This window comes from Gossypium hirsutum, chromosome A05 (genome assembly GCF_007990345.1).
Source record: "Gossypium hirsutum isolate 1008001.06 chromosome A05, Gossypium_hirsutum_v2.1, whole genome shotgun sequence".
Classification (NCBI taxonomy): domain Eukaryota; kingdom Viridiplantae; phylum Streptophyta; class Magnoliopsida; order Malvales; family Malvaceae; genus Gossypium; species Gossypium hirsutum.
Window position 1 is genome coordinate 109660943 of NC_053428.1, and position 72089 is coordinate 109733031.

The following is a 72089-nucleotide window of genomic DNA, read 5'->3' on the forward strand; positions in this document are numbered from 1 at the left end:
TTTCAATTATGTTCCTGGTACCACGATGAACGAGCACATTACCAATTTTAATCAGCTGGTGGCTGATTTGTTGAATTTGGATGTGACTTTTGAAGACGAAGACTTGGCGTTAATGTTGTTGGGATCGCTTCCTGAGGAGTTTGAGTACCTTGAAACTACTCTACTTCATGGAAAATCGGAAGTAACTTTCAATGAAGTAACTGCTGCATTGTATAGCTATGAACTACGCCGAAAGGATAAGTTGAAAGGTTCAGGTGAAGCAGCAGTGGAAGCATTGGTAACAAGAGGTCGTCAGCAAAGTCAGTCTAAGGGGAAGAGAAGAAAGTCCAAAGGTCGAGTTGTTGCCAAAGATGAATGTTCCTTTCGCAAAGAAAAAGGACATTGGAAGAAAGATTGTCCAAAATTGAAGAAAAAAGGGAAGACTCCGCAAGATGCAAATGTTGCAGAATGCAATAGTGAAGCAGAGTCAGACTTTTCTCTTAGTATGACATCTTCAACATTACATGCAGATGAGTGGATCATGGATTCTGGTTGTTCCTATCATATGTGTCCCATTCGGGAATGGTTCTTTGAATTTCAAAAACTAGATGAAGGGGTTGTTTACATGGGTAATGATAACACATGTAAAATAGCCGGGATAGGTTCAATTAAACTGAGGAGTCATGATGGATCTACTAGAATTTTGCGGGATGTACGATATGTCCCAAAGTTGAAGAAGAATCTCATCTCTTTGGGGTCGTTAGAATCTAAAGGCCTAGTTGTGACAATACGAGATGGAGTTCTTAAAGCAACTTCAGGAGCATTGGTGATGTTGAAAGGCATAAGAAAGAACAATCTGTATTACTACCAAGGTAGTACAGTGGTCGGGACAACAGCAGCAGCAATTACGAGTACCAAGAAGGACGCTGAGGCAACACAGCTGTGGCATATGCGTTTGGGCCATGCTGGTGAAAAATCCTTGCAAACTCTAGCCAAGCAAGGATTATTGAAAGGTACAAAGACTTGCAAACTTGAATTTTGCGAGCATTGTGTTCTGGGAAAACAACGAAGGGTGAAATTTGGCACTGGGATTCACAATACTAAAGGTATTCTGGATTATGTGCATTCTGATGTATGGGGACCGTCCAAGACTCCATCACTTGGAGGAAGACGTTATTTTGTCACCTTTATTGATGATTTTTCCAGACGAGTTTGGGTGTTTCCTATGAAGAACAAAGATGAGGTGCTTGAAGTTTTCCTTAAGTGGAAAACTAAAGTTGAAAATCAGACAGGAAGGAAGATTAAGGTTCTCCGATCAGACAACGGTGGAGAATATAAAAGCGATCCATTCCTGAAGATATGCCAAGATTGTGGCATAGTAAGGCACTTCACCGTAGGTGGAACACCGCAACAGAATGGGGTGGCAGAGCGTATGAATCGAACGCTTGTGGAGAAAGTTCGATGTATGTTATCTAATGCTGGATTAGATAGAAAGTTTTGGGCTGAGGCTGTGACGTACGCTCAACATCTCATCAATCATTTGCCATCATCTGCTATAAATGGCAAGACTCCTTTGGAGAAATGGTATGGAAAACCTGCTACTGATTATGACACCTTGCGCATTTTTGGTTCTATTGCATATTATCATGTGAAAGAATCAAAGTTAGATCCAAGAGCAAAAGCAAAGAAGGCTCTATTCATGGGCTTCAATGCTGGTGTTAAGGGATATCGTTTGTGGTGTCTAGAGGCAAAGAAGACGATAATCAGTAGGGATGTTACCTTTCATGAATCTGCCATGTTGAATAAGGTAAATCCAGAAGGAGTGAGTAGTACTTCGCAGCAGGTGGAGTGTACTCCGCAGCAGGTGGAGTTTGAGCAGAGTGTGGTAATTCCAGCAGAAGGTACCACTAGTGATTCTTCATTGGCAGATGCAGAGTCAGATGAGGAAGAGGTTTCTACCCAAGAACCTCAACAGCAATCAGAGCCAATTGCAGTCAGAAGGCAGAGACGAGAAATACAGAAACCTGCTCGTTTCACTGACATGGTAGCTTATGCACTTCCAGTTGTTGATAATATTCCATCCACTTACACCAAAGCCATTCAGAGTTTAGAGAATAATAGATGGTTAGGTGCAATGGAAGAGGAAATGCAATCTCTAGAGAAAAACAAGACGTGGAAGCTGGCACAACTACCAAAAGGGAAGAAGGCGATTGGTTGCAAATTTGAAGACACTATTGAAGTTAGTGTTATGAGAAGATGTTCGAAGATGTGGAATATCGCCAAGGTGGAGATTTGTTGAATATTGGCAATATCCCACATTAGGAAAAGATAGAAAGGGAGGGGGTTTGGTTTGTTATATATAGAACCCCTCCCCCTTTGGTTGTATCATCCCAAAATCTTCTCCTTTGTAATATTTCTAGAAGAAATATTGATTTGGTAGTGTCCGAGGACGTAAGCTAAATTGGCCGAACCTCGTTAAATCTCTGGTATTTTATTTCTTATTTGTTTGCTTATATTTAATAGCTTTATGTTGGTTATATTTATTTAGTTATTATTGCTATAAATATCTAAGTGAGTTCTGTCTAGTTGTTGGGTTTTAAGCGGGACCATTTGTGACCCCTCCAATTTAACTGGGAATTTTCTTAGTATAATTGTTGGCATAATAATTATCTAAATATTTCTGATAATATTGTTATTAATATTATCGTCGCTTCCGCAACAAACCTAACCAGCAATCATTGATTGCCACCTTGTTCAAGCTTTTCAATTTCTTGACGACGCTTTCTTTCAGCCTGTTGAAGTTGTCGCTCAGCATCCTTCTCTTCCTCAATTTGATCAAGATCATCAAATTCCTTGTACAACAAGCAACTAAGAAGACTTTTAATCCTAAGATGAGTTAAAAGGGATTTCTATTATACTTACAGAATAGAAGACCATCAGAAATTCACATACACACTTGCACCAGTCTACGCTCCAACAATGGGACCAACAAGTTACAGTTTTAAACTTCTTTCCATCCAAAGTCACTTAAATTAAAACATTAACATTGATTTGTAAATCTAGAGCACCTGCTCCATCCAAAGGTGTCTTCCACCAGAAAACAGAAGCGTTGTACCCGCTAATGACCATCCCAAAAGACTAATACGTTAATGACCATCCCAAAAGACTAATACGTTAAAACCATTTATCAGACGTAGTCAAAAGCGAGTCAGCTTGGACTTGTGCCGACTCTAGAGACTTCCCTCAAGGGAGAAACCACAGTAATACCGAACAAACTCACCGGAAAATGAAGGGTGGCTAGCAAGAGAAAAAGGAAGTGGCAATGGAGGTGAAGAGGGAGAAAGAGAAAGGGTGGCTAGAGAGAATGGAGCGGACTATTTCCGACTAGGGTCAACGACAACTACGCAGTTGGTGACCACCTTAGAAGCAAACAAGAGCAACTACAAGGAAGGGGAAAGGGAGAAAAGGAGGAGAGGGAAAGAGGAAGATAGTGAAAGAGAAAATTCAACATTAAAAATATAAGTATAAAAAAAAGTAAATATCGAGTTAATTAATTAATGATATTATTTATATACACGATGTAGGTAAGAAAAAATATTTTATATCAAAAATTTATTTTTTAATAATTTACTTAATAATGACTTTTGATGATAATTTGTTTATAAAATGCATTAAACATGTGTTCAATTCTTAAATATGTTAATTTTAATTTTTTATTTAAAGATTATATAAAAGTATAAAAAGACAAAACGCAATCAAGATAATAATAATATTGATAATTTAATAATTATATTAAACACTTTATTAAATTGGTGTCACTTATAACCAGGTCAACAAATCAATTATTAAATTATAAATACTCATCCTTTAAATTATAATTAATTATAATTATTTTATTTAAATATTACAAAAATATATAAAAGCGTTATCAAAATAATAATAGTAATAATTTAATAGAAAATGTATTTTTAGTCTTTTCCAAGGTTGTAAATAGTAATATTGATAATATAATATACTTATATTTAAGCACTTTACTAAGTTGATGAGCATGTACTTATATTTAAGCACTATATTTATTAGTGTCACTCTTGACCGAGTCATCAACTGAAATTGTAAAATTACAAAAATACTCATTCTTTTAAATTATAAGTAATGCTATTATGGTTAGGGGTCATATTTGTTTTGTTTGACCGGGCAATTTAGATTTTTTTTAATAATCCATCATAATTTGATTCGGATCTAAATTTTTTCATATTAAATTTTTGTTTTGATTTTTCAAAACTTATTTTCGTAACTAAATTTGTTTTATGAATATTGAATATTATTGACAAAATTTCAAAACTTTTTTCATAAATATTTCTAAAAAACTTTATTTTAAATATAAAAACTTTATTTTTATATCATAAAAATTAAAATTAATTATATATTAAATAAACAACCGTCCAAATTCTTCGAATCAATTTTTGATATGATCTAATTTTTTTCCAAGCCTTAATTATATACTTCTATAACATCTTTAAATAAAAAAATAAAAAATTATAAAATTTAAATATTAAACTAGAGTTCAATAATATTAAAATACAAAATCATCACCACTTCGCTATATTCATTATTAACTAAATTTTAAAAGAATATTTTTTAACATAAATATAAAAAAAAAAGACTACAAAAGAAACAAAAGGGAAATGATAATTTCAAGACCATAGCAAACTCAGTGCCATTGTGTGAACAACAAATCAATAAACAGAGTATTTTGAACCTCAGCAACATCTGTTCAATTGAGGAAATAAGCTTAACAAAGAGTTCCAACAGAAGCTTTTGGAGAGCCCTTCAAATTTTTCTAGATACTCCAATGTCTTAAGATGATGCTTTCAGAAAAGCTCTCCCAGGTTGACGATTTGCCAAAGGTCCATGGCATCCAAGAAGCTGCACATTATAAACACAACTTTCGCTTTTAAAAACACAATAAACACAGTAGTAGGAAAACAGAAAATATTCAGCTCCATGAAGGGAAGGAAGTCCTTCACAAGAGCTATGAATAGCTATATGATGTATTACATTCACAAGATCACAGAAAATAAATCATCGGTTGTTTGAAAGAGATCTATCGTTTTACTACCTTTGCATTCACACCATCTGGCATAATCCTGTTCTCAGACTTCCACTTCAGATAATCAGCGCGGTTGTACTTGGTGAATCCCCTGACAATACCAAAATAATTGTAAACCGGATTTCAATAGCATAGGTGACATGATGTTGCAAATATGTCCAGAATATATATTAAAATGAAAAACTTTAAGCAAAAATCAGAGCTTTTGTTCCCAAATACACACTTAAACATTATGTAGAACAAACTCAAGCATTTCAATTTGATGTCCAAGAAACAGAAAATGCATACCACTTCCTGCTAACAATAATCTTTTGACGACCGGGAAACTTGAACTTTGCACGGCGGAGGGCCTCCTGTGCATGGTGGCTGTTGCTGTCCTTGCAACGAACTGAAAGCAGGACTTGACCAATGTCAACTCTTGCACATGTTCCCTGAGGCTTCCCAAAAGCACCCCTCATTCCAGTCTGAAGCCTATCAGCACCAGCACATGAAAGCATCTTGTTGATCCGCAGAACATGGAAGGGATGAACCCTTACCCTCAAAAGGAACGCATCCTTCCCAGCATATTTGGCCATGTACTTGTTGCAGGCAATGCGAGCAGCCTCCAATGCCTCACTTGAGACATTCTCTTTCTCCCAACTGACAAGATGGACACAGAAAGGGAACTCGTCAACACCTTTTTTCTTCATCCCAACATCATAAATTCTGATCTTAGGATCCGGAACACCACGGCAATATCGAGATTTTGGGTATGGCTTGTTCTTGATTTGGCGATAACACCTTGCAGGTCCTATAAGGAAGAAGTTCAGAAAACTAACACAAGCATGACACTCAATATCAACAGAATACAACCACTTTCTTATTTAATGCATGATAGAAACATAAAATAATATGAATCTGTTAGCAAGAGAAGTTTCTAGAAACCAAACATTAGTTAAGGCATGCAAGAGAAGGAGACATAATAGATGTTTCAATATGTTGTCATGTTAGAATTTTAGTTTAGGCACCCTCGCAAACAAACTTCTAAAGCTTTCTGTAGCGCTGCAGTAAGCCAAATGAGCTAATCCCTAGCACTGACACGGAATGCCAATTTAGAGCGGCTTAGCTGAACCTAGTAAGGTTTAGGGTTTAGGGTTGAAAAACTGAAAATTTTGTGGTAAGCTGAAATTAAAAGTTCCTTTTTCAGATGGCAATAAAAAAAAAGCAGATGGTGATGGAGATGAGACTGGTAGTGAGTGATGGGTAGAAAATAAATCCAGATGCCATAGGGCTTTGTGTTTAGCATGCAACTAGAGGAGTGTAGTAAATGTAAAACCTAATTGTGGAAAATTAAGTACGAAAAATTGAAAGGAAAACAAACAGCATTCAACGTTACTAATATATATAAAAACATCAATGAATTAACAAAAATCACAGCAGAAAAGATTTCAAGAACAGCTGTAAGGGCGATTGGCAAGCAATAGAAGGAAGGAGAGAAACTTACTCCTCCCCATGGCGTCGTCTGGCCTTGAGAAGAAGAGAATTGCAATGATTCGAATAATGCAAAAACCCTAGCCGTCTTTATTTCTTCATTTCAACTTCAACCATAGCCCATTAACCCAACCAAAAAGCCCAAACCCCAACCCATGCCCTATAAACCTTCAATATTCAAGAGTCGGATTACCCCTCCAAACCCCAAGTTTTGGTCTCGATTTTAATATTATAATATTTTATTTTATTTTATTTTATTTTTATATATTATATAATTTATATTACGCACAAATAATATTATTAATATAAACATTAAAAATATGATAACTTGTCTCTATTTAAAATTTTAATAGAAAACATAAATTAATTTTTTAAATTATTTTAAAAAATTTAAATAAATCTAAAATTAGCGTAACTTAACCATTTAACTTCAAGTCTCATATTTTTAGGAGTTAAGTTTAAACAAATAAATTACGTTAATATAATACAGTATCTCGACTCAAATATGACCCGAATTGAGTGTCGTAATACTGTTTTTATCTTATATGTTAGTGTTTTGTATCGTTAACAGTGTTTTTTTTAAAAAATAATTACAATACATTTTTTTAACTTCATAAGTGAAATTAAAGAATTTCGCATCTATTTACCATACAATCGTGTGTTACCCTCGTAATTTATAAAACAATTTCCCTTATTCTATATATCTTAAAATATAAAATTACATATTTTACGAATTACCAAAATTAATAAATATTTTAACAATTAAAGTCTATTCCATGTTTATATTATATAAATTAAATTCCATAAATAAGGAAATTCAATCCAATTTGAACTCTTCTTTTATATATATTTTCATCAAATAAAGCCAATTTGATTTTAAGATTAATAATTGAAAATTGAACTCTAAGAAATAAAATAATCTTATGTAAAATTTATTTGTTTTACTTATCATAGAGTAATTATAATTAATAAAAATGTTAATGAAATTAAATTCTAACTTATAATAAAAAGTATTTACAATGATAATTTAGAAATATAATACTGTGAATAACAATGACTACAGCTTGCCTTATCTCTCTCTTAGTGTTCATTCTTCCATCTTGATAATGACTTTCCTTGGGAACAAAGACTATTGTAAAGCAATTTTTTGTCCCAGAAGCACTTTTGTAAAGCTCAAAAGTGCTTTTTGTCCCAAAAATACTTTTGAGAAGTAGTGCAAAACTGGCCTTTAAGACAGTCTAGGGGTAAGGGATATACAAAACAATACAACAACAAATAATCACATCTAAGGTGTTCTATAAAGATTTTGAGAGAATAATCCCACTGAAGTTGTTTCTTTTGCCCAATTCTTGGCAGAGATTTTCAATCTGTGGGTGGGTGTTCTCTTTATTCCTAGATGATGGTATTATCTTCTCCATACCTTTACCAATATGATTCTCATCTTTCAATGGACCAAAGCCTGCAAGCAGCAGCAGCTACTTCTGAAACCATTTTAGAGGCATCTTCAGCCTGAAGAAACAAAAAATTAAATCAGAAAAAGCACTGGTACTAGAGTTTTTTCGACTCCATAAACAGGGTTGGTTAAAAATTTATATATAGGGGACACTTGGAAGTTCTATAATGCCAGTGTACCAAATAAAGTACCCAAAAGAGATACATTTATATTTATATATAGGCCAATGAAAGAAGGAAGACCTACCAATGAGCTACTGGAATTCAGAAGTTTGGGTGTAGGTGGGCTCTCAAATAATAGCTGGGATCTCAATATGGCTGGAATTACATAACAAATCAATATTGAGGAATAAACATTAAAGCAGACAATTTTCACTATCACTAACCATCCACAAATTAACCGTTTCCTCCAGGCACTATCTCTCAACATCTCAAAGAGGAGTTCCACACAGAGTGATTAAGCAGTATCCCCTAAATATCCACACAGAGTGATTAGTCCTTGATTTATTTATCAATTCATCTTTCCCTCTGCTGTCTTTCTTGTTTCAGTTAATTTTTACACTGATGAGAATTTTTTATTCATATAGAAAATTTTTGAAACACCAAAGTTTTTGTAAAAGGTTCTTAATGTTTTCTTGATCGAAGTTAGTAAAGCATTGGTTAAAAGAGCCAGTAAGATAGGGTGAATATTTTATCAAATGGAAAGAGCTACAACTTTTACCTTGGAAGTTATGACTACATTCTGCTGGTAAGCACAGCTGCATTGAATTAAAGCAGCTGCTCTGTCCACTGAGATACGAGATGACTTATTCACCGAAAACAGCTCAGCCCACTGAAGCAGCCACATCAGGAATATCATCAGAGCTAGATGGGTCCACCAATAGTTGATCCCTCATAAGCGACTGCTGAGCATGACCAGTATTTATTCCAGATGCAAGCCCCTTGGAGAATTGTGCATACATTGCCTCGTCAGGTATCAAACCTGATTTACACATCTCAATTAATTGATTGAGGGCTGAAGGATATGGATAAGATCTGAACAACAGTTTAATTACACTGTTTATTGTACGATGGTCCAACTCAACTTCTGTCTTGCTGATTTCTTGCATCAACTGTTTGACCATTTTGAGATCTCTTCCCTTACAGAAACCAGAGATGACCAAATTATATGTGTGTGCATTAGGAAAAACACCAACTTCCTTCATCTGGCTGTACAGTGCAGAGGCTTCATATATCCTTCCACTCTTAAAAAGTCCATAGATGGAAAAATTGTATGATACAACATCTAGAGGGTATTTCTCTTCAAGTGCCCTCCTAAACAATCTGAAGGCTCTGTGATATTTACCAACTCTTATGAGCCTATCTACGATAACAGTATGGACATGAGCATCAAGACCAGGGTAATACCGTATTAATGCTTGATAAACATTAACAGCTTCATCAAATCTTCCTGCTCCACATAGCCCGCTAAGTAATCCAACAAAACTATACTTGTCAGGTGTTAAACCTCTAGCAAGCATGTAATCATATAACTGTACAGCATGCAATGGATAGCCAGCCTTGCAAAAGTAGTTAAGTAGGGAATTACAGACCATTAGGTCCCCTTCTATTGCAAGTCCACTAGCTATATTGGGTAAAAGAGAAAACCTCCGGGACAAACATATGTTGGATAACAAAGAGCAAAATGTATAAGAATCAGGTACCAGATTTCGGTCAGACAAGCTCAGAAAAATACCAAATGCATCATCATACCTCCCAACCTTAGATAAACAATCTATTAATACATTACAGAGAACCAAGTCAGGAACATATCCATCACATTCCATTCTATTTAGAATGCTAGAAGCAGAATTGACCATTCTGGAATCTAAGAATCCCTTGATCAAACTAGTGTAAATCACCAGATTAGGTGAGCAACCAGTCCGAAGCATCTTTTAAACAAAGCATAAGCCAAACCAGGTTGATGCAACCGACAAAGCCCATCAATCAATATACTCCAAACATTCATCGATACAGAAGCTCCAAGCGTAATCATCAAACCCAACACTTGATATGCCTCTGCTAGCCTACCCATTTTACAGAAACAATTCAAGATCATCTCAAATGTCTTAACATTTGGATAATATCCCAGCTGGATCATTCTTCTACTAACATATGAAATGTTAGACAAATCACTCAACTTGCATAAATTACACAAAGCAATATTAAAGGTCAAGAAATTGGGAAAGTGGGTATCATTCAAAACCTTGATAGCTTTATCAACATGACCAATTCTATACAAAACATCCATGACCACATTACGTGCAAATGTATTAGGAGTAAAACCAAAAGCGGCCATTTCGTGGAAAGTCTCAAAAACCATTCCATATAATGCACTACGCCAATAAATCCTCAACAAAAGCAAGAAAGTTTGTGGCTTTATCACACAACCAATATTTTCCAATTCCCCAACAATTCTTCTCACGGTTAGATACTTTTTGGTTAACGGGGAGACAACATTAACCATACAATCAAACGCTTGAGCATCATGAAAATAATTGGGTTGCTTAGCACACCATAAGAAAAAGCTCAAGGCAATCAAATTAGAAGGGCATTTGAGTAGAGTAGAGTGAACGATTTGAGGATTAATAATAAGTGTCTTTTTTTCACCAGAAAATGCTTGACTTTTATCAGTTGAACTTACCTCTGGTGCTGAAAAAAGGCGAACTGATATCAAACGAAAGGATGTGAAGATAGCGGTTGCTGGCGTTGAAGGGAGGAAGCCCCAGCGGCATCTCCATATCATATTCTAAGCAGTGTTTCAAATAGTAGTGGCCTAATGGTGTCTATTACGCAGTTGCGGCGTTGTGACCAAACATCACACCGATAGAAACGGTTCAAGGCCACAAATAGCAGTCTAACGAATAAAAAAAAAACAAGAACAAGAGTATGAGGCGCAGAGGCAGAGAGCAGAAGGTTAAGTTTAGGGTTACAAAACTTACATTTAATTTGCTGGTCTGTCGGAACGAAAGACGAGGCGGCGGGAATGGGATGTGGGAAGAGCTCCAAGATTAACTCGTTGAGAAATTACTAAAGTATCTTATCATATTTTAAAGGTTAAATTCTTCTACTAGTCTATATACTTTGCCAAAGTTTCGAATTTAGTCTATGTACTTTAATTTCATCATTTTTGGTCCTTGTACTTTTCAAATTTTAAAATTTCAATCCTCACCAAACAATAACTGTTAAATTTATTAAGTTAAGTTCTACTATTTTTCAAAATCTAGTACGACAAACATATTATCATATATGTAATATCATATCAGCTTGTTATTTTCACTTATTAAAATTTCAATTAATGGATTAGCATTGTCATCTATGTTAAAGAATGAAATTTAAAAATTCAAAAAGTATAAGGATATAGAATAATCCAGTTGGAGAATATAGACTAAATCTACAACTGTACACGTAATACAATACTAGTAATTGAATTTAACCAAACATATTTAACTACTACCATTTGGGTCATGATTAAAATTTCAAAATTAAAAAAAGTACAAGGATTAAAATTGACCAATTCCAAAAGTACAGAAACTAAAACCGATCAAATTAAAGTACAGTGACTAAATCCATAACTTTCACAAAGTACAGGGATTAATAATACAATTTAACTTATTTTAAATATGTTATTTCTGGTGAAGTTTTTTTTCTTTAATCTTATCTTTTCACATGTAAAATTAATTAAAAATTGTATTCGATGAACTTTAACATTAATACTATCTAAAAACGATAAAAGTACCATGAAGGCCCCTGTACTAAAAGTTAAATTGTATTTACTTTTACTAAAAAAATTGAGTAAATTAATCTCTGTAAGTTAGATAAAAAAGTAAACCGACCCATCTACATTAGTATGATGTATATGTGCACACCATATATCATTATCAAGATATTTTGTCACTTACTTTGATTATAACTTAAAACATTATAACTTTTAATATATCACCTTTACCATTTCCACTAGAATTATATTTAATTTATTTATTAATTTTTTAAATTCTCTTACGAAAATAAATGTGTCATAATCTAATATGAATTTATGATTTCGTATTAACATTTGATGGATGCTTTTATTTGATATTTATATTTTTTAGTTTTTTTTATGAATTTTTTTAGGTTAATAATTGAATAACAAAAATAAAAATTTTATATTCTAACCAGTTGTGTTTGTTAATATATAATTAAATAGAAGCTGTTCATTAAAAAGAAACAATAGAAGATAATAATCATTTATATATATATATATTATTTAATAAAATATTTTTTTTCATAATCATTATTAAAATTTTTGACGAAAATTATCTATCAACTAACACTCAATGTTTTTGTCCACGGCATATCATATTTTGTTGACATAGCATTTTTATTAAATCTATTAAAAAATCAATTTTTTAAAAATATATATTAAAATTTATAAGAAAATAAAAATATAGAAAAACCCACTATTGATACACTACTAACATATTCTGCATTTTTTCTGTTTAACCTAAGAAAATTAAAACATGTTGATGATGAATTTGCAGGGAAGAAAAAGAAGTTGAAGTTTCGTGATTATTTTCAAGATATGACATTGGCAAATAACACCAATTTTCCTTTGGTGTTGCTATTTGCATTGGGTTTATCCATGGTTATGTCTTAGGTGTTAGCAAGATATTAATATTATAAATGTAAAAGTTATTGTTTGGTGATGATTGTTTACTTCAATAAACATCAGTAACGAGAGATTATATCTATTGTTTTTGTGAGCCGTGTATAAAGGCATCTTTGAAATATACATAATTCGTCCTATTGTAAAAGCTAACCCAAAAAATTATTCTGAACTCAAAATATTCTAAAGTAGCATTTGAATCCCCATGTTCAACTGCTTTCATCGTCTCTACTTGCAACAAGTTAAATTTTTGAAGCTCATTTTCTCATATCCCCTAATTTGGTCAGCGAAGAATGACATCATCTAGGAAGGTTGGATTCCAGCTCATCTCATCGCTAATACTTCAGCATTTGCACCAGCTGGAACTTCACGAAATGACCTTATTAGGTTATTCTGTGCATGATATACAACATTTTGTGTTTCTCCAACAACTCCACTTCTTGATTACAATATAAATACTTAGTAACAACATCCCTAGGTTTGGGTCTGACTTGGTTCCTCCAAACCTAACATTGAAACCAAGCATATGAGCATAGCTTAGATAAAACGATTGAGCATCATCTAAGCTACTGAATTCCATTCCTCTCCAACTTCCTCCGATGATAATTTAGTAGTGTTGATAAAAAAAAAATTCATGAACCTGTCTCTTCCCAAAAATATTTGGCCTTCCCTGTTCTGATTCTTCTTTTAAGTTAACAATATCTTTTTTTTTTGTCCTAAACATTCAGCCATTCTTAAAACTGTATAAGCACAATATTTTTCACATTTAATCATGCACAACCACAAAAATTATATTTAATCATGCACAACCACAAAAATTATTGTACTTACTGATTAGGGGGCTTGACAACCGTTTCAGTGTTTTCCCCAATACTTTGAACAAAAATCACAATTGAAGCTTTTAGGGTTTAAATCCAACTTTTTTTGTATTATTCAACTGCAATAGAGAGAGAATGGTTTTTCTTTCAGTTGAAGCGTCATTGAAAAATCCCTTGCTTGTAGATGGAACCGTTTGAACAGTTATCTACAAAATCCTACGTGGCATTATCAATAGTCTATGTATGTTTCCTTTTCTTCCTTTTAATTTCAACCATTGATTTAAAAGATCCCACAAGATCCTACCAAAAGGTGTCTTTAAATAGATGCCATCATTGATCATGCCGCATAAAATTTGTATTGAGAAATGTGAGTTTACATTTTACCCAATTCAACCGGTTTCAACGCAAAGGAAAAAAACTAATTTCTAAAGGAAAACAATGTATGCGACAACCAATTCAACAAATTCCAAGTCACAAGCACAATTTCTTAATTTTTGACATGACATGATCAAACGACTATAATATTCTCATTTCTGTCTTTTAACCACTACTATTGATTTAAAAAGATCCTACTAAAATAAGATCTCACCTTAAGTGTTACTGCTAAAAAAGTTGAACTTTAAAAAAAAAAGGTATCCAAACATATTATGACCAAATAGAATAAGGTGTATCCTTGTATCCTTACGTGAGACTGTTTGGCTAGAGGACTCACAGTCAAATGCTCAAGGTCATCACTAATAATTTGCACACACAAATATTGAAGAGCAAATCCACAAATTTATTAACCAAAAAGAAGATAATGTTCCAATTTCATTATCCCATATCCATAACTAAACACACCAACTCAAGACTTAATCCAAGTCCCAACCAAAATGCATGAAAGTATAGTAGCACCAAAATGGGGGCTTCCCAATAGTTTCAATACCTATGTTCCAGCTTCTCCTTTTCTTTGAAATTTTGGACATACCTGCACCCAGTTAAATAGACAAAACACATGTTAAGCATTAAGTCAATGTGCTTAACAAATTGTGGATTCTGTGCATGTATACTTTTGAGTTTCCATGAGCAGTCTCAAGTGGAGCTCAATATTCATCACAAAAGTATCCGTGTTGGTTGGACTCAAGGGTACATGTGGGATTTGGATGTGCACCGTTTTTTCTTTTTCTAAATTTTATACTATCGATATCATATCCATGATGTTGAATATTGGCAATATCCCATATTAGGAAAAGATAGAAATGGAGGGGGTTTGGTTTGTTATATATAGAACCCCTCCCCCTTTGGTTGTATTATCCCAAAATCTTCTCCTTTGTAATATTTCTAGAGGAAATATTAATTTGGTAGTGTCCGAGGACGTAAGCTAAATTGGCCGAACCTCGTTAAAACTCTGGTATTTTATTTCTTATTTGTTTGCTTTTATTTAATAGCTTTATGTTGGTTATATTTATTTAGTTATTATTGCTATAAATATCTAAGTGAGTTCTGTCTAGTTGTTGGGTTTTAAGCGGGACCATTGTGACCCCTCCAATTTAACTGGGAATTTTCTTAGTATAATTGTTGGCATAATAATTATCTAAATATTTCTGATAATATTGTTATTAATATTATCGTCGCTTCCGCAACAATTGGTATCCGAGCCAAGATTTTGTAGTATGCTCTGTGTTTGCAGCTTAGTCTGATCTTACACATTAGAAACATTTCCGAAAGCTTGTGGGTATTCTGCATTTGGTGGCTATTAAGTAGAAGCTATGGCAAAAATGACAGAAGAAAAACCATCCATATCAACAACTTCCACTTCGTACATTTTGCCGAGGATTGGAACTGCAAATACGAGATTTGTAGTGGAAATTTTTGATGGAACAGGTCATTTCGGCATGTGGCAAAGTGAGCTTCTAGATGCCCTCTTTCAACAGGGTCTAGATATTGCCATTGAGGAAGAAAAACCAGAAGGGGTTGATGATAAAGAATGGAAGACCATCAACCGATTGGCATGTGGTACAATTCGATCATGTCTTTCCAGAGAGCAGAAGTATACATTCAGTAAAGAGACTTCTGCAAGTAAATTGTGGAAAGCATTGGAGGAGAAATTCTTGAAGAAGAACAGTCAAAATAAGTTGCATATGAAGAAAAGACTGTTTCGTTTCAATTATGTTCCTGGTACCACGATGAACGAGCACATTACCAATTTTAATCAGCTGGTGGCTGATTTGTTGAATTTGGATGTGACTTTTGAAGACGAAGACTTGGCGTTAATGTTGTTGGGATCGCTTCCTGAGGAGTTTGAGTACCTTGAAACTACTCTACTTCATGGAAAATCGGAAGTAACTTTCAATGAAGTAACTGCTGCATTGTATAGCTATGAACTACGCCGAAAGGATAAGTTGAAAGGTTCAGGTGAAGCAGCAGTGGAAGCATTGGTAACAAGAGGTCGTCAGCAAAGTCAGTCTAAGGGGAAGAGAAGAAAGTCCAAAGGTCGAGTTGTTGCCAAAGATGAATGTTCCTTTCGCAAAGAAAAAGGACATTGGAAGAAAGATTGTCCAAAATTGAAGAAAAAAGGGAAGACTCCGCAAGATGCAAATGTTGCAGAATGCAATAGTGAAGCAGAGTCAGACTTTTCTCTTAGTATGACATCTTCAACATTACATGCAGATGAGTGGATCATGGATTCTGGTTGTTCCTATCATATGTGTCCCATTCGGGAATGGTTCTTTGAATTTCAAAAACTAGATGAAGGGGTTGTTTACATGGGTAATGATAACACATGTAAAATAGCCGGGATAGGTTCAATTAAACTGAGGAGTCATGATGGATCTACTAGAATTTTGCGGGATGTACGATATGTCCCAAAGTTGAAGAAGAATCTCATCTCTTTGGGGTCGTTAGAATCTAAAGGCCTAGTTGTGACAATACGAGATGGAGTTCTTAAAGCAACTTCAGGAGCATTGGTGATGTTGAAAGGCATAAGAAAGAACAATCTGTATTACTACCAAGGTAGTACAGTGGTCGGGACAACAGCAGCAGCAATTACGAGTACCAAGAAGGACGCTGAGGCAACACAGCTGTGGCATATGCGTTTGGGCCATGCTGGTGAAAAATCCTTGCAAACTCTAGCCAAGCAAGGATTATTGAAAGGTACAAAGACTTGCAAACTTGAATTTTGCGAGCATTGTGTTCTGGGAAAACAACGAAGGGTGAAATTTGGCACTGGGATTCACAATACTAAAGGTATTCTGGATTATGTGCATTCTGATGTATGGGGACCGTCCAAGACTCCATCACTTGGAGGAAGACGTTATTTTGTCACCTTTATTGATGATTTTTCCAGACGAGTTTGGGTGTTTCCTATGAAGAACAAAGATGAGGTGCTTGAAGTTTTCCTTAAGTGGAAAACTAAAGTTGAAAATCAGACAGGAAGGAAGATTAAGGTTCTCCGATCAGACAACGGTGGAGAATATAAAAGCGATCCTTTCCTGAAGATATGCCAAGATTGTGGCATAGTAAGGCACTTCACCGTAGGTGGAACACCGCAACAGAATGGGGTGGCAGAGCGTATGAATCGAACGCTTGTGGAGAAAGTTCAATGTATGTTATCTAATGCTGGATTAGATAGAAAGTTTTGGACTGAGGCTGTGACGTACGCTCAACATCTCATCAATCATTTGCCATCATCTGCTATAAATGGCAAGACTCCTTTGGAGAAATGGTATGGAAAACCTGCTACTGATTATGACACCTTGCGCATTTTTGGTTCTATTGCATATTATCATGTGAAAGAATCAAAGTTAGATCCAAGAGCAAAGAAGGCTCTATTCATGGGCTTCAATGCTGGTGTTAAGGGATATCGTTTGTGGTGTCTAGAGGCAAAGAAGACGATAATCAGTAGGGATGTTACCTTTCATGAATCTGCCATGTTGAATAAGGTAAATCCAGAAGGAGTGAGTAGTACTTCGCAGCAGGTGGAGTGTACTCCGCAGCAGGTGGAGTTTGAGCAGAGTGTGGTAATTCCAGCAAAGGTACCACTAGTGATTCTTCATTGGCAGATGCAGAGTCAGATGAGGAAGAGGTTTCTACCCAAGAACCTCAACAGCAATCAGAGCCAATTGCAGTCAGAAGGCAGAGACGAGAAATTCAGAAACCTGCTCGTTTCACTGACATGGTAGCTTATGCACTTCCAGTTGTTGATAATATTCCATCCACTTACACCGAAGCCATTCAGAGTTTAGAGAATTATAGATGGTTAGGTGCAATGGAAGAGGAAATGCAATCTCTAGAGAAAAACAAGATGTGGAAGCTGGCACAACTACCAAAAGGGAAGAAGGCGATTGGTTGCAAAATTGAAGACACTATTGAAGTTTGTGTTATGAGAAGATGTTCGAAGATGTGGAATATCGCCAAGGTGGAGATTTGTTGAATATTGGCAATATCCCATATTAGGAAAAGATAGAAATGGAGGGGGTTTGGTTTGTTATATATAGAACCCCTCCCCCTTTGGTTGTATTATCCCAAAATCTTCTCCTTTGTAATATTTCTAGAGGAAATATTAATTTGGTAGTGTCCGAGGACGTAAGCTAAATTGGCCGAACCTCGTTAAAACTCTGGTATTTTATTTCTTATTTGTTTGCTTTTATTTAATAGCTTTATGTTGGTTATATTTATTTAGTTATTATTGCTATAAATATCTAAGTGAGTTCTGTCTAGTTGTTGGGTTTTAAGCGGGACCATTGTGACCCCTCCAATTTAACTGGGAATTTTCTTAGTATAATTGTTGGCATAATAATTATCTAAATATTTCTGATAATATTGTTATTAATATTATCGTCGCTTCCGCAACACATGATACTCTACGAAAAACAAGGATTCAGGTAACATAGCAAAACACTTCCAAGCCATGCATATAACACTAATCAAATCACATTGAAACTGTTGCCATACATGAGCAAGAGCAATCTATTCCGCTCCACTTAATCAGGCATGAGAAGGGGAGGGTGAGGTCCCATTCCAAGAACAAAAATATTCATAACGAGTCAAGAAAAAATGATAAATTATAACAAGTAAAACATACTGTCCATGGTTATACCGTACACATGTATTGCTCTTTCTTGTTTTCCACTTGTTCCTCCCAGAAGAAGTGCGACAGCTAAGGAATGTAGGGTATAAGTTGGCTAAGTTGTACAGAAAAGGCATGTTCCTAATTCTAGAAAGCTCATCCTAGAACTACTCGAGTTAAATTGCACTTGTAACTTCTCCATCAGCTCTAACTAACATTACTCGATTACACAAATTATAATTTCCACAAAACAGTACCCAGTCTTATAAAGTATGATAACTCTCATAAAAATTATTACAAGTGTTGTAATGTTTCGGGTAAAACGAATCTTTTGTAATGTGTAGTGTAATATTGGAGCTGATAAAATGCTTATATGAAGGAGCTCTTTCTAGAATTTTCTATTTTCGATTTAATATGCTATTATGATAAAACATAGAATCAAAAGTATTTGCCCAGATTGCCGATTCAGTCTTAGTTCAATTGACATAGGCATTGTTGTCAATGCAGAGTTATTTATGAATTGAGAGGGATTATGTGTAGTTCTAAGCATAGTGTAAAAAAAAAAAGCATATATGATAAAACCTGTTAAAAAAAAAGTAACTGCCCAGATTTTTTTAGCTTTCTTTATTTGAGTTTGAGATTGAACTGATATATTAGAGCTAATGTAGAGCTTATACATATAAACATATGGTTGAAGGAGATGAACTAGTTCGATAGCAACATTTTATATAAATGGTTAAGTTACTAGAAAATTTTAGGATTGGAAAATAAAAGAAAGAATGAAACTTAAATCATAGATAGATCAAAGATACGGTGAGAAATCGAAGAAAAAAAGGAGGGGGATGGGAGGAAACCCTAAATTGGAAGGGAAATAAATTACGTGTAGGTGCCGACGAGAGGGGTGAGAAGAAGAGTAGCGCTGATCCAATTCTCAGAGACCTTGTGGGTAATCTTGGCAGGCAGATCCTTCCATAGCCCACTCATTATCTTCTGCTGGAACGGTGATAAAGCATACACCACTGCCCTCATCTTCACCGGCTGCTTCCCCATTTCTTCTTTTTTTTTTCTTCGGTTGTCTGACGGCCGCTATCAAATGTCAAGTGTGACTATGAGTGAACCAAACAAAATCCCTCCGAGTTGGGCCAACGGTTCGGCCCAACTATCTGTCTTTGCTGAGTGTTGTTGTGCAATCTAGCCTTGACCATGGATAGACATTTGGTTCGGTGTGAAGAATCGCTCGAAAAGTTAAAAGATTTAAGTATAAATATAAATTTAAAAAACAAATCTAGATAAAAAAGGCTTGTTTTTCATCCGAACCAAGCTTCGAGTAGATTTTTTTTTTGGTAAAAATTAAGTTTAAAAAGAAATTTAAAAATATTTTTTAAATTAAACTGAACCCAATAATCAAATCTGATCCGATCCAAATTCGACCCGACACATTACACAACAACTGTAGTCCAAACAAATAAGAAAATCATCTGCTAGAAAATACCAGAAATAAATAGATAAACAAATAAAAGGAATCAATTTTCTATCTGGTGCGAATTTATCTACTTTCTTTTTCTTCTGATCCGGAATTTTCCTTACTTTCAACTTCAAAGGAAAATATGAAAATCTTTGAGGTTCCATGCTTAGAAGATAACTACTCGTATCTGTGAGTTTTTTTATTTAATTCTCTTTTTTTGTTCTTGTTTGTTGATTGACGAATTGTTGAATTCGTTTTTTTAATTAATAAAAAAGGGTGATAGATGAAAGCACAAAAGAGGCGGCAGTGGTGGATCCTGTGGAGGCGGAGAAAGTTTTTGATGTAGCAAATCAGCATGGAGTTGTCCTCAAGTTTGTTCTTACCACTCATCACCACTGGTAATCACTATGCTTTCCATTTAAGATTGACTGTTAATAGAAGAATTCGGAGTGGAATATGTTTGTTTGCTTTGCAATTCAATCTGCAGGGATCACGCTGGTGGGAATGATAAGATAAAGCAGTTGGTGCCAGGGATCAAGGTATATGGTGGTTCCCTTGATAATGTTAGGGGCTGCACTCATCAGCTCCAAAACGGCGATACCTTATCCCTTGGCTCTCATCTCAACATTTTGGCTCTTCATACCCCTTGGTATTATTTACTCTTCTCTTCTATTACAAACCTTCTATGTTTGTTATTATTTCCCTGCGTTTGCTTGTTTCTCTTTCTTTCTATATCTCAGTTTTTACTTTTATAGAATCCCTCTTTGCCCTGACCCTCTCATCCTTTCATCAGCCATACCAAGGGTCACATTAGTTACTACATCACAGGCAAAGACGGGGAGGACCCTGCTGTTTTTACTGGAGATACCCTCGTAAGTTTGAACCTCTTATCTTTCTTTTTCCTTTATATGCATGCATTCATTCTTACATACATATAATATATATATATGTATATATATACATATCTGCTGTTACTTGTTACTTTCTCCTTTATCTGATTGAAGCTCATTCAAGTCCAAAACGAATTCTATCTCCTTAGTTACTGGCTTAAGCTTTTAAGATACAGAGTTCTTCAATATATGATACTAATTCCATTTTTCCCTTGGCTACTATTTTGGCAAGTTGTTCTTGGTTGTTGTGTAAGTTTTACTTGCATGGAGCATTTGAGTTTCTTCCCAATTGTTGGGATCTTGCCTTGTTAACTTTAAGTTTTAGGCACACAACTTTAGCCCTTACCAAAAGGCTTTTTGATGGTTAGGAGGTAGATCTTTATCTTTATATTGTTTACTTCTGTCGTTTTGATTGGTCTGGAAATAATTTTTCATTTCTCATTGTATAGTTCATTGCTGGTTGCGGGAAGTTTTTTGAAGGCACAGCCGAACAGATTATCAATCACTCTGTGTAACACTGGGTTCACTGCCAAAGCCAACTCGTGTCTACTGTGGCCATGAGGTACAGAGATTTACCGTTCCCCATTTATTATCTGTCTCTGTAGTCTATGCTGAATTGTTTGAGATATTCACCATGTATGCTTGTCAGCATCCAGTGTCCACAAAGGTCCTAGCTAAGGAAAATTTTTGGGTATAATACTTAGGCATACAATGTTTTATTATCCATTTCATATGGTCAAATGCCTAGTCATTTCTTGAAAGAATAAACTTGGAAAAACTAGTTTGACAGTACACGTCACATATATGATTGGCAGTCATATTGATGTTGTAACAGGAGGTACATGGTTTATGTTGTCTGACCAACTAGATAGCTTATTGATGCTGTACTGCATGTTCTACTTTGTTTTGGGTGTCTTCTTATGGTTATTTTTGTTTTACTTCTATAGATATTTTCATCAGATAAGAGGGCCATATTTCCTGTTTGACATAAGAATGGCAAACTAGCATATATTATTGACAATGTCTGTAGCAGTTTAGTTAAGCTAGCATACAAGGTACATGAATCTTAAACTAGAAAATCAGCAATGATTGTGTAAGTGAAAGGTGAAGATATATTTGCAGTCCGTGGAGTGTCTGTTAAAGGCTGGATTAATCTGCTGTGCTGAATAATTCATGGAAACTTTGAAATGAGAGGAATACTCCCATTTCTTTCAAAGTTTGTTACATAAAGAAGAAACTCTGCATTTGCAAATGAGTTTGTTTTTGCTGCATTTCTTCTCATTTCAGAAACTATATAAAAATGTTTGGTCCTATATTTATCTGGTACACAGGTGAAGAACTTGTTACACCTCAAAAGAAGAAACTTTTGGTTGCAATTATTTTGTTTTTGCTGCATGTCTACTCATTTCTGAAGATTAATGAAAATTTTTGGACCTATGTTTCTGTAGTACACAGTGAAGAACCTGCAATTTGCATCGACAGTTGAGCCGAAAAATGCAAGGATACAGCAGAAGTTAGCTTGGGCTAATGGTCAGCGCAAAGCTGGTCTACCCACCATTCCCTCAACCATTGAGGAAGAAATGGAGACAAATCCATTTATGCGAGTTGACCTACCTGAACTTCAGGTTTACTCCTTACCATAAAATACACCTTTAAAGTGACAAATCTACATATGTTTCAATGTCATGTTATACTGTTGCAGATTATGGCTCAAGCTTTTGTACTAGTCTCAAGATGTTCTTATGCTTACTCTTCTTCATTTGCTTGTTTTTGGACCATTTTGCACTGATTTGTGACGTGGTCATAGCAGTATACATATTTTCTTATGTGGAAATTTATCGGATTTGCAGGGGAGTATTGGTTGCCAGTCTCCTGTTGAAGCACTCCGGGAGATAAGGCAGATGAAGGACAATTGGCGAGGCTGATCATGGAGTTGCCTAACTACAAACGAAGGAAAGAAAATGAAAAGGACTAGCCATATTTCTTTTTTCTCTTTGTTGTTAAGAATAGAAAAAAGAATGTTGGTATGCTGCTGAAAGATGGCTTGGGAGTTGTAATCAGTTAAATTCGAATGAAAATTTGATAATGGATGAGTTTGGAACCAACTTTCCACTGTTTCTTGTGGATGAATGCAGGGTAGAGTTTGTATTAATATGGTTTCAAGAGTTAATGTTAATGGTGGTAGTTGAATTCTCATCCCTTTGATGTTTAAACTCTCAGCTAATGGGAGTGGTTTGAAATGTTGGATTCATGCTCTCATGGAATGGACAAACACATTATCCGCAGCGTAGGCTTAAGTTCTTTTCTTGGTGGTGACGTGTAAGAGTTTAGTGAGTCGTCATCAATTATCATTTCCTTTTAAGTTACACATTATTATGATTATAATAATTATAAGCTAAACAATGAAAGTTGAACCCCTTTACGGCTCTAGCTGTGGTCTGGGTATGAGTCATGTTAGTCGTGTTTGTTGTTCGGGTTTTGTCTTGTTCTTGTAATTTACCAATACATATATATATTGAAAGCAAAACGAAATGAATTAAAGGGACGGGACTAGCTATCAGGTCAGGGGTGGCTTACTCTGAAAATGATATATTTTTTCATTGGCTATCTACAAGGAAGGTACTCCATGCCATTGCCAATTTACCTTTGCCTTTGCCTTTGCCTTTGCCTTTGCCATTGCCAGATTCAGTTATATTAGGAAAGGAAAATGATCCCATAGTATGTATGTATATTGCTTCTATCTCTTCCAAATCCAAAAGAATAACAACTATAAACAACCATTTTCATTGTCTCCTCAATTTCCATACTATGCCATCCATGATTGTTAGTGTTCTTTTTGGTATATCCATGATTGATATAGATGATGCCACCGAAAATAAGGTTCTAAATGTAGGAGAATATGCCTCAAGTCCAAGTAAACGAGGACAACCCAACGTTCTAACTTTACAAGACGATCGATTGACACATAGCATGCAAGTAACAAGTCAACGCAAGTAACAAGTCACTACAGTTTGACAATGATACCTGCCATAGGTTACAGGGTAGGATCAACAAAATGCATGGAGATACAATCCTACCAAAATAAGGATATTAGCTCCAATTAGTCACATGAAAAGACCACTATGAGGACACTAAAGGCCCCCTGATATTCATACCTAAGTACATCCATTTTTAGAGGGATGCCTACTATTATTGTTGTCATTACTTTATTAAAATATTTATTCGAGCTTCCATCATTTTCCTTTTCACCAACTTAAGCATAAAAGAGCATCTCAGAGCATAAGTTTTATTGCTCTAATAGTTAGGGCGAATCTAGAAAATTGATGAATTAGACTTGAAATTAATAAGAATTAAGCTTAGATTATGATAAGACTAAATTAAATTGTAAAGCTATAAGCTTGATAGTTAGCTTTGTAACATTAGAGACCAAATTGAATAAATTTAAAACCTGTTATGAAATTATTCTGAGAATAGAAAATATAGGGTCCCTAATGAAAGAATGTGAAATCGAATTTTGATCTGATGCTAAATATCGAAAAACATGCTTACACCGAGTATAGGGATTAAATTGAATAAAATACAAAATATATTTGGCTTTGTATTTGACTTTGAATTGGATGAATTTTGATATTGTGTATTTTTTTGAATTATCATATGTAGCTAAAGATGACACTGGGCCATCGAGAGAAAAAGGAAAAGCAAGAGTTGTCGACAAGTGACGCGAGGATTCAGTTTGTACTTTTATGATTCGAGATCAATTTAATTGTTTGCATATTCATGTTAATTGCATGATTGAATATCGAGGTGATTATATAATGGTCGTATGAATTGATTCATTGTGATTGATATTTAATATCGAGATAGTGGATTGAATTGAATAAAATAGAAAGTAATATAATTCAATTGATACATGATTTATGATATGAAAATAGTTTGAACTATGCTATGTGGTATTGGTTTTATATATATATATGAATCGATAATGATGATATGAAAATTGGTTATATAATATAATTGAAACATTGATCAGATATAGTTGGCATGCCATAAGATTAGATAATGTACGGGTTTATGCACTTTGTGTGCTAGGATGCGTTCGTGCGCCAAGATGCACTTTGTGTACCAGTATGCACTATGTGTGCCAACTTCCCTTACTTTAGTTTATCCGAAGATGCACTTCGATGCCAGATTGGTGTATTAGTTAGACGGTCTGCTATCCGTCTGAGTTCAACTCAGGTTAATAGGGATTATAAAACGTAAGCTTGATAAATGATATCTAATTGAAAATGATGATATAAATTAGTGTTATTTGTGTATATATGCAAATTGAGAATAAAATTCTTCCATTTTACAATCCTTTTTGGCTCTACCACATATTTTTTCAAAAGAATAAGCGATTTCGTTAAAGTCCTCCATAACAATCCATGCACCAACATTTTTATTCCTAAGTTTTCTTAGTAAATTCCAGGACTCTCTCCTAAACCTTTCATCTGGAGCTCCATAAAACCTAGTAAGCCTCTATTTTTTACCATTGGCATCATTAGTAATGTCCACGTCGATAAAATGATATATAAAACATATTTACATATATAATTAGCATATATATATGTTGGATTTAAATAACTCGCGCGGTTGAGGCTATTGATTCGAGTTAGGTCCTTCTAATTCGCAAGGTTATCGAGGAGCTAAATCATGCATGTTTCAGTGTTATTTGTTCGATAAAGGTTAGCTACTGGGCGTTCCTTTAGCTAATTTACACACGGAAGGGCTAGTGGTCCAATGCGTCCTTGATTATAGGTTGGAGGAGAAATTTATTGTTCGGGATCATTTCAAAATTGAAGCCTAAATCGTGCCTGAAGCTAGAGTGTCATCACACCAGTTTATTTAATCTTATGCAATTCCGACTTTTATTTATTTTTATATTTAGCCAGTTTAAAACTCTTTTTTATTTTCGTACAGATCAACATACATGGGCACGGTAGTTCCCTACTCCCCACATTCAAACTTATATACTATTTTGATGGATTCAAAACCCGTCAGAATTTTTATCTGAAAAATAATATCATGTTGGTTTGTTTTTCATAGTTTATTTTAATTATATATTTTTTTCATAACTACACTTGGCAAATAAGATTTAAGACAATCATCTCACATTGAGAATATAATAATATAATGGGCTCAAAAACATGGGTAAATATCATCATTAAATTCCATTTTTCTTGTATTGTTCATTAAAATATTCTTTCGAGTTTTCATCATATTCTCTTTCGTTAATTTAAGCATTGAAGAACATCTTTAAATATAAAATTTAGCGCCTCTTAGTTCACCTGAAATCTTTACAACCCCATCCTTCTCACAAAAGATAAACACCCTTCATTCTCTAAGATGCAAATTTGCCATCCATCTATAAACTTATTCCTGTCTCTTTTATCCCTCCTTCGTTAGTTTGTTTAATGCTTCAATACTAGTGGCTATGCAAGCATGATCAAATATCCATTAGTGAATGTACCATACGGGTGGGTGACTTGTAGATAGTGTTATGATCAACAACTTTTTCCATAGTGATGCATCAATGGTTCGTGGTCCCATAAAATTCCAAATGTTCCCCCTAGTGGAACAGTACCAGTTGTTGGAATAAATTGCAGAGATAGTGGTATTTCATTTGACAAACATATAAAGATTTATATGATGTCCAGTCCTGTCAAGTAATAAAATTAAGGTCATAGTCTTGCAGGTTGCACATCCTAAATGCTGGTATTAAACCGGACATATATGATGTCTTCATACCCCGATTGGTTGTTGCTCAACTCTCAAGATTTGTAGGTTCGCACAACCATTTACCAATCATGTTTTGGATTGTTCTTTGCTAGCTGGGTTAGCTATAATCATTTCGCTAAACTACATAATTAGTCACTAAATTATGGATAAATTTTTATTTTGATTATCAAATTATTTAAAAATTTTCATTTAAGTCGTTAGGCTGTTAAAATCAATGCTATATGTCTTTCTCTATTCGCACTGCATGCACCAATCGAAATTTTTCTTTCTTCTCTTTTATAGTTCAATTTTTTTTCATGAAATAACTTTGAACATCACGAATCTGAGAATTAAAATTCAAACAGTTTTATCTCTAATCTCCAACACTGACCGTCAAGTCAACTTAGATCTAAGATAAGCTCTTCTACTCGTTGATAGGTATTGATCCACCATATTGATTGTCAAATCATTGCTTGGAACTGGTTAACAGAAATTTTACAAAAAAAAACTTAAACAACCTAATGACTTAAATAAAAACTTTTGAATAGTTCAGTGATTTAAATGAAAACTTTCGAATAGTTTAGTGACCAAATTATATTTTTTTAGTTAATTGACCAAAACAAAAACTTACCAATAATTTAGTGACTAATGATTTAATTTACCCTAACTATTTTATCTTGTCCCCTCCCCCTTCCTTTTTCTTTCTTGAAGATGGAGCTTTTCAATGGCAATTATTAATGGTTAAATTACAGTTCGGCTCCCAAAAATGATAAAAAAAATTGGTTTAATTTTTTAAAAATTATAAATATATAAGCTATTAAAATGATAAAATTGAATTTTTACAATCGCAAAAATATATAATGTAATTCTGACCTCTCCAAAAATATTTTCTGACTTCAGCCTTGAAACTTTTGTCTAAAAGCATTTAATTTGTTCTATTCAACCAACATTAATTCCTGCACAAACACAACACTATCACTATTACTAGGTAACTAAAAATGAACTATTATATGTTTATGTGTCTTTCTTATTCCTTAATGCTCTCCATTAATCAAAACCTATGTAGCTACTAATATATTCAAATTTTAAGGTAGAAAACACAATGAATATCTTGAACCAAAAAGAAAGAAAGAAAGAAAATGAATTTCCCATGTTAACTGATGGAAAGCATTATTATATCCTACATGTATGTATATGCAAGTGTTTTATTCATGATAGTAATGTTTTATAATTTAGTCCATATCTATTTTAAACCTGATTTGGTTGTTTCCTTTCACACCTTTAGTTATAAAGGTAGAGTTAGGAAATTGTTTTGGGATCAAAATGTAATTTTATCATTATATTAATTTGTGATTTTTGAAAACTAAAGGAACTATATGAACAATTTTTCATTTTAGGGGGGCTTGCCCCTCTCTACCCTTGCTTAGCCATATCTCCTACCATTCGACACTAAGCATTGGCAAGTTCATTAATGGATGGCAATGAAATTAAAATTAATGGTAGGATATATAACGCCTAAAATTAAGCTTAACTCAATCAAGTTAACACTCAATTGATTATTTTATAAATATTTTAAATAATATTTAACATAAAAAATTTGTTAATTTCATATTTTTGTATAAATACTTTAATTAATTAATGTTTGTATAAATTTTAATAGGATAAAAAAGAGAAATTGATAAGCCATAAAAGTAACATATTTTAATCCCATTCTTGATGTGTTTTTGGATGATTTATTATTTAATTTAGTGAATTTGATGCTCCTACTCCTTTAATTTCATGTTTCTATACTTAGGAGAGCATAGAGGATCAAAATGAGCAGAAAATGGGCCAAAATCGGACAAAACAAGCTACTTTCAGGATCCACACGGCCTGGCCATTCCCACACGGGCTAAGCACATGACCGTGTGAGTCACACAGGATGGTTACACGCCCATGTGTTAGCCCGTGTCGACATTGCTCCCTGTTTCCCAAACACGCTAAAAAAGCCAATTTTTAGGGTTTCTGAGCATTCTAAAGTCTATAAATACACACTAAAAGAGGACCTAAGAGAACACGTAGAGAAGAACGAAGAAATTACTTGAAGAACGCTATCGGAATCAACTTAGATGTAGGATCTCCTTCAAGATAGAAGATCTCCAGTCAACTTTAAGTTTTTGGGTTTCTTTATGTTTTGTTGTTTTCCTAATTTTGAGATGTTTTCCTTCCAAATTATGAACTAAATTCCCTAGATACCTAAGGAAGATGAAACCTATGACGGATCTTATTATTTAATTTTCTAAATTACATGATAAATACTTGATTTCTTGATCTCAATTATGTGTACTTATTCCATGTTTTAATGTTTTCAGGATATTAATTGATGATTGATATGCTTAATTCATTGGAGCAAAAGTCCCTGTTTAAGAGTAAATCTAACATAATTGAGTGGAGTCAAATCTAATAGGGGAGTCAATAGATCGAGTTAATGCGACAATAGGAGTTTTAATTAGAAAGAAGTTTCAATTAATCAACCAAGAGTCAATTATTTTTACTCTCGAAAGAAATATTAATATAATTTATGGATTTCTACAGATCAAGATAAGTGAATAAATTGTTTAATTCAGATTCAGAATAATAAGTGAAGTCTAGGTAGATTCTTTCCTGGGTATTGTCTATCATATTGATTTATTCGATTGAGTTCTTAATAATTAGTTTAGATAATTTTAGATTAAAACAAACTTTTTTAATTTACCGGCTAGATAATAGAAAGATAGTAAGTACTAGTACTTTTAGTCCACGTGGATACGATATTCCCGACTCACCAGCTATACTATTATTCAATAGGTGCGCTTACCTTTGTCGTGATTTTAGTTAATTAAGTGAATCATCATTAGAAATCATATTATTTGTTAGATAAAACCAATTGATTCACTGTAGCTTCCAGTGGTGCCTTTGGCTCCACTTTGAAATTACAATAAAAGGATTACTGTAATGAGATTGCCTAAAAAGGGTCCATTGGCCTTAAAGTGCATCCAAAGGCACTCAATTGAGAAAAGTTCAAAACCAATTTTTAAAATTTAATACTTGAATGATAGGCAAATTGATAAAACCTTTTTGGTCCTCAAACATTACCAAAAAAAAAGTTATTTTAGTTCTTCATTTAACTTTTTTTTCTTTTTTAGCCGTTAAACTTGCATTATTTATCAAATCACCCCAAAATAGATGGAAAAATTAACATTCGTTAACTTTGCTAATGTGGCATACATGTGGATTGCTTCGTGTATATCATATTAGCAATTAATTAATTTTTAAAATAATTTTTTGGTTTTTTTAAATTTTAAAAAGTAATTGCTGATATGGCATTTACATGGCAATTTGCGTGTATGTCACGTCAACAAAGTTAACAAACGTTAACTTTCTCATCCATTTTAAGTGATTTGACAAATAACACAAGCTTAATAACTAAAAAAATACAAAAAAATAAATATAAAACTAAAATAATTATTTTTTATAAAATTAAAAAGTCAAATAAGCCATTACCTAAAAAAACTCTCTTTTAAGTTGAAGTTCAATTCTTAAAATTTTCATTTTAATGGTTAAACATATTATGTAAGTATAGATAATAATTTTATACTTATATTCTAAAATTTTTATATAATACATATTTTTAATAAAAAATAATTTTATTTAAATAACCACCTCAATAAAAATTACCTTTTGTCTATCATAATAATAATAATAAAATTTATCACTTATCCTATCGTCTCAATAAAAATGGTCAATTATCCAAAAAAAAAAAAGCCTATCACTTTTTAAAAAAATAATTTATTTGTATATAAGTATTGGAGAGATCTCCACTTATACTGGTGAAAATTAAGATAGTTTTACACATGTTTGTATATTTTTATACAATTACTATTTCAAGTTTTTATCGATTCAATCGTTGAATTTATTAATATAATTATACTTGTTATGCATGCAAATTTTTAAATCGATCCGACATTGCTATCCTATCGATTTAAAAAAGTGTATATATGAATAGCTATCAACCAATTGATAGTTTTTTTACATAAAATAAATAGTGATGCGGAAGCTTGGGGTTAAATTTTAAGAGCCTGAACAATCAACTCGAAGTTTATGATTCTTTCTTACAATCTAAGTAACTTCTTGCAAGAGTAGCTTCTAGACCAAAGTTTTTGGGTTCAAATTTAAAAATTTCCAACTAGAATTAGATGATAAGTTAATTTGGAAACAAAGAATTATATAACTAAAGAAAAGAAACAAAAGATAATAGATGGATTAATGAAAAGAAGAAAGAAGATGAATGGTGTTGATGACAAATAGTTGGATAGATAGCTTAGCCTCTTTTGGTGAATTTGCACCAACAAAGAACTAGGTTGACCTTTAATTGACCCTCCCAATTGACTTGAATTAGGCAAACTAAAGTTATGATGAACCTCCTGAACAATTCTTGAAGAATTGACGAAAAGTTCTATCAAGAAAATAACATGAAACTATTCTTGTAAGGAATAACTCCCTTGGAGTATTTTTATTAAGAACAATCAAGAAAAACGCATTATATATGTCTATAGAAAATATAATATCATATATACAGACATAAGCTACTTGGAAAGTAAGGAAACAACCCTTCGTTTGCCTCTAAGCAATTGATTTATTCATAACATTATTCTTTAACTCTAAGCAATTGACTTAGTCATAACATTACTCTTTATGCTAAATTTGTTTAAAATACTTAAAAATTTGTAATAACTAAATCCCTAAAATATAAAACTTTATAAATACGTTATTGAACTTATATATAATCAAAATTAAGCATTGATATTGAACTCAATATGATTTAAACTCGAATTAAAGCCCGAAACTCATAAATCTCGTAATAAACTTGTTCAAAAGTTTTTGTTTGCATAGTCTTCACTGAAACGACCATATCTTGAGCTCTCGAAGTCAACATAAGGTGATTCAAAGTACATTTGGAAGCTAAGAGACAACTCTTTCATTGGTATGGAGACATTTTAACCTAGAAATGTTTGAATACTATCTAAAATTGTGTCGCAAGTCAGCTGATTTTTCAAACTTGAAAATTGACAGTTTTGGTGAAATTAATTTAATATATATTTTCCATATTATTTATATTTTTTCTTTTCACTCATACAATAAATGTGATATGATCTAGTTTGGCATATATAACATTTGTGTATGTATGTATATTTTTAAAAAAATATAGCAAATCGTGGATGAGTAAGTAAAAGGCTAAATTTCCCTCACCCTTAATCATGTGATCAGGATTTCAACCCTTACTCATGCGAATGGAGCACATGTCATAGTCAGTCGTTTATTTCTCTAAAGCACACCCATGATGAAATGATTAGTCACGACTGTTGATAGCACGTTTGAGTCTATGTCCACCTGCTTATTGCAATAGCAATGATGCTCGTTGAATTAAGGCTCAATCAATTAGTTTGTTAAGCATTATTTTTTTCTTGAAAGGGTTAAGTGAGTTAAGCATTATTTTTCTTGAAAAATGTGAATATCTAATTAATAGGCCACAATTTGGGTTCAAATGATTTTTTTTACAAGTAAACAATTACAATAAAAAAGAAGAGAGAAATGATTTACAAACATAAAAATTGTACCCAAAATTTCAAGGTAATCAACTTAAAACCCACAAATATTTATCACTGAAGTAGTGGCATAATCGGCTTGGGTTGAAAGGATTAAGCATTATTAATCTTAAGATTTTTAAGCATAAATATAACATGTTGTCACATTGTTATATGATCATACCGAGAAAGATATCATCATCAATGGATGAATTTGAAATGTTTGATCAATGTTTCACCAATTTAGACTGTTATAATAAATGTCAATAATGATGGTAGAACGATCGTAAAGCAATAAAAAAAGAAAAATAAGAATAGACAGATTTTATGTGGAAATCATTTTGAGGGAAAAACCACGGGTAAAGAAAAGAAATTCACAAATGTTGAAAAACAAATGATATAAGAAGAGTTTCGACCACATCTATATAAGGATTGAAAAATTATATTCTAATTAAAGTCAAATAGTAAAAGTATAATTTCAAACAAACTCAATTTATAAGTATGGTTCGTATCTTGTGGGCGTCGCAACCCTAATCCAACACTATATTTAATGAGAATCTGTAACAGACGAACAAATAACTTAATCTGGGTCACACAATCTCTGACCATTTTAATCATGGTTAAAGAGAAGCAGTTAGTTGAAGTATTAAATGTCTGGTCTGGAATCTCGACCATAACAGTAAAATCGCAAAATGGTCTCCCATGAGCTAGAGTTTTGGTTCCATGCACATTAAATCATGGTAGTTTGAATAGAGGACCCAATTGCAGGGTTTTGTACAGGTTGATGCCTTTGAAAAGTTCCTTTTAGCATCAAAGGGGGTGATGATGCTGATGATGGGAAACAAGACCAGCTTGAGTGGTCTCCACCAAAGCACTATGTATGATGCAGAGCCAGAGGAGGGGATAGGATAGGATAGGATAGGATAGGGGGGTTACAGCTTATTGGAAAAAAAGGACCCCCTTTTTTGCATTTCGATTTCTGTCACATTTTCAGAGCTTTAGGGCAAAATCTTCAATTTTTAGTTTTACGGTCTGAAAGCAAATATGCTATGTGGAATATATTACTGTTGTGCACCAATCAACTCAGTCCCAGTCTCAGTCTCAACCCAGCACCGTCTCAACTCATATCATTTCAAGTAATTAAAGAAACACAGGTGCCCTCAGAACCATTTAGTACCATCAATATCTATAGCTACAGAATTATATTCATTAATTTATCTATATAAAGCTTTACCTCCGCACTACATGACAGTACAGGAGCCAGAAAGGACCCTCAAAGCCCTAAACTTTTTCTTTCTCTATCTCCTTCTTTTAAAGCAAAGAAAGTATTTCATGTATGCATAGTGTTTTGTTCTGAAGGCTCATAATTTTCTGAAACATTCATCTTAATTAACCCTTTGGTATTCTATCAATTTACAATGGCAAAAGATACCTAAAGCATGGCTGGTGCTAGTATGGTAGCTGTTGCAACCTCTGAATTAAAAGGAAAAAACGTCAGGAAGATGAAAATGGAAAGGAGGGTGGATCAGCTTTAATTGGAGGAATTAGAAAAGCATTAACTAAACAAAGTAGAATATGCATGTATTATTCATTCAATCATTGAGTGAGACAGTGAGTGATTGAAAGTGAAAGCGAAAGAGTAAGTAAAATGTATGTATGGATGATGAACAAAGTCTATACTATACTAACAAGTAAAGCGTATACTTGTAATAATACTAAAATTTAACAGAGAAAGGAGAAGAGGTGTACTGATCTACAGCGTTCCTCGTTAGATATGCTAAGATTTAGAGTCCCTTTCCTGTCTCTGATTCTCATGACGATAGTGACCCTTCATTTCCCTTTGCCTGACAAATGTAATCAAATACACTTATTCCTCCATGTTTATGTATATATTTCTTCTTTATTATTACTCGCCTATCATATACCGCTCTCTCTCTCTCTCTCTCTCTCTCTGCATTAATTCTCTCTTTCTCTTACTTTATTTCTTGTTTGGATCCCTGCAGGGTACTCCACTCCACTGACATCCCTTTAATTTTCTTATTATTATTATTATTATTATTACTTTTTCTCAGAATTAGGGTTTTAAGTGGGCAGTACTTGCATCACTTACAAATTTAGGGTTTTAAGCAGTGTTTAGATGATGTTTCACTCTATTAATTTTACTTTTGCTTGGTGTCATTTTCCTGCTTTCTCCATGATTATGATTTATGTTATCCCAAGTGGGAAAATACGGTATTCTATGTATGTGATTGCTGTCTGTCAAAGTTTCCAGGGTTAATTCCTAAGGCCTGTCTATCTGTCAGTTTTCCCCCTCCTCTCCCGAGTACTTCCTTTTATAGCCCATATCTCATCACTCAACATTGCCTTGCCGCTTTGGACGGTAAGTTCTATGATTCTATCTCTTCTCATCTCTTATCTTCTATTGTATGTACCCTTAAGGATGAAGCTCTAATTGACCTAACACACTAGGTGCAGGAAATTTGTTTTTTTTTCTGTTCTTTTTTCCCCTTTTTTAAAACAACTCTTCTCTCACCACCCGCAGTGTTCGGCGTTCTCATGTTGCTAGTCGTTTCGATAATAATGTTTTTTTGAATATGATGATTAAAGGGTAATCAAGGATGGATCTTGTTTATTCAATGAATTCTTTTCATTTCGCCTGTTTAGCTTCGTTAAGCTAAAAAGTTGTCCTTTTTCATTAAGAAACATAGAAATAGATCAAACCCAAATTAACCTATTGCTTATGAACCAGTTCTTGAACTGAAGTTTGGGGTTTAGCGGCTGGTTGAGGAAGAATGAAGTTGAACCATGTTATGTTTTGCATCTTGGGTTGGAATGGAATGTTAAGTTAGAGAAATGGGAAGAGAGAGCTTCCATCAGCCCACTTACGGATAGGAACAAGGGGGTTGGACTAACTGCCGACTCATTCATTCAAGCACTCAGTAGAAAACGGATGTTGGCGATTTTGCTACTGTGATTGTGTGAATGATGCGGGAGATGGTTTGCATCCCCCTTTCTCCGTGCTTGGACTGAAGGGAGCTCCTTCTTTCTCTTCACCTCATTTATTTTATTTATTTCATACGTACTCCCTGTGTTTACCTTCTATTGCGACCATAAATATATAGCAGTCAAGTAGCTACATGTCTCAATCAAATTGCAAAATTCCTTTTCGGAAAGAGACATCCTCCATAGTTATTTCATGCATCAAATACTAGTTAAATTGGTACTTTTTTACATGACAGGAAAGAAAAACCAAGTTTAAGGAGCATTGGCGCAGGCCATCTTACTTATGAAGTGGAAATGGTTAGTTGGGTTAGGGTACTTGGCTTGCAGTTGCATAGGGTCCATTATTTACAGTCTCTCCAGTCCTCAGACGCCCATTTCTTTTCCTTGGCAGACGAATTAAGAAGAGTGTGCCTTGTCATTGCATTGGCCTTGATTCCATTCTCTAATATATAGATATAGCTTTGCTTCCAGGCTCAGGCTCAGGCTCCTGCATTTCTAATGTTAAAATTTTAATTTCTTCAAGTGGAGTCAGCTGTCAGCCCCCATCTGATGAAATGAAACAATTTACGATGCTCTGCAAGACATGGTAAAGGTTAAAGGCTCCATGTCGGTACGATGAGAGCAAGTAGTAAGAGAACAATGAAAGCTAGCAGTGTAAGTAAAATACTAATATTGATGCCTCTTGACTGCTCGGTTCATGAAATTTCCATTTGCAATTTCAGTGAGACAGTGAATGGTTTGGTGCACGTGTTGGCATGTGTATGCTTGGCCGCTGCACACTGCTGGACTGCTCACACCTCGAAATTTGACAATAGCTTGAAGCATGACCATCACTAGCCAATAGCAGAAGCGGTAAAGTAAGTAAAGATGGCCGTAAAAACTCCCTTGATTTCCAAAGTCACACAAATATCCTGCTTTTATGGCTAGTTATGCGTGTTTCAAAAATATATATAAATATGCTTCCAAGCTCTAATATATATATGTTGGTTTTTTGGTTACCGAGAAGGGAAGTACATTTGGAAACCATATTATTTTCTCTTTGTCTACATCTGGCAGTGTGCAGAGAAATAGAAATGGCATTATTTTATGCAGTGAGCACACTCATTTAATTAAATAACTAATTACCAATTGGTTGCTATCTTTGTTGGAACTTCAACTTTGAAGTTGTTGGATTACATGTGTATCGCCATGCATTACTTTACTCTCTGTTTATGATGGTATTTGCTACTTGGAACTTGAAATCTAGTTATTGCATATATTATATTATATTATATTAGATTTGATTTTGAGCTTCATTAGTCTCTCAAATATATATATTTTTTAGTTCAGTCTTTTTTATTTTATTAATAAAAGGTTTGTTTAATGGAAATTAGTCACTTGCCAACCCATGATCAACGACTCCATCCATCCAAATCATTAAGGATTGATCCTTTTGAATTGGAGTAAAAAGGAAACTAATACTTTTGAAAAGTTAAAAAGGAATCTAGCATTTTTATAGGGTTTCATCCTTTATATACATGGAGAGATGATTTTGCATTTTAAATGGTATGAGTTTGATCCCTACAAGGAGGGTATCAATTCTTTTAAAGAGTCTCGGAACGACTGGACCTTGACAAGGATTGGTATATATGTTTTTTTGAGACACAGGGCAATTAGAATTTCTTAGTATTGTCATTCTTTTGTGTATGGGTTTCAACTAAAGGTTTGAATCCTTCTTTGGTGTAGGGCTTATGGAAGAAGATAGTGTAGGTTTCATCAATAGCATCTTTAAGCCATGATTGCCATACGTCTAAAAGGTGGAATCATTTTAATAGAGTCCTTAATTGATCTCGGCAAAAGCATCTATCGATTGCCCACAAGAAGATTTTTATACAATTGAGGTACAATAGAAATGGTGACACCTTTTTAAGAAAGCATGAATAGTAGGGGATTCGAAAAAGGTAGATGAATGGGTGTTCTAGGTTTATACTTAAGAGTTTGATGGCATTGTCACCAAATTACTTGATGATACCAGATTGATAGTAAAGGATCATATGTTTGCATCAACATCTATGGTCTTATGGGCAATTTCAGATTGTGACAAAGGTTGTAAGAAATTTTCATAAATATTTCTAAGTTGGTTTTGATACCAAGACTAGTGGATTGACATTGGATTACAGATAACCTATAATAGAAATTAGTATATAAGAAAGTTGAACTGTAGAAATGCAGCTGTGTGACCTAGACATAGGATCAAGGTATTCTAGTTGACTTTTGATCTTCAAGCACTCTCTTGGTGACATGGTCTAGTCAAAGTCCAACTTTTATGATGCTATGTCATCGTCACACAGTGGAAATTACAACTAATTTGATTATAGTAACTCTTTAGAAATCATTTTGCTATATTGCTATCTATAGTGTTTGTTCTATGGTCTCTAATCAATTTCACGAGTTTTTTAATGTAGAGGATCCATTAGAGTTGCAACTGCAAAGCTTATAACTCATGTCAGACAAGCTTCGTACTAGCCAAGAATTGAGGGAGTTAACAACCAAAGAGAGTGAGTTTAGAAAGATATAGTTTTGTTACACACAAACCTTAGGGAAATTTTATGGAAATTTCATAGTTTGAGTCACACATATGCTACAAGACCAATATGCTTGGGCCTTATAACACACTTAGAACACAATTCATGATGCAACTAACCATCATGTCCCGGTCAATATAATTCCAAATGTACAAATCAAAATACCATTATCTACTTGGTGCAGAAAACAAGATTATTTGATATGAGCACGGATGGGTAAAATTTATTAAATTAAGTTTACCAAATCTGCCAATTTTTAAGTCTAGAAAATTGGTTAATTTGCAATGCATTTTTTGATGGGATTTAGACATTTTTGGGTTGAGATGTTTTCTAATTAATGATAGAGTAATCTCTTAGATTTGAAATGCATTTTGAATCACCTAATTTCAAGTTCAAGAGCTCAAGTTATAATCATTTTAGTGAAAATTTCTAAACCAGATTATTATAGGAAATTATGAATTTCAAGCTCTAATTTGAGTTTAAATCATATTGGATTCGATTTTTAAGCTTAATTTTGAATATATATGAATTCAATATTGTATTTACTAGGTTTTATATTTTATTTATTTATTTATTTCTAATTTTAGGATTTTTTTAGTATTTTCAATTGTTTAGAACTTTTGTGTCTCTTAGTCAACAAGAAAGTTTAATTCCATTAGATCTTACTTCTTGTTTATATCAATTAGAGTTTCATTATTCATAGGAGTTTTATTTTGATGTATTTAGTTTGCCTATGTAAAGATATCTTCATTATTAATTAGGGACATCATTCATTATTAATTAGGGACAAGATATCTTTATTATTTATTTCAAAACTTGTTTTCTTCTTAGGTTTCTTCTTGAAGCTATAAGAAGTTATTCACTCTCCAATTTACTAGGGTTCGATTTTTGGGGTTGATTAGAACCATTTGTGAAGCTTATTGAATATTCTTTTTGAAGGGTTTCATAAGACATCATCTTTTTATCATCTTCCATACAATCTTTTTCCATCTTCAGATATCTTTTCTTTCAATCTTGATTGTGTTCATCATAATCCTTTTTTCTAACACGCCATATTCTTGTTCAATTATAAGTTTCAAGATCTTAGGGTTTCTTTTCAAGAAATGTGCTACAAACTTCAAGAAACCCTTATTTGTTTGAGTTATTTTATTCTTTTCTTCTCTTTTTTGATTTGATTTGATTAGTTCTCATATTTACCTTGCTTGTTGTCTAATTACCTTAAACTCATTTAGGTTTTTCATATGTTTCAGGTTACTTTCTCGCTATGTTAAGGTTCAATCCGCTTCGATTCAATTTTTCCTCGCCCCAAATAACGTGAATTTGATCTTGGTCTGATGTGCCTTTTATCAATATCCATGGTTTTAACATAAACGAAATTCTTATCTTCCATTTCAAGGATCCTTTAATTGGACATTTTCCATGGATATAAATTGTGGTTGTAATGGATGTTTTAAATTTAGGCTTATAGAAACTATAAGTTGATAAGAACATATGTTCCTTTGACAAAACTCTACAATAGTATCTTGAGAGATTCATCTGTTACTCCTCTTGGACAAAATAGTGGAAAATATCATTACTTGGAGAAATACACACATCTTTTATGAGAAAAGCCTATTGAGGACACACCTTTGGATATTCCAAAATCTCCACAACCTTTACCAAAATGAAGAAAATTAAGATTACTCTATGTTATGAATTGGCAGATAACATATGATATACCGATTGAAAGATTAATATGTTGTCTATCAAGTCCAATTTGGGAGATACTTTGTCTTGGGCATCGGAGCAGATGACTCCTAAAAGATAGAGACATAGATGTAATTGACTGAATTGACAGTACATTGAACTGAACTTAAGAAGAATAAACCTTGAATCCGTTTATGGATTTATTCACATGTGACATTTGTAGTGTGACATATCTAAATCCTAAGTGGATGACAGACTGTGGATGACAGACTATGTATGCATGACTCGTACACTTTGATGTAAGTAAAAGTTTGATTTCAAATAGATAAGGAACTGAAAGCTAGTGTGTTGGGTGTATGACTTTTGCAGTATGTAGCATCATTTACAACAGTGGAATTCATAGCTCAGGACATGGGTAAATGATATCTTCTCATTGGCATTACATGATTGATGAAAAGTAAATGTGGCCACAGATCGTTCGTCTGGATGACTTGATTATTATTTGATAGTGATTGATTTTTCATAAATGAAGATGTAATGGTTACCATGAGATAAAATAGGATCATATTTGAAAACGGATATTATCCCAAAAAGATTAAGGATACCTTATGAGGGTGACACACTTTTGATAATGTCATTAGACAAGCACTGATCGAGTTGTTTTCATAAGGTAATGCTGTTGAGAAAAACTCAGTCACAATACTATAATGGAATGACTTCGTGACTAAATGAGTTTATAATTCATAGGTGAAAATCTATAACTTAATTATAAATCATTTGAGCCTCAATTGCATACGTCCAATTGGTCCCTCCGTTAGTTTGTTGAAACTAGAAATGAACTGCATGATGAATCAAATGAATAGAAATGGTGAAAATGGAGAAATGAGAAATCATTTGGAAATGATTATGATTTTCTCCAAAATGAAAATGACTTGAAAAATGAATTTATGTTTTTCGAATTAAATAAAGTTAAAAAATGGAAATAAATGATTTGGTCATAGTGAACCGTTAAATACAGAAAAATTAAATATATTTTCTCATAAATTCTTTTACGGAAAAGTCGTCATGATTTTAACGAAATTAGAATTTGGTTGAGAAAATTATTTAATTGGAAATATATTGAAGTTTATTTTGGGAAATAGAAAATCAAATATTAGGTTGGATCAAATTATAAAGTATTGGATTGAAAGCTCAAGAAGTACTTGCAATTGAACCAAATATGAAAAACAAAAGCCCCTTATGTAAAAGGGTGGGACAACAAACCCTAGTATTATTAACTAGGGTTGTCGTGCCCATTATACTAGGGGTTCATTTTTTTAGTTGAAATAAATTTCTACAATTTAACAAGAGTTCTACATTCTCTCTCAATAAATAGATGGTACTAGTAGGACTATTAACACAACTTTCAGACATCATTATTCTGCCCAAAAATAGAGAGACTTTTATTCTCTAAGAATTAAATATATTTTCCGGAATAATGATTCTGCCGGTTTCTATTTGAGTAGAAAATTTTTATTTTCACACCAAAGAAAAAAAACTATTTCTAATTCTGTATTTGATTCAAATCATTCGAGCCCAAACTCGAAGCAGTTTGTCGTACGAGAATAGCGGAGAAAATCGTTTGGTTGAATATCAGGAACGACAGTGATCCATCTATCCAAAAACACTTGTAGAAATTCAGTCTATAGTTTATTGCTATAAACATAAAAAAAAATTAGATCAATTTTCAATTTTTTTATTTTTTACTGTACAAAAAAATCATTTTCGAACCAGATTTTTTTTCAACATTCTTAACTCTATTTTACAAAAATAAACTTCTTGCAAGTTTTGAATGTAGGTTGCAACAAATGTCTATCAACAATGGGGCAACAATGAAGTCAATAGTCTTGTTAACTTTTGATTTAAAAGAAACCTTTGTACGTAACGAGAAAATATATATCAAATCTATTGTTTTGCTATTGTTGCACAAATAAAAATTTAATGATTATGTTTATATTGAGATTAATTACATTATGCAAAAAGTATGAATTTTTTATTTAATGAAAATCAAATATTAATTTATTATGAGCATGATATTTTAAAATTCATGATTATGATTAGCTTAGAATTATAATCATATGCTAAATTAGTTTCATGAAATAACAAATAAAATTATCTTTCATTGTCCATGGAATCATATTGGTTTTATGAATCAAAAGGTTTGACTACTTTGCAAAATTTATCTAAAAATGGTCTTGATTAGAAATTGAATAAGTATAGTTTTTCCGAAGAATAGAGAAAAGTATTAGCTTATTTAATAGGATCACTATTATGGTATGAACGAAAGTTTTAGTGAAAATGTGTAATATGATAATCAATCGAGAATACATTATGTATGTTTATGATAGTACACATGATTTTACTACAACTTTGATATCGATATATACTCACACGGCTCTATAAAGTTTTGAGATATAGTAAAATTTGAAATTTATGTTAGAAGCCGTGAATCAAAGAGTGTGTAAATAGCAATATGAATGTTATCTAACCCATTAGGTGATGAACATGGTTTTGACCATGGTAACAGAATGACTAATAATGTCTATGATAAAAGAGTGTGTATATATGTGTGATGTTATAGTCACTTAATTGGAGAATTAGTGGCTCATTAATTTGACTATGTTCTAAATATATTCATGGCTTGTATGTTTAGTTTTGTGAATTTTCAAGATATAAATATGTATTAAGTTTCATAATGTGGTATAGAAAATGAACATAATTATGATGGAAATTTAGAAATTTAGAAATGAGATTTGAGTCACCCATAATGAAAACTTGACTCAATTTTTTGTATGTATGACATCATGTCTTGAATTCTATATAATAGTATATTATCGATATAAGATTACTAACATTAGGTTAAAGTGCTAGGCATCTGTATATAGGAGAAGGATGAGTATTATACTTTTAATAAACCTATAACATAATTATGTTAAGGGTGTAATAACCACGAAAACATTCTTAATAGGATTCACCAGTAGAAGTGTGATTGTTTCTAAGAATTAAAGGGTTTGGCTCTAACAAAACTTACGAAAAAATAGATACAAATGTATGACAATAATAGTGTCTCGTGATACTGTGTATTGTATGGTGTTGAAATCATTGTTTAAAATTGAATAAATTCTCTGGGAATTAATATTTCAAAAACGTGGTTGCATTGTGGAATATTTTAATTAATATATACGATGCAGGATTACTAAAATTGCATTACATTACATTACATTACATTACAAGCCGTGTTACATCAGAAAGGAGGATCGGTGGATATGGCGAGGGTGGGATCCTGGAAGCCAGCAGAAACATCAAACCCTGACATGAAGTCATCCCCAAAGAGCACAGCACCAGCAGCCAGTGCTCCAGCCCCAACTCCCATCGCAAAACCAGGTCTTGGCCCTACTCCAGCTCCCACAGACGATGGCATGTTCATGTAAGTCTCTGTTCTCGGAAGGAATGTGGGAATGTAACCAACATGAGAGGGAGGGGGTGGAGGTGGAGGAGTGGCACTCCTAGGTGGACGATAGCCGGGTCCAGAAGCTGATGGTTCACCTAGAGATGGGTTGTAATTGCTTGTAGGATATGGCACTGGATGTTTATATGGGAATGGGATGTTCACCTGAGACTGATTGTGAGGCCCTGTTGCCTCTGCTGGATAGCCACCTTCAGTGGATAAAGGAATATCAGTTCTATGGTCCATGAGAACAAGTCCTCCATCATTACCTGCAAAACCAGTTCTACCTTTGATCCAAACTGTAATGAAAATTGGAGAATGTGTAGAGCGAACTCCCTCTGAATTAGCAAGAACTAAGCTTCATATCAATTATCAAGTGCAAAAGAAAAGAAGAAAGGAATTAAATACCTGGGAGGGAAGCAGGATTTTCCCTCTCCTCCGAGATACGAATAGAGATGTCAACAAATCCTTGAGGCTTGTTGGAATTTCTTTTGCGCAACTGGTAGCTCCCTACTTCTTCACTGGAAGAGGTGGAATTGTTGTTATATTTGGCCAGAAACTCTTTCAAGGCAACACTGGCAGTCCCTTGAAGCTTTTCCCTAAGAAATATAGGCTCTCTACTGTATACTTCAACATGCAGCACCATGTCCTGAATATTTGACTCATCCACCAGAGCTGCAAACTTGGTTTTCCATACCGGATTTGAGCTCCCCGAAGCATCAATCTTGGTGCAGTATTTGTTGTCGGGATCGATCCACCCAACTGTAAACCACTGTAGCTTCCAAAACGACGACGAACGCCGGAGACCTCGAGCTGATATTATACAAACTTCGATCCAGATTTTCCCCATACCAAAAATGTGAAGAAAGATTGAAACAAGGTTCTTTTTGATTAAGAGGAAAATTGAAAAGGAGAGCTACTTAACTTTTTTGAGAAGAAAATACTTATTCCAAAGCTCTATTTAGAGGGTGAACTCTTTGTCAAACTTTTCCTACGTGGGAGTGCCTTACAGATTGGCTAGGAATAGGAATCTAGATAAGAGTGCAACTTTTTTGGCCTGTTGAATACAGGTAAAAGTTAACCCCCCCCCCCAAAAAAAAAAAAAGTGAACCAATTTTTTGGGATTATTATTAAATTCTTCCAATTTGATTTTAGGGGTTTTCATTGATTAAAGCGTTATCGACAGTTAATTTTATATACAAATTTTTTTCTATATCATTTTAGTTTTCTCGTTTTCCCATTTTAATGAAGTTACATAATACAAATAATTAATTATTAGTCATTTTAATTAATATATTAAGAAATAAAAATAAAAATAAAAATAATATATTTTGAATGATTAAAATAAAAAATAACCTAAAAATTAAGTGACAAATAAAAATATAAACATATTAATAATTTAAAGTTTGAATGAGTAAAATAACTTATTAGCATCTAAGTCAAACTGCAGGGGGTTAAAAAGAACAGGAAAGTCAATAATTTGGGCTTAAATCAGATTTGGGTAGCACAGAGAGAAGCTTCACTCTGTGAGCCTCTAAGTCAAAATAGAGCATGCTGTTTACTGGAAGATGCAAATGGGTGTCAAAGTGTAAGGCCAGATGGCTTAAGTCTTAACCATCTGCTTCTGGTAGCAGAAGGCAGATTTCACAACTCCTAAGGATGCAAGCAGTAAGATGTAGCAGGGAAAAATAAAAATTCCTGGTCAAGAAGATAGAACTAATAAGATATTACCAAAGTTAAAAAAACTAATAAGATATTACCAAAGTTAAAAGAGTATGGTGGGGTGTCATAGAATAGCATCATAGTCCCCGCGCCACATTCCACACATAAAAAGGTAGAGCACAGAGCTCTTTAACAAAGCAGCAAGTCCTGTAGTTTCCTTTGGATGGATTTATAACCAAACACACATCCCAAAATAACAAAAATAACCAAGTCTCTTTTATTGCATTATCATGCCATGTAGGCATTGGCAGTTTTGTCCGGACTAGAGAATTATAGCCACCTCCATTGTGCCTGCTGTGCACCCTCCACAGTTTGCTTCTGCCTCCTCTCAGTAGCTGCTGCTGCTGCATTGCTTTCAGGTTGAAACCTCTGATACTCCAATGGCTTCTCTGATGCTCTCATCAAATTCTTGTCTCCTAGACTTCCAAACCAGTTCTCATCTGGAGGAACGTTACATAGTGAATCCAAGCCTCCTTTTTGCTGTAGTAAGGATGCCAACTCAGCTGATATAGTTTCATCTTGAAAGCAGTAATCACTCACGGGTTGAACTCCCATCTCCGCTGGCTTGAACAAATCTGAAACTACCCCAACCTGCTCTACGTTGCTTCTGTAGCTAGAGCCTTGTCCATCAGCTATGACTTCTTTCTCATACATTCTTTTACCAGCATAATGAGAACCCATTCCGCTCATGTAGTCCATGGTCGGAGTACCATTCAACCCTGTCATGACTTGAGAAGGTGAACCCATTCCGCTCATGTAGTCCATGGTCTGAGTACCATTGAACCCTGTCATGACTTGAGAAGGTGAACCCATTCCGCTCATGTAGTCCATGGTCTGAGTACCATCGAACCCTGTCATGACTTGAGAAGGTGAACGCCATGAAGATGAGGAAGCATCAATCTTACTTTTAACCATAGGCTCTTGCATCCACCACGAAGAACCATGACCAGCTTTTCGTACAGTATTATCCACATTGATTGGGTTTACCGTCATGGCTTTCCCGTCTAATTCCTTTTGTTTGCCCTTTGTATTCCACAATGCGATCAAATCAAGTTCCCCATTCCCTGAATCATAACTGGGTAAAGAAGAATCCAAGTGAACCCCAGTGCTTTGATTAACAGCATAATCCTTGAAAGCAACTCCGCTATCTAAACCCATTCTCATGGGTTGAAACATCTTTTCTTGGAAGTCCATTTCATTTCCAAGTTTTCCTTTACCTTTATTTAAAACATCATTCATGGCCGCATTATTAACTGTAGACACCTTTCCTCCATTCCAAAAGCTGGATGGACCATCCATTGTTGCACCTGCGAATGTTTGGTACCCAGCAGAATTCCCACGGAGATGTAAAGATGGAGCAAAATCCCTACTCGCATATGGAGTCATGTTCCCTTGGAAGTCACCAAGGCTTTCCACTCCGCGACCAGTTTGACTAATTCCTCCAGTTAAAGCATTATTCATGATCACTGATGCCTGTCCTCCATTTGAGAATCCAGTGTGAATGTTCATTTTGTCACCTGAATTGTTTTGGTATCCGGGTGTGCTTGAAGGGACTTTAAAAGATGGAGCAACCTTTATATTTGATGCAAAGGCTGCATTAGGAATTTGCATATTTTGGGTCCCCAGCTGATGATTTGTTGTCATATTCCAAACTCTCATAGCTTCGGAAATGTAACCGTCTATCTTCTTATTGGCAACCTTTTGAACTATTGGACCCATATCTTTAGTAAACCGCTTTAAGCTGTCTATATATCCAAGATCTGCCTGCTTATTCTGAATGGCCAGGAAGGACAAGTAATCAGTAAATAATAGAAGATTACAAGGGGAATGCTATTCTCATAAGGCTGTTGATTGAAAACACTTAATTTCATTCTTGTAAATTTCTGAAATATATTTACACCATTCCATAGATTGTTTATTTAACTAGATTGAAAGAAATGATACTCACCAGCATAAGATGCTTCGGGGCATTATAAACAGCTGAAACTAATGATCTATTTCCACCTTGGAAAGAATTCCGAGGTCTATAGGTTCGACGCCTGTCCACTTCAACATCATGAGCTCGTTTCTGAGCTCTACACCCTGTTTAAACAAATTTTTTTTTTTGAAAAGCATCAAATTAGTGGCTAAGCGCAAAAGAGCATCTCACATTTGGGAGTCATATGACAACTGTTGTCACACATCATATTACATACTGCTGCGTTGTATGTGCAGATATGCTTATATTTGACTACTCAACATTTATTTGATCAATATAAAAAGAATGAACTAGATAGCCACAGTTGGTTACAAGACCTACCCCTTGCTGCAATGCTAGGACTTGTCTTGTTCAGAGTTCTAGCTCCAGCCTTTGTCCTCCCACTAAGTCCCAACCTTTGTATGGAAGCTTCAGTTTCAAAGCTTTCAGGATCAGTTTTAAGAGCATGAAATAGCCTTGTAGCTAGTTCTTTCAATGCACGTGCCTGGAAAACCAAAATTGATATAGTTCAGGGAACTAAGAAAATTCTGAGAACATCAAAAATTTGTAGCCAAGTTTTAAAGGACAGTGTCACAAAGTTTAGATGATAAGTAAAAGTGTTAGGATCGTCCCAAATAAGCAACGAACAAGTAAAAATAGTAGAAGAAATTGAGAAGATGAACACACAAATTTAACGTGGAAAAACCCCTCAAAAGAGGATAAAAAACCACGGGCAAAGATAATTTTACTATAATGGCAAAAGAATGAAGAGTACAAAAGATGGAGATAAAAACTAAACCCCGAAAACCCGAAAAACAAAGAACCCTCAAACGTAAACACAAAATTCTCTGAATGTGTTATGAGTTCTAATCTAATGGGTGTCTCTTAATTCTAAGATTGTAAAGGAGCCTATTTATAGGCTAAATTAGTAAGTCAAATAAACTATACTAATAAATGCTAAATATATTATACTAATAAATACTAAATCTTCTAGAAAGAAAATATATTTTTGTTTAACTTGACTTGCAAGCAATCTCTTAGAATTTGGGTCACACAATTCTAACAATCTCCACCTTGACACAAATTCTTTCAATGCCATCTTTGCCAAAACCTGCCACGGGCCTATCTTGAACTATGCAGGGAATTAACTGAGTCGAATCTATGCTTAGAAGCTGGAAGACTTCTAGCCTTCGACTTGTGCACTGCCAAATCAAAACTAACCCGGGTCTGATTTTCACGAATACAGTGCCCTAACTTTTCAAAACCTGCATCCAAAAGAGAACCTCTCTTCAACGAAACGATCATACCTTTTTCCCTCCTATGACCAAGTTGTCTCCGCTTCAAATGAGTTAACTTTGACTCCGTAACGGACGAGGGACGTCCGATTTCACCGGTCACTGTAGAACCTTCCAGAATATAAAGACTGCCGGTTCTTTTACCTTTTAACAAAATGAGAGCTCCACGAGATACTTTAATGTCGCTCGACTCGATGTTGATTCTGCATCCTTTCAAGTCTAAAATACTCAAGGAGATGAGATTCTTTCGTAAATCAGGTACATACCTGACATCTGAGAGTGTCCTAATCGTCCCATCGTGTATCCTAATTTTAACAGTACCAATACCGATTATTTTACTAGATGAATCGTTTCCCATGTGCACAACTCCACCTTCAATTGAACTGTATGTGGAGAACCATTCTCTATTGGGACACATGTGGAAAGAACATCCTGAATCTAGGATCCACTCAGACGTAAGCTTGGAGTTATCGCTCGTTGACACTAACAAGAAATCATCACCGCCTTCATCGACCAAATTAGCACCAGCTACATCTTCCTCGTTACTCTCAGCAGCTCTTTTATTTTGCAGTTTATAACAATCTGCTTTGACGTGACCTAACTTTTTGCAATAGCGACACCTTTTGTCTCGTTTCTTTGATGCTACCAAAACGGAAGCTTGTCTATCTGCTTTGCTATTCAAATCAAACTCATTGTCGAGTTTGTCTCTACTCAACAAATGACCCTTCACATCTTCGAACGAGAGTTTGTCTCTGCCATAAATCAGGGTCTCCCTGAAAGACTTGTATGAAGAGGGTAAAGAGCACAATAATAGCATAGCTTGATCTTCATCGTCAATATGAACCTCAACGTTCTTTAAATCATTTAAAAGAGTAATGAATTGACTGATGTGATCTTTAAGAAGCTCACCTTCGTTCATGCGAAACGTAAATAGACGTTGTTTCAACACTAAACGGTTAGCCAGAGACTTAGTCACATAAAGAGTTTCTAACCTTTTCCACAAGGCGAATGAGGTCTTCTCCATCAATACCTCCTGCAATACTGTATTCGCGAGGCACAACTGGATTGCAGACAAGGCCTTTTCATCAAGCTCTTCCCATTCTGTTTGATTTAGATTCTCAGGCTTTTTCCTTGTAACAACCTTTTTCAAGCCATTTTGAACTAGAATTGCCATCATCCGAACTTGCCACAGATTGAAATTTGTCTCACCATCGAACTTCTCAATTTCAAACCTTGTTGCTGCCATCTCTGACCAGGCTGATCTATGAAAGTTAAACTAGCTCTGATACCACTTGTTAGGATCGTCCCGAATAAGCAACGAACAAGTAAAAATAGTAGAAGAAATTGAGAAGATGAACACACAAATTTAACGTGGAAAAACCCTCAAAAGAGGATAAAAAACCACGGGCAAAGATAATTTTACTATAATGGCAAAAGAATGAAGAGTACAAAAGATGGAGATAAAAACTAAACCCCGAAAACCCTGAAAAACAAAGAACCCTCAAACGTAAACACAAAATTCTCTGAATGTGTTATGAGTTCTAATCTAATGGGTGTCTCTTAATTCTAAGATTGTAAAGGAGCCTATTTATAGGCTAAATTAGTAAGTCAAATAAACTATACTAATAAATGCTAAATATATTATACTAATAAATACTAAATCTTCTAGAAAGAAAATATATTTTTGTTTAACTTGACTTGCAAGCAATCTCTTAGAATTTGGGTCACACAATTCTAACAAAAAGTTTGGTTGACTTACCTGTCTGTAGTATATGGTAGTAGAAGCATTGAAAAGCATGGCATTGTTGGGTACCAAAAATATATCACGCTGTGTAAAAGTGTGAAAGGAAGCAATTAATTAAAATGATCCATAGATTTTATATTTGTGGAGTAAATTGTTTGCCAAGGAAGCTGTAAAAGAGATGGTCTGTAACAGCAACCCAAATATGTGGTCAAACAAATAGATTGGGAGCAGACCTTAAACTCTTCCAGTGTTTGATAGCTTCCTTCATTCAGTTTCTTTGCAATCGTGCCAAAATCCATCGGTTCTTTGATGACATCATAATAGAATTCAACCTTTCAGTTAAAAAATAAAGTTAATTCACAGGTTTTGAAAAATTGACTGTCATCAGGCTTGAAAAGGAAGGCAGATGAAAGAGTTACTGAGTACCAACCTCTTCAGGGTCTACTGGCTCCGCAAATATTTTTTGTGTGTCTTTCCTACAATTCAGAAGAAAGAAAGCAAATCTCAAAACAATCACTGGCATGCTTTTTTTAGTTGAAATTATCAGTGCCTGACTAATCGACAAGATAACTACAAACCTCTGCAAAATACCAAGTAATAGTTCGAGCTTGCTTTTTTCAGGTATTGCAGCTCCTGAAGGCACAATAACTGCTTAATGTACCATGAGCAAAAGTATTAAACACATCATTATGATTACACATAAGAAATGACAAAACTCTACTTTCAATTTTAAATTAAAGGGGCAAGGGATATTAGGCAGGGTCATCCATTGTCCTTTCCATGAATATCCTCTCGAAATTGTTGGATTTGGGAGCAAAGAAATGAGTGTTCAGTTTTCATCCAAAATGTCATCTAATTCAATTCACTCATCTGTGATTTGCAGATGATTTGCTCATCTTTTGCAAGGGTAAAGCAGATTCTGTGGTGGGGCTTTGGAGTATTCTTTCTATTTTTTATCAACTTCTTGAGCTTCAATTAAATGCTCAGAAAAACTGAGATTTTTGTTGTAGGTGTGTCACAAGAGGAACTCAACCTAATTCAAAGTTCTATTGGTTTCAAAATTGGGTAGTTGCCAGTGAGATATCTTGGTATTCCTCTAGTTACAATGAGACTTTCAAAGAAGGATTGCTTGCCTTTGTTGGAGAGAACATAGGTTTAAGGTTTAGGGTTTCAGATTTTGAGTTTTGTTGGGAGGATGCAATTGGTTCAATTTGTTATATTTCATATTCAAAATTTTTTGTACATTATCTTCATGTTACCTAAAGCAATTCTTAAAAAGATCAACCAAGTGTGTTCTAGTTTTTTTTTCTTGAAAGGGTAATAAAGACTCAGCTAAAGGGGTAAGGGTGAACTTGGAATGAAGGACCTTGAGAGTCCAACATATAAGAAATATTTTGGCAGAACATGGATCTCTTTGGATTGCTTGGACCAAAGAGTACTTGCTTAAAATTTATTCTTTGAGATAGGTTCCATTGAAAGTAACATCAGTTGGAGTTGGAGAAAAGTTGTAAAACTTAGAGAGGAAGTAGACTATGCTGAGAAATTCTGAGTTAAATGGGAGGAAGATTACTGCTTCTAAAATCTGGGGAGTGACCAAGCCTAAGTTGAGAAGGTTGTATGGCATAGGATTGTTTGGTTTCCTCTACATATTCCAAAACATTCTTTCATCACTTAGATGGTAATTCTAGATAGACTTCCAACCAAGGAGAGATTGATACAGAGGGGAATGAGTATTGATGGTCATTGCTTGTTTTGTTATTATGAAATTGAAATTAGGGATCATATTTTGCAGAATGTGTGTTAGAGTGTGGGGTTAACATGAACTTATGAGAAATTAATAAAGACTTCAAGGCGTGTATCAATGCCACATTTTTTAAGGTTCTATTCGTCCCTACCTATATTAGAAGCATTAAAGAAGTGGTTCACTTAAGGCTTAAAGGCAAGAATATTAATAGAACAAGCTATATCAATGATTAATAGAACAAGCTATATAAATGATTTTTTTTGTGCTTAGCTTGTAACATTTTGGAATAGGTGATTCTTTTTATCATGTATAGATATATATAGTTTGTATTGTTTGTTTATAGCTTTTGATGTTTCCTTGGATGAATATAAAGCTTATAAAACAGACAAATTTTAAATTAAAGTATGAGCTAACCAGCATTTACAACTCCATCTTCATCATTCCCTGTGTCGGTCTGCAGTTGAATCAAATAAGATTTAACATAATATGAAAATAGAAAATGGATTAATGTATCCATCTCAAACAAACATAGAAATAAATGTATCGGTAAACTAGTGTTATCAACTTTCATATATTTTTACAAGAAAATTGTTTTAGACTCTAGCTCTTTATCCAATTTTAGCATATTTTGTTAAAAGATATGACACATTAACACCTTTTATCCCTAAAAAAGGCTTTAGGGCACATGTACCAAGAGGATTACACTTTTGACGGTCTAATTAAGATAAACAAATAATCAATAGAAACTAAAAAGATTCTAACGAGATGTTGATATAAAATGAAAATATATTAGTTTCATTATAATGTGATTTGTTAAATATAACAATATTTCTTTAAATATAACAATATATTAGTTTCGAGATCTTTGTGATACAGGTCTTGACTAAAACATTCACATTATATTCAATTTATCGTATGCAATAGTAGCAATTAGCATAAAATGACACTCCAATCAATTTTAGAGATCAATAGCATCATAGCCATGGAATGATGAGGCTACCGATAGAATCACTTATAGGAACCTACGATAGTATCTTAAATTACTAGAAGCAATTAGAACCAACTTACACATCAATCCAGTTGTGTCACAAAAGAATAAATCTATGATTTAAATCACTTCTTGAGCAATGCAAGGGAAGATAACTTAGTTCTATTTATTGGCATTCTAAAAAGATAGGTTTCATAGGCTTATTCAATTTGTCACATTCGTTACAGTGTGCCTCATTGCTCTTAAAACTTTCCTAATTGCTAGTTAATACCTCTTTATATTATCTATAACACACTAGGGATACTTTATTACCCTATTTCTTAGCAAAAATACATTTGTTGAGCCAACTCCAAATACTTCCCCTTTATGTATCAACTCAAAAACTTTCACACCAACCTTACTTCCCATCACTCTCCATTACTTTTTATCACAATATACACCTTCACCTTTAAAAAGTTTTGTTTATACATTCTTAGACATTACTCTGCATCGTGTTCTTAAAATGTGTTGCACTATTTTAACGATCACTATTCTACATCATGCCATATGATTGGAAAGCATTCGACATTTCTCAAATCTTCAAAGCAAAATAGGCATGAAAATTTTAAGAAGTTTAATTCTATCATTGAGAGAATAAAAGAATGAGATAAAATGAAGGCAAAGCATTTGAAATGGATAAGCTACAAATGGTACCTTCTGAACTTTATATTCAACTGAATTAACAACAACATCTTGGACAGTTCTGACCTTAACCTTTTTCCTTCCGCGCTTTTGTTTCAAAATATTTTGCCCCTTATCCAGTTCTTCCTCGTCTGTCACTTCACATATCGCTTTGCCCTTATTTTGGCTCCTCTCTTGTGCTTTCCGTGCATCCAGTTCAATTATTCGTGGACTCCTTCTATATTCCCCACTTAACATAATGTATTATTCTCTTGCGTTGTCACAATAAATACCATAAGATGCACTTTTGTACCTTTATGTACAAAAATGCACTAGTTTTCTTCCCCTTCGTTTCTATGTGCCTGTTTCAAAAGTGAATTCATAAATGTCAAGGTAGGAAATACAAAATGCTGAGACTGGAAAGTATCATGTCAAATTTCAAATTGAACAAGAAGAAAATAGCATAATTAGTTTTACTTGTAGAAAATAGTTATCATTTAATAGCATCTTATTTAGGAAAAGATTAAGACTAGATTGTGATGTATACGAGAATTATTTTTATCTATATCAAATAGGTTGCATGCAAGTGCATTAGAAAACTTGTTTGTGGTATAATACTTCAGCAACACTTCTATTTTAAAAATTAATAAATATGCGAGATTAAATAATTTAGTAGATAATAGTAATAGTACAACAACTGTTCACATTTTATCAAACTAAAATTTCAAAAAGGAAAACCAATAAGAGCATTAGGGGAAAATGAAAAATAGAGAATTCTAGACAAATATTTTTCATATGAGTTTTCTTCCATTCCATGCTTCTTTCTTTCCTTTGGTATGTCAACCTCCTCTTTGGGCATCAATAAACAGTATTATATCAAATGCCTACAGTGCCTAAAAAAGAATACTGCTTGAAAAGTCTTAAATCAAGCTACTTTAAATAAAAATTTTAGCCCCAAAGTAGTAAAAGTTTGAGTATTATCATATAACCATTAGAAACAAATTAGATCCATTTTCAAATAAGATAGGAGACAATTCAACATTTTTTATGATATATCACAAATGACAACAATTTTTTACTACAAAAATAACTACCTTCTTCTTGATGATAGATTCAAACTTTTTCCTTCTTAAGATTAAACTTTAAAATTATTCAAAATCTGACATAAGTGAAATTGATCTCCTAAAGAAGATAACCAACAGTATCTTAGAAACATAATCTAATTTAATAATGTAGATGGCGCATGCATATAAACAGAAACATGATTTTGAAAACTCTTTTGGTTTAGATTTAAAATGGTAAAACGATTACAACACTAAAAAGATACTTGGGAGAATGCACTTTAGTTTATCTGATATTCTAGCAAGTAATTTCTAGACATAAATCCAAGAAGAAGAGAATTACCATCTCTACCTCTTTCGAGCAAACCAGAGATGAAAGAATCTGCAAGATTTCTTTTTTGATAAATTTTGTCAAGGCCTATATTTTCTTCACTATTGTGTGAAGTTTTTATGAGGAGAAGACGACCGTTTTGTAAGGCATTTAATTAATTACCCATTTAAGGTAATCTAGGTGGATTCGCCAGAAAATGAATACACAATAACCATAAAAGGCTATCGCTGCATGGAGAGTTAGAATTGACAAATGTATGCTGAGCAAATATATTCTCTATTTTAATGACGCTTTGATTATGCCAATAAAGACAAAAAAGAAAAAGTTTCCTTTCAACTCAATTTCAACTTGAAAAATAAGGAAAATAAGAATGTCTTCATTTGAATAGCATCTAGATGTTCTAACAATTCATGATTTGTTTCAAAATAATAATTTAGACAAGAGCTTGAAACTTAATGACTTGTCAAGATTTTCAAAACAATAATTTAGCCGAAATGGTTTGAAATTTATATTATGAATATGCTGGAAAAATATTTTAGCCATGAAAAAGAAAAGAAGTGATAAGAATGTTCAAACAATTCATGATTTGTCAAGATTTTCATAACAATAATTTAGCCAAAAAAGTTCAAAATTTATATTAAGAACCATTGGGAAAAAAATCAATGTTTTTTTTTTTTCCTTAGATAAATGAAATTTACTACAAACACCATGGGGAAAATGGCAAAGGCTCATATTTGGAGTGTATAAAACTACTTCCAAATGTAATTCAATTGTGTTTTTATAGAAGTGCAACTGACAAGGTACAACGTAAGACATAAAATTGGCGTGTTTAATGCATTGTATATTTTGCACAATAATGCTTCACTTGTTTACTAATGTAACAACATAAGGAAAAAGCTTATTTATTATATATGTATTACAATAGTTAGACATAAAATAAGAATAGTTTGTACAATTTTAAACTTGAAATTAGAAAAATTGAGTAAAAATTCTTGTAAAAAAAAGCCTCTTTAAAATAAGCAAAAAATTTTTGTTGTCACATCCCAAAATTGGGCCTAATAGTTGTGCGAATAATTTAAGGATTTTAGCTCAAATGTGTTCAATAATTCGAAGCATGGTAAACTAGAAATGTCTCTGTCTATGACTTTTAGAAGATTTAATCAATTTTTGAAAATAAGCTAGAGAAGATCTTTAATTTTGAAATAAGAACTATTTTGGAAAATGGTCAAAGTCAAGAGTGGTTCAAAAGCAAATAACCCAAAACTTTAAAATAAACCTAATTTTCCCCCCACCTATTGGAACTCACAAAACCCCTTCTATTTATTTTTGTTTTGCTATCCTTTGCATCCCTAAACTCTATTCGTTCAATTTTATTTTCCAAACTTCAAATCCTTTGATTTCTATCATCATCCTAGCATTAAACCTCTTTAGAATTCTATAAAAACCATGAAGAATACCATTGATTTTGCCATTGCACAACTTGTTAGTTTTTCGGATTTTCAACCAAACGTTCATTTTTTCTCCCATCGAAGGTAACAATTCGATTTTCTATTATTTTTTGATAATATCTAATCTTTTAAATAGAATTTTTACTTATTGAATCGTCAGTTTTTAATAAATACCGAAAATTAGGTCGTCAATGGTGAATTTCGAGATTTTGAATGAAAATGATGTTTCAAAGTGCTTTTCAACTTGTTTTAAAGTGACTAGAATGTTTTTAAAATTCTCTTAAAGTTTTCTCATAAAAAAATTCCAATGTTTTAATAAATTTTCGTGATAATTGCCATAGTATGTCAAAATTTCAGAACCATGAATCTATGTAGTATTGTGTAGTTTGAAGGTTGAGAATTGTCTTGGATGTATAATTAGTCTATTGGAATAATTTTTATGTGATATGAATGAGTAGGTGTTGAGATTTTTACGTTTCGACTAAGTTAGTCTAAATTTCAATTTCAAGAGAATATATCTTAGGCTTGCATTTTTGGTTGATTTAAGTGTGTCTATGGCTATATGTTAATTGTGTGATTTACTTTGGTGAAGCTTCGGAATCATTAGGACCTTCTACGAGTAAAGCGAAAGGCAATGAAATGATAGTTTAAGCTTTCAGCGACAAGGCAAAAATGCATATGGTGAGTGTTTGAAATCACTACTTGTAAACACGATTCATAGTGTTAATTGAGAATTTAGAAGTAGCCTAAACCCCTACTCTAAATTCTGAGTGTAACATTTCTCATCCCCTTGTTAACTTGTGAAATATGTAATTATGTGTTGTGAAACTGTGAATTAAGACGTGATACTATGACATGTGAAATATGCTTATGATGGCTATTGTGAAAGTGTTAATTGTGGGCATATTGTAATATTCAGGATGAAATTATGAGCAAAAAATTTTCTTAAGGAAAGGAGAGTTGTAGCATTCAAAAAATTCCAATTAAAAACATGTTGGAGAGAACAGTTGCACAAAGAGAAAGAAACTCAAAACAGCCTTTAAAAATAAGAGATGGTAAAAAAGGGTTTCTAAGAGTAATCTTATGGACACAAATAAGCTATAGTATATTTGGGAAAAACTCATGCATTTTATTCAACTAAAGATCAGCCTCTTATATAGGCTTTACACAGCAACAAATCTTAATAGAAAAATCTGCCACTGAATCATATCTCAACAAAAAATAGAAAAATAAGGAAAATAATAAACTGATGCAAAACCTAACTAAATCTAAATTTAGAAAAAAAAAACAACTAACTTTGAATCATTCTCCACCACTCCCCCTTGATTCAAACTTGCACACACCAAGTAAGGCTCTAAAATAATAAAACTTCTCTTTTGACAATGACTTGGTTAGCACATCTGCTAGCTGATCTTGAGTGCTGCAATATTCCAATGTTATCTCCTCCTTTGCAACCAAATCGCGTATAAAATGATAGCGAATGTCTATATGTTTCGTTCTACCATGGAATGTTAGATTTTTTGTCATGATAATAGTTGCTTTGTTGTCACAAAATATTTTCGTTACTCCATTTTGCTCATGTTGAAGATCTGCTAAAACTCTTCTTAGCCAAATGGCTTGACAAACTGCTGAGGTTGCTATTATATACTTAGCTTCTGAAGTTGACAGTGCTACTGTAGCTTGTTTTTTCGAACTCCAAGTGATCACTCCTAAGCCTAGAGTGAAAACATTTGCTGAAATACTTCGTCTATCATCCAACAAACTTGCCCAATCATTATCTGTGAACCCACACAATCTGAAATTTGAAGTTTTGGAGTACCAAATACCATACTCTAAAGTTCCTGCAATATAATGCAAAACTTTTTTTCTTGCTCCATAATGAACTGTTGAAGGTTATTGCATAAACTAGGAAATAACACTAACAGGGAATACAATATCGGGCCTGGTGTGAGTCAAGTAGATTAAACCACCTACCAGGCTTCTGAACCTTTTTGCATCTGCCATTTCTCCTTTATCTTCTTACCGCAATTTCTCATTGATATTCATCGGTGTAGTTGCAGACTTGCAATTAAGCATGCCGAACTTACTAAGAAGGTCCTTGGCATATTTTCTTTATGAGATAAAAATACCATCTTCATCCTGATGAACTTTAAGAACAAGGAAATAATGCAGTAGACTTATATCCGACATCTCAAATTCATTCATCATTTAATATTTAAACTCATCCACAAGAAAGGTAGAAGAACTAGTATAAATGATATCATCAACATAAAGATAGACAATGATGAAATCATTACCTTCCTTTTTCACATACAAGGTGGGCTCATTCTCACTTCTTACGTACCTTTTTTTTTGGAAATACCCATCAATCTTGCTGTACCATGCTCAAGGGGCTTGCTTCAATCCGTATAATGCCTTTTTCAGCTTGTACACCTTCATTTCATTGCCTTTCTTTATGAAACCTTTCAGCTATACTACATAAACCTCTTTTTGTAGATCTCCATTAAGGAATTCTGACTTGACATCAAATTGATAAACAGGCCATTGTAATTATGCAGGCAATGCTAGAACAGGCCTCACTGTTTCAAACCAAGATACAGGAGAGAAAGTTTCTTCAAAATTAACACAATGTTGTTGTGCATAACCTTTCGCCACAAGACGAGCTTTGTGTTTTTGTACGCTTCCATCGGTAGCAAAATTTGTTTTGAACACCCACTTCAAGCTAATTGCACTTTTTTCTTTCGGTATGTCCACCATTTCCCATGTTCCATTCTTCTCAATAGCTTTTTATCTTTTCCTTCATTGCCTTTTGCCTCTCTTCTTTTTCAGCAACTTCTTCATAGTATATAGGATCTGAAACAGCAAGAGCAAACTGACAAGATGCATAAGTATCATCAACATATTGCAGATTCAACTTTCTGGCCCTTGTCGATCTTCTAAGTGGGAGTTGCTCAGTTAAAGGCTCTTCAGAAATTGTAGCTCTTGGTGAGTTAGGAGGTGAACTTGCCGAATTTAACTCTTGTCTTTCATCTTGTGAAACCTCAATGGGCATAGAAATTTGCTGATGTACCTGCTCTTCATTCCAATCCCAGCTTGCATCTTTATCAAAAACATCATTCCTGCTAATAATCACCTTGCCACTCAAAGGGTTGTAAAGCCTATTTGCTTTGGATTGAGAGCAATAACCAATAAAGATGCATTTTACAGACTTTTTATCAAGCTTGCTTCGATTATGTGAATTTACCAAAGAATAGGCAATACTGTAACACGCCTCGCCTGCATCCGACGCCGGGACGGGGTTCGAGGTGCTACCTGACTTTTACTAACATTTTCATACTAAATAGGGCCATAAAATCTCAAATAATTAAAAACTTTTCTTTTCACATGCAATTTGTTCCTTATGCGAGCTTACGAGGCCCAATACATGCATTCGGGGCGGTTCGGGACCCAATCGAAAACTCATGAAAAACTTAGAAAAATCTCTTGCGTTAAGGCTTCACACGCCCATGTGCTCAGGCCGTGTGGCCAGAAATAGGCTAATTATCAAGCCTTTTGTCACTCTCACACCACATGCATAGATACATACTTATCCAATAACAAACAACGTGGCATAAATGAGCTCTTAAACATCTACAAACATGTTATGCTCAAGTTATTTTCTTATGCAATAAATATTATAGAATTTGCCCATATCATTACCACATACTAGACATAACTATCATTACATCACAAACCATTCATGAAGCATTATTAACTATTTACCAATCACTTAATCCTGCATTAGTTACTAGCTCATCAATGAATCTCAATTCAATCTCCAGGCATACATGTTGTAAGCCACATCACAAGAGATAATAACATACATGCATAAGAATAATCATATAGGCCCATAATGTCATTAGCCAACATAGGCCAATTTACATGACTAATACTACCTTAATAACAAGCCAATGCCTTTGGCTAAATCATAATATTACATACTCACATTAAAACCCTATACATGCCATAGACTCAAATCACTTGAGTTTACTTACTCAGATAACGTTAACTCGATAGGGTGATAATATCTCTGACGGCCTCCAACCCGAGCTAACCTGGAAACTCTAGAAAACATGGGAAAGAAGGGGGGTAAGCTTTCGCTTAGTAAGTTCATATGAAAACAATAAGCAACTCATTAACTTGTTTTATCAATGTTTACAACATATTCTCAAGTTCACTACAAGCTGTCTTCCTGCTCAACAGTCACTAAATTATTTATATCTGGAGCTACGAAACTCAAAATTAAGTTCCGTTAATTTTACCTGAAACTAGACTCATTTATCTTTCTTTCATAAAATTTCCAGAATTTTTGACTTAGCCAATTAGTACATTTTATTCCTCAAGTTTGCTCCTGATTCACTGTCTGACAATTTCAACCCTTCTGCACTAAAGTTCAATTATCTCATAGTACAGGATTCGAATAATGTTCTCGTCTATTTCTCTTGAAACTAGACTCATATTTCTACTTACTAATTTTTTTCTAGAATTTTTGGTAAATCCATTTAGTACATTTTATTAGTTAAATTTTCCCCTGTTTCAGGGTATGACTACTCTGACCCCTATGCACTACGAATCAAATTTCTCCATGTACAGAATTCCAATGACCATGCTGTTTGTTGCCCTTAAAAATAGACTCAATAAGGAATCTATGCAGGTAAGGTATGACTCTTAATAATTTTTTTGTACAATTTACGGTGAATTTATAAAATCAAAACAGGGGATCTCAAATTCATTCAGACCCTGTTTCACAAGAATTTAAATATCACACAATATAGAATTCTTTTTCTTCCTCTATTTCTTTCATGTGAAAATAGACTCATTAAGCTTTAATCCCATATTTTATTCTGCCTCTAACTCATTTTCCACTATTTTTAGTGTATTTTCAAAATTACACTACTGCAATAACTCAAATCTGTTAAGGCTAAGTTACTCATTCATGGTCATCGTTCATAATATTAACACAACACCATTTTATCCATCATGGTAAGAACACATATTATGCATCATAGATCATCACATATCAAGGCGTTCTCATAGGATTAGTATACATACTTGCACAACTCGTAACATAACTCGAGTGCATAATCACCAATGACTTACCTCATTGGGACCATCATCAACTCTTTCCTTGGATTGCCCGTTGAACACTTGGAATACTAATTGGATACTCGGAAAAGCCTTTGCACATAAGTGCCTCAATTGTAGCTAAAGCTACCTCATATCTCATTACATTTCAATGCTCACTCTCGAGCTAGTCATATAGACTCATAATTCCTAGTGACATGTCACTCGTATCCTATTCTATTCCTAAGGTTCAAACGGGATTTTTCCTCGTCTATTAAGGCTTTGTCTTATCATATTTCTATTAATCACATACACCTTAATATCTGTACAATTCATGTAATGATAACATTTAAATACATGTATAGCATGGTATTGTTTACATACGAACTTACCTCAATACCACAAAGGTGAAAAGGACATACTCGTCCATAAATCGATTTCTTTCCGTTCTAGGTCCAAGTCTCAATTTTCATCATCTATAACATCACATTTAGCCTACCAATCAGTCACAATATTCATATGGGTCTAAAAATCATATTTTTACAAATTTTCATTTTGACCCCTAAACTTTTGCATATTTGCACTTTTGCCCCAATGCTCGTAAATTAATTTTTATTCAATTTCTATAAGGTTTAAGACATGCTGAACATTTTTCTCTTCTATGGCAACTCCAAATTTTCACTAATTCACACACTTATGACCAATTTATAACTTTTACAATTTAACCCCTTTTTGATATTTTTACCGAAATTCATTGAATAAAACTCATATTTAACACATCAAACATTCATTATCCACTATAAATCATCAAAACACAACCATATCATGAATGGGTAAATTTTTAAACTCTAATTTCTTTTCAATCAATTGGTAGAAATAGAAAATTTAAGCTTCAGGGATCTCAAAAATACGAAAATCATTAAAAACGAGACAAAAACCGTACCTATATAAGCCATAGAAGCTTGGCCGAATGGAGCTCATCCATGGCTGCCATTTTCAGTTCTTTCCCACGGTTGAAGAAGAAAGAATGGAAAAAAAATGATAGCTTTTATCATTTTTGTCTTATTAGGTTATTTTAATTAATTTACAAAATTACCCTTTTTATTTCAACCAAATATCAAAAATACCAAACAAATATCCATTCACTAACTTATTAAAGGAATAATTATCACATAAGGACTTTCAATTTAAAACTCATAACAATTAGGCACCTCATATATAAAGAACTCAACTTTTGCACTTTTTACAATTTAGTCCTTTTGACTAAATTGAGTGCTCAAACGTCAAAATTTTCGAATGAAATTTTTACGAAATATTTTCATAAATTTATAGACTATAAAAATATAATAAAAATAAAAATTTTTTTCTCGTCGGGTTTGTGGTCCCGAAACCACTGTTCTGACTAGACCCAAAATCGGGCTGTTACATTTCTTCCCCCCTTTAGGGATTTTCGTCCCCGAAAATCTTACCAGAAAAAATTGTTCTCTACTTTCACGAGTCACTTATATCTTTTTCTCACAACTTACAAAACAACTCCGCACAAGCTCATACTCAAGATTTCCTATAGTTTTTCCATAGTTGAGGTATAAACCTCGGAGCTCAATTTGAAACACTGGAGACTGACATTCTTGGAACTATAAACTCAGAAACATACAACTCAGTCACATCTGTTGAATAATATATCTGTACATACTAAAATAATCATGCAGATTTCCATCATCAATCTTTCACAATTCAACTTGCATCTCTCCTTTTTCCTGGAAATGAGAGACATCCCGATACGAAATTCATAACAGTCCTTTCTCATTTTCTTCCCACTGTCATCATTGACAATAATAATCTCGAATACATTTGATATTCGGCTTTACCCTATAGACAATTCGACATCCTTTGAACGAATAAACAAGATACTACTGTGAACTCTGTACTCAATTCTCTGTATACCCAGAGTTTCTCAGTACTGAAATCTTACTCTGAATTAATAGTAATAGAAACCAGAAATCAAATCCTCCCTGCAATTCCAAATTAAAAGTCGAATCATGCTGTACTTGTTTAATTTACCACTTATAGCCACATTTCTATACTCTGATCATCAACTGTTTAGAAACTTTACTAACATGAATAAAATGATTCCAACTTCATAGATGTGGTCTTTTTATTAATCAGGATAACTATACTTATAACATCTCTCGAACAAGAGAAATCCAACTAATATGTTTCCATAACATACTTTCAAGAATAAAACCCATCATTTCTGACTGTACGACTACTTACCAAAGAACACGTTACAGTATTCTCGAACCAGAGAATAAACTTAAATGCACATAACTCAGATTTACTTTTGCAGAATAACTATTCTTTACCCCAGAAATTTTAAAGAAATCTCGACACTGAAATCCTCACACTTCTATGGTCGAGCCAGAAGCTTAATCATAACAGATTCTAATATCGCAAGTCAAAGATTACTCGTAAAGATAAGCCAAGCTTGATAATTCTTGAAACAAGAACGAGAGAAAAGCCAATATAAGAAATTCCAAGATATAAAGACTATACCAGAAATCCGAGAATATAATCCAGAAGAAAATAATAAATATGATCCAGAAAATCCCTCAGAGAAAACCAGAAGGAAACTACTGTCTGTACGCTCTAGAATTTCTCGTAACAGAGATAATATAATTCTCCAATATATATAAACCATAATCAATAGAACATCAGAATAATCTCATATAGATTTTTACTATCAACTTCATTCCAGTATATCAGAATAGAAATCTGAAGAGATGGGGAAATGTCGATCATAACTAACTGGACCAATAGAACTTTTCATCTAATATCATAGTCACTAGCATCTTCATACGATAGAATTTCCATTCGAAAGGGATAACCATACATATTCCCCAAAATAGAGGAAAACATAGAATACTCAGAAGAGAAAGATAGCCATCACTTTATTTAATTGAATCCGTCATATTCAGACATCTGTGCAAGTCCGACATTATTCCTCTAACTAATTCTGTCTTCGCTAATCTCATACTATTCCATTATTGTACTATTCAGTTTCACTTTTGCAAGCATATGCAACATATCTCTCGAAAATCTCATCGTATAACTCTATTCTGGTAAGGGGGCGAAGATTGTAAAGCCTCTAAACTTTTGACTCTCAAGCAAATACATATTCAACAACAACATAGCATTACACACATCGATTCAAACATTTCAAATTTCCAACTTGTTATGAACACATTTTCACATATCTGAGTAATACATGCAACTTTATTTCGTGCGAATATTAGCTAAACATAAGTGAATTTATCATAACTCAAACTTTCATTTCTTTTTCTCAAATTACCCTTAATGTTTTATCAAATTTCCATATTTAGTCTTAATCACTTGCCAATATTTATCAAATTGGAGAACGTCTTATGGTTTTTGAGTACATCGCTTACTTGATGCCATAGTTCAACTATGGTCTTGTACTAGCTCTCATCCATCTGTGCCGATGCCATGTCCCAGACAGGTCTTACACTGACACATGTAACCGTGCTGACGCATGTCCCAGACATGTCTTACACTAGCACATCCCGTAGCCAACGCATGTCCCAGACATGTCTGACATTGGCTAACATCTCGAGGCCGATGCATGTTCCAGACATGTCTTACACTGGATCTCATACTGTGGCTGATGCATGTCCCAAACATGTCTTACACTAGCCCTTGCCTCAATGCCGATGCCATGTCCCATACATGGTCTTACACTGGCATACAAATCTCATGTATTGCCATGGTCCAACAATGGTCTTTTCCGTCAATTCCCTGCGTTCCACCCAATTTGATCTTTCATTACAACTTTCATGCTATTGTGACATTTATGATTCTGTAACTGAGATTATAAAGCTCATCCATGGCTGCCATTTTCAGTTCTTTCCCACGGTTGAAGAAGAAAGAATGGAAAAAAAATGATAGCTTTTATCATTTTTGTCTTATTAGGTTATTTTAATTAATTTACAAAATTACCCTTTTTATTTCAACCAAATATCAAAAATACCAAACAAATATCCATTCACTAACTTATTAAAGGAATAATTATCACATAAGGACTTTCAATTTAAAACTCATAACAATTAGGCACCTCATATATAAAGAACTCAACTTTTGCACTTTTTACAATTTAGTCCTTTTGACTAAATTGAGTGCTCAAACGTCAAAATTTTCGAATGAAATTTTTACGAAATATTTTCATAAATTTATAGACTATAAAAATATAATAAAAATAAAATTTTTTTTCTCGTCGGGTTTGTGGTCCCGAAACCACTGTTCTGACTAGACCCAAAATCGGGCTGTTACAAATACAACCAAATATTTTCAAATGGCTTACCGAAGGTCTCCTAGCACTCCATGCTTCATAAGGTGTTTGGTTAAGAACAGCCCTTGTTGGAGACAAATTCAGCAAATAAACAGCAACAGCAACACTCTCAGCCCAAAATTTATCTAGCAGCCCCTTAAATCTCAGCAAACTTCTTGTCATTTCGACAATTGTTCAGTTCTTGCGTTCAGCCACACCGTTTTGCTAAGGTGCTGTCAACTCTCTATGTATGTCCTGCTCTTCACAAAACTGGTTAAATTCATTAGATAAAAACTCTCCTCCTCAGTCAGTGCGCAAAACCTTGATACTTCTTTCACTTTACTTTTCAACTAGCGCCTTGAACTTCTTAAAAGTCTCAAATGCTTCTGGTTTGGAGTAAAGAAAATACACCCAACTTATGCCGCAATCATCTGTAAATAGCAAAAAATGATGACTTCCACCCAAGCATTCTGTCTTTATGGGACCATAAATGTCAGTATGTACAAGCCCAAGACACTCATACGCCCTTCTAGAGTTTCCTACAGGAAATGGTTTTTTACATTGTTTCCCAAATATACACATTTCGCACAAATCTAAAGACTCAATTTTTGGCAGCCCGAACACCATTTCCTTTTGACTCAACAATTTTAGACCCTTTACATTCAAGTGCCCATACCGTAAATGCCACAACTTAGACTCACTATTCTTTTTAACAACAAGAGCCTGAATTTCTACATTAGAGACTTCAAGAGGAAAGAGCTTGTTTGGTGCCATCTAAACATCAACAATAATTTTTCCTGATTTTTTACTTTAATCACACAAGACATATCATCAAACATGACAGAATATCCACTACCCATAAGCTGCCCAATGCTTAATAAATTTTGAGATAAAGTAGGAACAAAATAGACATTATAAAGGAGCTTTATGTTACCATGACCATTGTTTATTGCGACAGTGCCTTTGCCCTTAACTTGCATCTGCTTGTCATAACTAAGTCTCACCTTCACCTTATATGACTCATCCAACTCTTTAAACAAAGATTTTATCCTCGTCATATAATTTGAACAGTCGCTGTCCAAAAACTATATGTCTTTTGAAGCTATAACGTCATCTTGATAAGCCATGAACAGCTTAATCTCTTCGTCACCTTCTGCATAGTTGGCTTGTCTTTCCCTTTTCCAGTATTCTGCCTTCACATGCCCATATTTTTTGCAATAATAGCATTGAACATTGCTCCTGTATTGCTTTTATTTTTCTGTCATCTATCTTTCTTCATCATGTCCAGCACCTCTACCTCTGCCTCGACCTCCTCTACCATGATAACCACTTTTGCCACGATAACCACCTCTATATGTGGCCTTTCTTGAATTGTCTTGCTGCTTGGGAGACTCCCCCATCACTTGGAATGCCTTTTCGTCAAAATTTTCATTTGTGCGGTTCAATCTCGCTTCGTGAGACTGCAAAGATCCCTCTAGTTCATCAAATGAGTAAGTAGCTAAGTCTTTAGACTCTTCAATAGCTGTAACGACATGATCAAACTTTGGAGTCAAACTCCGCAACACTTTTTTAACAGTAGTTTGATCCATAACTTGCTCTCCATAAGACTTCACTTGATTGACAACTGCTGCTGCCTTTGTAAGATAATCTTGTACGGATTCTCCACTTTTCATTTGCAATGTCTTAAAGTCACGATGAAGAGTCTGAAGCTTCACTGTAACAACTTTCGAAGTGCCTTGATATGCCATGTGCAATGTTGTCCAAGCTTCTTTTGTAGTTTCTGCTGCTACAATTTTTGAAAAAATTGACTCGTGAATGACTTGCTAAATAAAGAATAATGCTTTGTTGTCTCTTTTCTAGTTTTCTCTCAACTTAGCCTCTCCATCATCATCAGGATACCCATTCTCAACTAAGTCCCACAATTCTTGAGACTTAAACAGTGTATTCATTTTGATGCTCCAAAACTCATAATTGTCACCATTGAAAACGGGAATTACCGGTTGAGAAACATTTACGGTTTTGTTGTTTGTCATCATGAGAAATACACCTAATAACAATCGAACCTTGCGCTGATACTAAAGAATGTTGGAGAGGATAGTTGCACGAAAAGAAAGGAACTCAAAACAGCCTTTAAAAATAAGAGATGGTAAAAAAGGGTTTCTGAGAGTAACCTTATCAAACAGGTAATGGACACAAATAAGCTATAGTATATTTGGGAAAAACTGATGCATCTTATTCAACTAAAGATCAGCCTCTTATATAGGCTTTACACAACAACAAATCTTAATAGAAAAATCAGGCACTAAATCATATCTCAACAAAAAATAGAAAAATAAGAAAATTAATAAATTGATACGCAACCCAACTAAATCTAAATTTAGAAAAAACAACTAACTTTGAATCATTCTCCAACAAAACATGACACTATTTCGATAACGAAAATAGTAAATTTTCAAGAAAATTAGAAAATTTGTCCAAAAAAATAATTTTATGATAATAAAGTGATTTTAAATATGTAAAATTAATTAAAAGAATTTTAAAAGTGAGAATGTGGCAAAAAGGACTAAATTAAAGATTTTAAAAATTTCGAAGACTAAAGTTTAAAGTGCCCTAAAAGAGAAAACATGAGTTAATATAGATTACTTAACATGGAAATAGTCTGTAAAATGTATTAGAATAATGGAAACTACATTTGGGACCAAATTGGAAATATTTGATAGTGTATGGGCTAATTGAAAATTTTTCAATTTTGTCGAGATAAAGGGTAAAAGTATAATTTTTAGTATACAAAGGTGTGCATTAAGTATTAAATTAGAATTATGGATTTTGAGTTGATTAATAAGTATTTGTTGTGATGAAATTGTATTTAAAGAAAAAATGGGGGCAAAAAGGTAATTTTTAATTTAAGGGTTTTTTTTATATCTTTCAAGAATTAAATTTTGAAACATTGATTAAATGAGATATTGAATAATTTAAATAAGATGTTGATATTAAAATGATGAGAAAGGGAGAAAAAAGCTCTCCCCACCCAATTAGCTTCTCCATGTATCGACCAACATCTCATCGACAGAAGTTCTCTCCATCTTTTTCATTTTTTTCAAGCTTTTCTTGCAATTTCTTCAAAAATCTCATTACCTATATTGAGATTTTGCTAAAATCTATTAGAAAACTCTTTCATAAACTTGAATCTTCCATCAAATAATCATTTTTAGAAAATGGTTTTCTTGAGTCTAAAGAGAAAAAAGTTAAAGCTTGAGAGAGAAAGCTTCATCAATGTAAGAAATAGTGATTTATATCTTTCCTAACTTGTTATTTGAACTTGGATGTTATATAAAAACTTAGAAGCCTTGGATATTAATTTTTTGATATATTTTTGTGTGTATGGAAAAATGAGGAATTGTTGGATATTGAAATTTAGAGCTAGGATGTTGATTAAAACAAATATTTTGGAGCTTGGTGTTAAATATATATGCATCTAATGATAAGTGCCTTTGGATGACCTTACTTTTTTTGAAACTAATTTTTATATGAAAATAGTAACAAATATTTAATAAATGTGAAAATGGATATGTAACATCCTCAGAATTTCCAAAGTTTGGAATAGTGATAAATACATGATAAATTAGTTGAAATTTTGGGAAAGACAAATTGAAAATTGTCAATGTTATATGACAATGAAGATAGGTGCATAAGGTATTTGAAAAAATCTACATATTAGGAGAAATAAATTTGGGGTATTCACTAAATTGTAAGAGAGTGAAAAGTAACGGGGCTAAAGTGAGAAATTTTAAAGTTAAAATGATTAAATGGAATCAAAGGAAAATGGGGTGGGAATAGAATAGGAAATTTACCAAAAGAAAAGATGAACCATCCATGGAATTGTAGAAAAGTGAAGGGGTGAAATGGTAATTATTGGAGAAGATAATTATGGAGACTTAATGATTAATGATTAAAATTGGTGGCAAAACATGATTAGAGGGTCAAAGTGTAAATAATTAATTTAAAAGATATTTTGATTAGATTTTTGTACAGAAATGTGTAAAAAAATAGAGAAAAAGATGGAAATTCATCTTACCTCCATCCACCACATTCTCCAACTTTTTCTTTTCTTTCAATTAAGTCATTTTCACCAATATCAAGCCAATTAAACTAGTTTCTTCCAAATTCCTTCATAGTTAGTGAGTGAAATCAATAGAGAAAAGTAGTGGCTACATCAATTCTATAAGATAAGCATCCATGGTTGTCTTAGATGAAAGGAAAGTAAGGATCAAGTGGAGAAATAAGCAAGGGAGGAGTGAAAAGAAGAAGAAACCTTAATTTCAAGCCTTGAATTGTAAGTATAACTAGAGTATTATTTATTTTAATTGTGTTGTTAATAGTTAGGTTAAATTAGAGGTTTAAATGCTTGAATATAATATTTTAAGTATAATTTTACATGTTACATGAATGAAGAATTACACATGATGATAATTAAATATTAAGACTGATGAATTGATTGTGTTATACTAAATATATTATAATGGAGAAATAGAAATAAAAGTGAGGAAAAGACTAAAGATGTGAAAAAGGATTAATTTGTAAAAGATGGAAAATTTGATAGGAATGTTATTGTTAAAAATAAGTGTATACATGAAGTAGAATATGTAAAAGATTGATATGTGTAATGTTATAGTAAAGTTATGAATAATACTAATGAAGTATAAATAAGAAAGGATTAAATTGGAAAGTATGTAAAAGTGATGTGGGATAAATATGATAAGAATTAATAGTGAATTGTCGATATTTTTGCTAAGTAATGTAAAATGCTATGTGTATTAAAGAAATTGAAAATTTTGACTATTATATTATTGTTATAAGGACTATATTGTTAAAAAAATGTAAAAGTGACATGAGATAGATATGATAAGGATTAATGAAAATTTATGGAAATTATATTTAGTAATGAAATATGTATATGTATTAAAAAGTTATTAAAGTTCTATTAATGTCCTAAGGACCAAATTGCAATATGTATAAAAGTGACATGTGAAATGAGATAAGAAATTATTGTGAATTATGAGAATATTGTTAAGAATTGAAATATGCTACATGTATTATTGAAAGTGGAAAACTTTGTTACATGTATTGTTGTTATAAAGACTAAATCTAAATAAATGTAAAATATATCTGTTCTAATCTGAATTGAGAAAATACAATTGATATTGATGAGGATGCCCAAGTAGACGAGATAAGAATTAGTAGGATATAGATGGCAAGCCAGGATAATAAAGATTATGTTTAATTTCCATGGCCTCAATGTGTTAGAATAATTGGTTGTGAATCCTTTAAGTCAAAATAAGCATTAGTTATAAAGATAAATATTGACTATAATAATGTTTTTAAGTTGTGAATTGCCATGAGACTGAAAATGAAAATGATTTGGTTTATATGATTATATATATGAAATGTATTACCAGTGAGTGTAAAATTTTAATATGATGTCATAGCTAAAAATGTAATAATGTTTCTCAGTTATTGATAGAATCGACATGTAACTAAAAAGTGTACTAAAGGTGTCGAAATTTGAACGTTTGGGTAAATTTGAGATCATAATGATCTTTCTCGGATATCACTTGGAAAATGTTATTAATAATTGAACTTGTTACTCTTGGTCCATGTGAATCATATTATGAAAAATGAACATGTTCGTAAGGCCTTTATTATTACTTGGATTTGAACATATGTAAAAGCACCTAAAGTGCCCTATATGACGTGTGTGCATATGTGTGTGTTAATGGCCTTGATGGATAAATGTTAATTGTAATTTTAATGTACCATAATAGACTTAGTGAAATGTTAGGATATGGTTGACATGCCAATCAAGGTCTAAACACGTTAGGAGTTTTGTATTTAGAGTTTTATTACCTTCAGGTTATGCAGTAGCATGCATATTATGAAGCCTTTGAGCTTAGCATTCCATTGCTATCTCTTTGGTGTGATGTAGTTTATGCTCTTTTAAGCTTTTTGGTGTGGTGGATTGATGTGTTGCGCTACTATACAATTTTGCACTTTGGTTCCCCTTAATGTGTGATGTGAAACAATACAAGGAGAACTCATAGGATGGTTAGTAAAAACACTCTTCGCTTTTTCTAGTTCATTTTCTTCCTTTTCACTCGTTTCTTTTTCATCAACACTCGTTTCTTACATACTCTTTTTTTTTCTCTTCAATCTCAATCTCTTTTTCAACTTTCTTTTCTTTCTCACATTTTTTCGCTCTCAATCTCTTTTTGCTCTCTTTCGTTCTCTTTTTTTTTCACATGCTTTTTCAATTTCATTACAAAAAGAAGAAAACAAGAAAGAATTTATCAGTGTGGTGGAGGAGTCACATGTATTCGAGTTGTTTTGTTAGAATTTATTAAGGGCAAAACATATTAAGATTTGATAATAGAATTACAGTTGTAAAAAATCTCCTAAAGTGGTATGGTTAAAAGTTTAATGAGTTAAAAGAGACCAATTTGAATAAATGCTTGAGTTAAAAATGAACATGTTATATACTATGTTCCAACAACTTGTGATATAAGTGAAATATGAGATAAGTCATAAGATGTAAAGTTGAGAGTAAAACTTATGATTTTGTAAACCTAATGGAAAAATGAACAAAGTTTGTATATGGCGTGCATAAGGAACCAATGTCCATAAA

At 33.4% G+C, this 72089-nt stretch overlaps 5 protein-coding genes, 2 long non-coding RNA genes and 1 pseudogene across 11 annotated transcripts; 2 read left to right on the forward strand and 6 right to left on the reverse strand.

The window, feature by feature from the left end:
• Positions 1–4650: 4650 nt before the first annotated feature.
• LOC107962208 (60S ribosomal protein L10) lies at positions 4651–6704 on the reverse strand. The gene is made up of 4 exons (XM_016898515.2): positions 6573–6704; positions 5378–5879; positions 5099–5180; positions 4651–4905 (listed from the first exon to the last, which is right to left on the reverse strand). The coding sequence occupies exons 1-4, from the start codon at positions 6580–6582 to the stop codon at positions 4837–4839; spliced, it is 663 nt and encodes a 220-aa protein (XP_016754004.2). The 5' UTR covers positions 6583–6704; the 3' UTR covers positions 4651–4836.
• Positions 6705–7524: 820 nt separating this feature from the next.
• Positions 7525–11094, reverse strand: LOC107962207 (putative pentatricopeptide repeat-containing protein At1g16830). The gene is given in 5 exon segments (XM_016898511.2): positions 7525–8068; positions 8259–8482; positions 8733–9947; positions 9950–10907; positions 10993–11094. Coding segments are annotated over 2 exon segments (1959 nt in total). The 5' UTR covers positions 10797–10907; positions 10993–11094; the 3' UTR covers positions 7525–8068; positions 8259–8482; positions 8733–8835.
• Positions 11095–14270: 3176 nt separating this feature from the next.
• On the reverse strand, positions 14271–19817 carry LOC107962206 (cytochrome b-c1 complex subunit 8). Its single transcript, XM_016898510.2, has 2 exons — positions 19441–19817; positions 14271–14480 (listed from the first exon to the last, which is right to left on the reverse strand). Exons 1-2 carry the CDS (start codon positions 19608–19610, stop codon positions 14432–14434), a joined length of 219 nt encoding a protein of 72 aa, XP_016753999.1. The 5' UTR covers positions 19611–19817; the 3' UTR covers positions 14271–14431.
• Positions 19818–20056: 239 nt separating this feature from the next.
• LOC107962205 (hydroxyacylglutathione hydrolase cytoplasmic-like) lies at positions 20057–23200 on the forward strand (annotated as a pseudogene).
• Positions 23201–32878: 9678 nt separating this feature from the next.
• On the forward strand, positions 32879–39741 carry LOC107962204 (uncharacterized). 2 transcript variants are annotated; one of them, XR_001701538.2, is made up of 4 exons: positions 33842–34655; positions 35515–35932; positions 36001–36135; positions 39093–39741. It is a non-coding gene; the product is annotated as an uncharacterized lncRNA (long non-coding RNA). The 2 variants fall into 2 exon arrangements; XR_001701537.2 differs by having other exon boundaries at positions 32879–34655; positions 35515–36135; positions 39093–39740.
• A 2884-nt stretch (positions 39742–42625) lies between these two features.
• Positions 42626–44100, reverse strand: LOC107962203 (uncharacterized). Its single transcript, XM_016898508.2, has 2 exons — positions 43424–44100; positions 42626–43284 (listed from the first exon to the last, which is right to left on the reverse strand). The coding sequence occupies exons 1-2, from the start codon at positions 43863–43865 to the stop codon at positions 42812–42814; spliced, it is 915 nt and encodes a 304-aa protein (XP_016753997.2). The 5' UTR covers positions 43866–44100; the 3' UTR covers positions 42626–42811.
• Positions 44101–44751: 651 nt separating this feature from the next.
• On the reverse strand, positions 44752–54666 carry LOC107962202 (uncharacterized). 4 transcript variants are annotated; one of them, XM_041114563.1, is made up of 10 exons: positions 54530–54666; positions 53213–53487; positions 51892–51931; positions 50312–50366; positions 50164–50209; positions 49967–50065; positions 49749–49817; positions 47037–47199; positions 46686–46819; positions 44752–46510 (listed from the first exon to the last, which is right to left on the reverse strand). In XM_041114563.1, the coding sequence occupies exons 2-10, from the start codon at positions 53381–53383 to the stop codon at positions 45008–45010; spliced, it is 2280 nt and encodes a 759-aa protein (XP_040970497.1). In that variant the 5' UTR covers positions 53384–53487; positions 54530–54666; the 3' UTR covers positions 44752–45007. The 4 variants fall into 4 exon arrangements, with proteins under 4 accessions (XP_040970497.1, XP_016753996.2, XP_040970496.1 ...); XM_016898507.2 differs by having other exon boundaries at positions 50312–50381; XM_041114562.1 differs by having other exon boundaries at positions 53159–53487.
• Positions 54667–59663: 4997 nt separating this feature from the next.
• LOC121229709 (uncharacterized) lies at positions 59664–62305 on the reverse strand. Its single transcript, XR_005927625.1, has 3 exons — positions 62012–62305; positions 61461–61544; positions 59664–60068 (listed from the first exon to the last, which is right to left on the reverse strand). It is a non-coding gene; the product is annotated as an uncharacterized lncRNA (long non-coding RNA).
• Between the last annotated feature and the right edge of the window lie 9784 nt (positions 62306–72089).

Bases quoted from the DNA above. Each gene is read 5' to 3' on its own strand.
- LOC107962208 (XM_016898515.2), bottom strand. The intron at 5,181-5,377 runs GTATGCATTTTC...TGGTATTGTCAG, and splicing joins ATTATTGTTAGCAGGAAGTG to GGGATTCACCAAGTACAACC. The intron at 4,906-5,098 runs GTAGTAAAACGA...TATAATGTGCAG, and splicing joins CAGATGGTGTGAATGCAAAG to CTTCTTGGATGCCATGGACC.
- LOC107962206 (XM_016898510.2), bottom strand. From the start codon at position 19,610: ATGGGGAAGCAGCCGGTGAAGATGAGGGCAGTGGTGTATGCTTTATCA. The intron at 14,481-19,440 runs GTAATTTATTTC...AACTGGGTGCAG, and splicing joins CCTCTCGTCGGCACCTACAC to GTATGTCCAAAATTTCAAAG.
- LOC107962203 (XM_016898508.2), bottom strand. From the start codon at position 43,865: ATGGGGAAAATCTGGATCGAAGTTTGTATAATATCAGCTCGAGGTCTC. The intron at 43,285-43,423 runs GTATTTAATTCC...CTGGTTTTGCAG, and splicing joins AAATCCTGCTTCCCTCCCAG to GTAATGATGGAGGACTTGTT.
- LOC107962202 (XM_016898506.2), bottom strand. From the start codon at position 53,383: ATGTTAAGTGGGGAATATAGAAGGAGTCCACGAATAATTGAACTGGAT. The intron at 47,200-49,748 runs GTAAGTCAACCA...TTGGTTTTCCAG, and splicing joins CTACCATATACTACAGACAG to GCACGTGCATTGAAAGAACT. The intron at 46,511-46,685 runs GTGAGTATCATT...CTGGCCATTCAG, and splicing joins CCCCGAAGCATCTTATGCTG to AATAAGCAGGCAGATCTTGG.